The 71,034-nt window shown below is 33.9% G+C and overlaps 2 protein-coding genes across 3 annotated transcripts; one reads left to right on the top strand and one right to left on the bottom strand.

Annotated features, from left to right (window-relative positions):
* Positions 1 to 24,616: 24,616 nt before the first annotated feature.
* LOC128553920 (interferon-induced protein 44-like) lies at positions 24,617 to 62,801 on the bottom strand. Its single transcript, XM_053535118.1, has 6 exons — positions 62,777 to 62,801; positions 61,028 to 61,128; positions 47,761 to 47,955; positions 32,903 to 33,043; positions 28,460 to 28,637; positions 24,617 to 28,040 (listed from the first exon to the last, which is right to left on the bottom strand). Exons 1-6 carry the CDS (start codon positions 62,799 to 62,801, stop codon positions 27,763 to 27,765), a joined length of 918 nt encoding a protein of 305 aa, XP_053391093.1. The 3' UTR covers positions 24,617 to 27,762.
* LOC128553921 (uncharacterized) lies at positions 62,797 to 69,584 on the top strand. 2 transcript variants are annotated; one of them, XM_053535119.1, is made up of 7 exons: positions 62,797 to 62,972; positions 63,508 to 63,569; positions 63,977 to 64,048; positions 64,475 to 64,540; positions 65,701 to 65,785; positions 66,446 to 66,664; positions 69,223 to 69,584. In XM_053535119.1, exons 2-7 carry the CDS (start codon positions 63,540 to 63,542, stop codon positions 69,441 to 69,443), a joined length of 693 nt encoding a protein of 230 aa, XP_053391094.1. In that variant the 5' UTR covers positions 62,797 to 62,972; positions 63,508 to 63,539; the 3' UTR covers positions 69,444 to 69,584. The 2 variants fall into 2 exon arrangements, with proteins under 2 accessions (XP_053391094.1, XP_053391095.1); XM_053535120.1 differs by lacking the exon at positions 62,797 to 62,972 and having other exon boundaries at positions 62,981 to 63,569.
* The last annotated feature ends 1,450 nt before the right edge of the window (positions 69,585 to 71,034 follow it).

The following is a 71,034-nucleotide window of genomic DNA, read 5'->3' as shown; positions in this document are numbered from 1 at the left end:
GACTAAAAGTTTTTTGCATAATCAAGAAGTGGTCCTCAAGAAGACTCCATATCTTGAAAAACAACTAGAGGACCCGTGTGCAAGTCCTCGAATCAGAGGAGAGTTCTCGCACCGTTGGTGTGTATACAATAATCACGCCTCGCAACGTCTGCTATACAAACGCACACACATACACACACAAACACACACACCAAACACATAAGTGCAAAGAATTTGGCAATTCAATGACTAATTAATTGTCTAAATCTCATACGAATATCGGTGAACATAAAAGATGCATTTTAGCAATATAAATTTCAAATATAAAAACGTTTATTTCAATTTGAAGCCCTCTAACGGTAGCCCGCCAAAAGGGTTCAATGTTTCAAAATCTTATAGAAAACCCTACAAAAAATGCAGATGAAAGGAGTTCTAATAATTTTTCCCAAGGGCATTTATTCCGAACCTAAAAGTCGGATAAAGAACAGTTATTAAGAAAAAGGTAAGAACAATCACTTATCGAAGAAACAACCCAACTAAATGTTGCAAACGTGTTCTTTTCACAAATTTCTTCAGTTTCAAAAGCCCTGTTATACAAATACCAAATGCACGCGTTCATTGTTTTCCGCAGCTGAACAATCTGTTGGCTTTGTGATATTGTTGGTCAACAAAGAGCCAGCTCCTACATTCAGATCTTTGTCCGCGGATGAATTTACGAAGAGATTTTCCTCACCTAATTTGGGGTTATATTGTTTATAGCATATTGAAGTAAATGTTCCGTTCTGTATTGTCAACTGCCATCATACGAGCAAATATTGTTTCTACGGCACATACTTTCATCCATCTGAAACAAACATAAAACTTTTCAACGAATAGAAAAAAGGTACATGTAATCAAAATACGTCAAGACATTCTTATGGTGATACCACCGGATTAATTTTTGTCGCCCTTAAAATGTACTGCTTTTGCATATGTGATTTGTGTTTATTATTGCAAGAAAATACAGGTATATGTCTTATAAATTAAGTAATAACTGACGTGTCGCCTTTGTCTAAACATTGTTACATTTTTGCACGACAAAAGAAAATACTTATTTATAAACTTGCAATGGTCTTCCTTATAAGCACATCAACACGTTCATTATTCTATTTTCCTGTCAAATATGTCAAAACATGCTGTCTTTTGATAGCATATGCGTGTAAACGACCAATGAAAAAGTCTTAATTCATTCCACTTAATTTCAGGTTTTGCCACTGTGCCATAAATAAGAAGCAATATACGACTGGATTGTGCCTTATTGGCACACAGAGTTTCATATTTGCCAGGGGGCCATTATGAAACTAGATTGGTTATTACAGCTAGAAGGCACAACTAGCCGTTATTCGACCATTTTATTATATCCCTACGTTTTATTATATCTCCCCATTGTTTTTGCCTTCGCCGTTGTCCATCCGTCCGTTCGGCTTTCTCATGTCAAACTGCTGGCAAACTTTCCACGATATTTTACAGGAGTAATCAGTAACAAGCCTATGTGTGCATATCGCTGGCACGTTCCGTTTCGCTGCACAAAATGGCCACCAGAGCTAAAGGTAGAAAATATATTGTTTTGCTTTCACAGGTCAAACTTCTGGCTGGAATTTTACGGAACTTCACAGGAATGATCAGTACCAAGCCTAGCTGTTCATTTGGCCGACATTTTACGAGCTAAAGATAGAAAAAAAAAATGTACGACTTTCACAGGTCAAACTGCTGGCTGGATTTTGACGACACTTCACAGGAGTGATCCGTACCAAGCCTAGTTGTTCATATCGCCGACACGTTACGATCGCTGCATATTGGTCTGGTATATTGTGGTGGTGTTTTAGTTCGTATAAATTTTCTCTACTATATAATAATTTATAATGCGAACTTGTATCCTAGCGGATCTCACGTATGGGAAAGTCAACTGTTCTGAATATAGTTATATCCCTTAATGCAAATTATCTCTATATATATTCAACGTATCCATGAGATCCAGTTTACTTTCAGAGAGAGAAAATATAGCTTCTCTGGTCCCAATCAGTTAAAAAGACTAAAATGTCACTACTGATTTATGAGACATGAAAACAGAGATTTGAGTATATATATGCAAATGTTGAACCAGTACGAATGTGTAGTACAATTCGGGCTCGTATATAAATCAGCGTCGAAACTAATCTTATTGGGTTAGTGGACTTGCTGTGGCATATGCGTGTTCGTTTGTACTGTTAGGCGTTTTGCCGTAATTGGTCTGGTATATTGTGGTGGTGATTTAGTTCGTATAAATTTTCTCTACTATATATATATATATATATATATATAAACCCTGAATAACCTGGTTTGTTGGAATATTCTTTTATTAATGATTTATGATCGTTCCAAGATCCCAAGAAAAGAATAATCCAAGATCCCAGGTACATATAACGGCACATTACGGAATGAGTAGAATTACGTTCCAACATACCAGGTATTGGAGAAAATGCAGTATTATGCAAACATTTCAGATTATAGACTAAGTACCGAACATTCGTTACCAAAGTTTTAAATGCCACTTTTTAGTTACATATCTCATTTACTATTTTTCCTTGCTGATGCATGAATCATTCGTATTGATATTGCAAAACACCTACTTAGTCATTTTGAAGGGTTTTGCTATTTTGCAAAAAACTCATTAATAGTCATGAATATGTAAATTAGTTAATTAATATAAAAGTACTTACTTTAAAAGGCCAATGTCTCAGCTCCATTTTGATACCATTTTTATTGTTTTATTACCAAAACTGGCCATATATTATCATCTAAATTGTTGTTATTTTAAATAAATTTTCGTTACGTTCAAACGAAGCTGAGAACAAAAGCTTTAACTAAAACAAAAGCAGCATTTAAAATTTATCATTCAAAAGTCTTTGAAAAGGATGCATTTTGAAAATTTTGATTAAAACAAAAGAAATAGCTCTTGAAATATGATTTTAACGTGGTTTTCAATGAAACGTATATTGCAGAACAAAAATATACTGAGATTTATATCACATCCATATGTATAATTTGTGAACTTTTTTTCTGGTGACATCCTTGAATATGGCTGGCGGTATCCTTATTAGATTTGTTTAAATAAACAAACTTTTCATTCCCTTGAAATGTAGCTTATCTTATAGCCCGCGAGGTCATGGACTTTTATTGCAACAAATGAGGCCAAATGAATTTTATACTTTTTTGAAACAACATTTAATATCCTACATGAAAATCTATTTCTTAAGTGCCAAAACCGTTCGTATCTATATTTTGTTTACTTATGTTTGTGATAGGAGAGGTAAATCGGACTTGTAAACATTTAAGGAGTTAGGGTAAAATTTATGTCTACCAGCTTTTCCCTGTTTAATTACACCAAATATCTGATTGTCGGTAAATGTATATATGTCAAACAATAACAGCAATAAGAAATTCATGAAAAAAAGGAATAAAGGGCAAACTTGATATTCAAAGTCAAAGGTCAAATTTATGTAAAATCACAAAATTGGCATATTTGAAATTTATTATTGTTCTTAAAAATAGTTTTAATCATAAGTCACTAATTTTTATCTATGTAACTTGTATAAATCAGCAAAAATCAGAAATGCAAATATTATTTCAAAAAGTCAAGGTCAGCCCTGATAAATGAAGGTCAAAGCTCATTTTCATGAAAAAATATGAAAAATGTTATCTCTAGCTTTTTCTCATGTGTTTAATATGACTTCACATTATAAGTACTTGGAGTTAATTCGTTATAATATTTGTATGTAAGGCAAAGTCAGCAGTGCAGATGTAACCCCAAAAACTGCCAAGGGTAAATATAATATTAAAGATCAAAGGTCATATTTGTGTGACAAATCGCATGAATAGCTTCCTGTTTGAAATATAACAGGTACCTTTTTCATTATTAGTAGTTACTCGTGATTTGTTTTTGAATTAATGTATATATGTCCTACAATGTCAGTAATAAAATATAGTCTTGGATGAGTCAAGTTCAAATGTGGTATTAAGGTTCAAATGTCATTTTTAACTAAAAGAATGAAAAGAGTAGCTCTTTAAGTATTCTCTTTGTGGATAATATAAAAATCATAAAATGTAGTTTACTTACTCATTGCTTTATTAAAAAATAGCTTGTTGTTATTATTTATTGTTATAAATTTACTCTAACGTATAGATGTCAAGCAAGGTCAATAATGTAGGTATTATCCCAGTAAGTCAAAGGCAAACCTAATATTAAAGGTCAAAGTTCGAAGGACGGGATATGATAAGATATGCGAAATGGCCCCCTAAATAATTAGAATATGAAAACTCCATAATTGAAATTTTAACTGTCTAAAACAAAAAAGAAGATCATAATCGTTAAAACTATGACTTTTAAAAACTTCAAAACCAAGTTATTTGTACGACTCAGACCTTTAAAATACTCGAGGTCCGTGACTTTTACTGTTTTTACACACGATTTACACATTACATGCTCGAATTTCATTGTGAGCCGGAGCTGGTGTCAAGCTGAAGTTTTGCTGAGGAAATAAGGTTACTAAAATATACATTTTCAGAAAAAATCAGCTTGACACTCGGTCCGGCTCATATTGAATTTCCACTTTTTTTCGCAATTTTTAGCCTCACTTTACAGATACGCGGGAGTTTTGTTCTAATCATGAAACTGATAACCAAGAGTTGTTTTTATAAGAAAATTAAATGTTTAGAGACGAGTTTAATGCAAAAGTGAAACTGAAAATAGATCTAGACATTTTAATGATCAGTTACATGTTTTAGATCAACTTGAACTGTATTTCGGGATTATATTCAAGTTGATTTTGTTTAAGCGGCATTTTAAAAGAAAGAATAACGTGTAATTAAAGTTGTTTAAAAAGAAAATTATTGTTTACATAAATGTTATAGAGACAAGAAAGATAACTCTTGCAGACCGCAACTTACTAGTAGACACATGTAGATAGTTCTTTTATATAAAAATTATGACGTAGTTTGTATACAAGTCTCAGTGACGCAATCGGTACGCACGACGGTTGAAGTGAAATTTTATGCGTAGTGTCAGTGGTATGCGAGATCGATTCCCAACAAATCCTGTTAAAACTTTTTTTTCTGTCAAAAACGACAGAAAGTACTATTCTTTGATGGTGAGTTGCAAACCATATTTAGATTTTATATTTTTAGCCGCGAGTTAAAACATTTTAAACTATTTAACCGCGTTATTTCTATAATTAGTCAATTATTCTTTTACTGTATGTCTATGTAATAGTTATAGTATGTGTGAGAGTGTGTTACCAGGATTTATCAGAGCTAGGGGTACATCGAGGGTATTTTTCTCTGCACATATCGTCGAGGCCGGTAGGCCGAGACAGATATGTGAAGAGAAAAATAAAGAGATGTACCCCTAGCTTTGATATATCCTGGTAACACACGAGCATTACATATTATAACTGTTTTATCGCATAGTGCGGCAATTTTCCTTTGATCTTTGCAGCATGTTATATAGTAACACACATTATTACTACAAAACTGTGCTGATATCTTACAAAACTGTTGCGATATATATCAACACGGAAATCTCTATGGAGTTTCATAAGAAAAAAAGTGTTCCGATATATATCAGCACAGTAAAACTGTTCCGATATATATCGGAACACTTTTTCTCTATTGAGGTCCTATCAAGGGAGTATAATTTTTTCCTTTCAAAGAAAAGATGATTTTAGCTCCAATTTACAGTTCACAGAGAAAGAATTGTCACAAACACCTACATTTATAAAGTAAAAGAATAAATAAACTAGAATATTTCAAAAACTTGATAGTTATTGCCAAATTCAGAAATACATGAAATATATGAAATTCTGAGATTTCTCAAATGTTTCTTTTTCTTTGATTTTTTTTTACAAACAAAACAACAAGTTTTACAATATGTCTGGCCAATGAAATGCAAAGATTTAAAACCAATGCAGAAATTTGTTGGGGTCTTTTATCTGGGGAACATATTTTCTAAAACAGAAGTTTTAGTGTTTCAGTCAGCGAGGCGCAGAAAGGGAATCAAAATAGTAAAAATAATAATAAACAAATTTAAATGAAAATAATATATAAATTTTAATGATAAACTATGCGATAAGATAAAGTTATAAACATGTGTTTTTATACCTCTTTTTTATGACGTATGAAAAATAGTAAGTCAACAACTCAGAATTGTTTCATCAATTTTAAAATACTCCGTTTCATCGCCGTACGAAGTTTCATAAATAAATGTATGTTGAGTCAATTAATGTCACTGACATGTCATTTCCGGTGTAAAATATTTTATTTTATGAATAAAAGATAAAATCCCTATATAACCATTTTTAAAACACAATAGCTAAGCTATATTTGTGTTTAAAAATATCTAAAATATCGAAAGACGCGTCATCTTATTATTGTTTTAAATAATTTATTGCAGCTTGATTGTGATTTGTTTTGTTTTGCGTTTTAACGCCGTTTTTCAACACAACGGACAATTAACTTAATCAGAGTTCCTGGATTCCGTACCAGTAAAAACCTGTTCTCCGCAAGTAGTTGTCAACTTCCCCACATGATTATGAGATGGAGGACGAATGATTATAGTCACAATACCCCCTATCAAATCGTCACGGAGAAGAAAAGTCTCTCCCGGGGATCGCACTCGCGATCCCGCGATCCGCAAATCTGCGGTGTCCTTATTGAGCTTGCGAAGCAAGTTCTTCAACTTATATAAATCAATTTCGACATTTCATTCCTGATGAATCTATTCATCGAAGCGGGCCCGGACTAGCTAGGCTCTCTGCACTGTTAATGAATACGCTTTTGAAATGAAGGCACATATACAGGTGTTGTGTTTTTTCTCTTTCTTTTCTAGAATAACAGTAATGATTTTAAAAAAAACCGAAGAATGTATATACATGTAGTTAAGGTATCACAGAGGGGGGCATGGATGTTTTTGTCATGCTAAAACGTGCGCACGTATTAGTTACTTCGTGTTAACGTAATATCTATTACTTGCGCACGTAATAAGAATTACGTTACGTGTTACGTGCGCACGTAATTGTATTAAACATCTGCGCACGTATTAGTATAAAAAAATACATCTGCGCACATATCACTCGGCATGATTGAAAGCTTACTATAGACATCACTTATTAGCTTATACGTGGGCACGTGCGCAGATGTTTCTTAGACTAACACGTGCGTACTGAGCAACTATGCCGGTTCTTTACCGCTGCAGCCGTTTCGTCTCGAATCTATCTGTTTTTCTATTCGAGGAAAGGAAAAGCGGTAATCCAGAGGAAAGCCGGGTCATCTGCTTCTCACTGTGCAACCATGACCTATTGTTATTTTGTAAACAATTTATACCTACCGCTCTAATGAATTCAGTGTTCAATACCATTAGAATAAAATCAAATGTCTTCATGCGCGCATACAAATGTTACTACTTGGGTATATCCCAGGTCGTCTTGTAAACTGATTTTAATATAAACGCAATATATAATATAAATGCAACAATTGTAATTGGAATATAACATAATGGACTAAAATCAAATAATTTTCTTTCATCTATAATCCAAAATCTTTTGCAGGAAATCGGAAGCATTTACGTTACATATATGAGAGCATTTTGGCGGGAAACTGCACGTGCCTTTCATGTCACTCCTTCGTAATGATCTTACATACGCTAATGTATATTTCGTGCTTCTCATATCGATATTATAGTTTCGTGTCAAAGGAAACGTTTTTGATTTAATCCAAGAAATTAATTTGAATAAACTACATAGATATGCTTCCATAGTTGTAATACCGATCTAACTCGTTTCCGGCGACATTTCTACGGGTACGTGTTTGAATTATGTGGTAAGGATTTAATAATATTCAACTCGTATATTATTTATTCAAGTAAAATGAACACTGTCGTCTTTTCAACTTACTTGATGAATATACTTCATCACATATTTAAATAAAAAATCACCGAAAATATGAAAAATGTAAACTTGTAAGACAAAGTCCTGCCTTCTGATTTATTCGACGAAGGTTTTGTTTTATACGAATGTCACACAAGAAGAACATTCCGTATACGAAACAAAAAATACCCCACTAAATACGTGAGGAGATTTAGAAGCAAAAATGTTTTTTTAAAAATTAATATTTCATCAAGTATGTGAAAACAACTCGCTAAATTACTATAAATCCAAAAAATGCAAAACTGTTTCTATGTTGCTATGGTAACGCATATGAAATGAAAGTTTTGGATTTTAGTTTTAGAAATTTTCTTGATACGAAATAAAACGAAACAGACATAATAAGTAGAGAATATGCCTATGTAGATGTATAAAATAAAAAAAAATCTTATTTCTTTAAAGAGTTTTCGGTCGTCCTTACATGAAAGAGTTATCTCCCTTGTTTCCCTTGTTTTTGCACGATCATTCTGTCTTAGAATACAAAATAAAAATTCGTTTCAAGAAGTTGGATCACTGTGTATTGTGACGACATACAATTTATAGGGTTCAGTAATATAAAATAAAATATATTGCAAAATAGTTTTCTATACCCCCATTCTAAATGATCAAATATCTTTTCAGCGTAAGTCTTAGATAGGTGTAATAATCAATTATTTTTGGTACATTACCGACGTCTGGTCATTATATCTTAGTGGATTTTGAAAAATATAGTTAATTACCAATGGAATGGTGTTGTTTTAAATGCATATTTAGTGGGGGCCATTTTTGGTCCTTATCATATCCCGTCCTTTGCATATTTAATTTTTTCTTTGTTAAAAATTATCTTGTCATTTGTTTCCTTGAAAATAATTACTTCTTATGTATTTTGTAAGGCAATGTAAGCAATGCAGATCTAATGTAAAAAACAGTAAATGGTAAAGATTATATCAAAAAGGTCAAATTTATTTGAAAGATCGCAAAACTAGCATTTTTGCAATACTTTTCATTGTTTAAAGGAATTTGCTATTATTAGTATCTTATAGTTGTTCCTTGAAGTTTCATATAAATATGGGTCAATGTCAACAATGAAGATATAATCAGACCTGAGTCTATAGATCATTTTTGATGTTAAAGGTTAAAATTCATTTTCGGGCAAAGAATCAAAAGATAGCCGTGCTATTTTATTTCTTTATTCAAAAATATCTTATCGTTATAACTTGATGTTAATCTATTTTAATGTTAACCTTCATTTACTTACTTACTAACTGCATTCCATCTTCTTATGTCCGTTTTATATCTTAAGATTAGATGCGGCAATGAACTGCACCGTATTTTGCAGGTCGCTTGCATCTCCCCGTAGCTTGGTCTCAAATGGGATGTCTGTTGGCCAAACCTTCTGGCGTGCTTCCTTCAGATAGGAACAGCTCTGCAGGATGTGGAATCGTGTCATTTCCTCTGATCCGTCACTGCAACATCCAGCTTCTTCGTATGTTTTCTCAGGCCACATTGTCCAGTGCGCACACGGAGGATAGTTATTTGGCTATGCCTGATTAGCTTGTATAGACTGTCATGAATGAGTCTCCATTTATGCTGTTTCGGTCTGATGCAAAACTGTTCTCCAGCAAAGTCTGAGATTCTCTGTATGAAGTTGGATGTTGGAGCGGAATTTGGTTAGTTGCTTCCTTTGCAAGTTTGTCAGCAGCTTCATTTCTGGCTGTGTCCACATGTTCAGGAATATATTGAAATGCTAAATTGGTTTTCTCACACAGGAGAATGATTTTTTTAGCAGCTGTCTCGTTAAGATGTCTGATGGACCTGCTTAGAAAGCCTGAAGAGTATCCCTTTTCTGCTCGCTCATACAGTTGGAGAGTGGCCAATGTGTATGGGCTTGCATCTTGGCTCTGAAGTTGGAGCATCTCTTGTCGACTGGATAAGAGCGTGAGAGAGGTGCTGTCTGCAAATTTGATGTAGGCACCGCTCCCAGCATTCCGAACTGCTTTTTCCACTGATCCATCGGTATATGTTTGGATCCAAGCGTGGTAATTGATCATTTCTAGCGTAGGAGATTGTTGGTGAGTCTGATGCTGTTTTCACTTTTCATCTACTCCTGGCACCTCCAATCTGATCTTCGGAGCACATTGTCTAAGAACTTATTGATCGGACACAAACTTCTCTGACTCTACGTCCAGTGCTGTTGCTTTCCTTTTTTAAAATTCTTTGACAGTATTACTGAGACTCTCGTTTAAGCCTGTTCTTGCCTCTGCTCTCGAGTTTTGAGTGGAGTGGATGTGATGGTAGTTTCTTTGCCTTCTTTGCCTGCACAAGGGACTTTGTACTCTCGTCTTGTCTCCAATAGCTCACGGTCGGCTGTTTTTTTTTTTTCATTTTTTATTCGAGATGTCTTCATTGCTCCCAAAATAATCCCAAGGCCTGAACATTGAACCGTGTCCAGTTTATCTTTACTGGTTAAGGAAACAGTTACCCATGAGGTGGATATGGGCAGAACGGTGCCTTTGTAGACTTGCCATAGGATTTGTATTGGCTTCCCAACTTGTTCCAATCAGTTTTTCATAATGGCGAGTTTCTTGAAGACCCTCACCATGACCTTTAATGTCAGGTTTGAACTTGACTATGTTGTCATTATTAAGGAAGAATGCTATCATCTGTCATATTACCCTTACAATGAATAATGATCAGTCACTAGTTTTGACAAAAATACCCTAAAACAATAAAGAAAAATCATTGCAAAAATACTATTTGACCTTGACTTATTTTCAGTGACATGTTCTGACATATATACAGTAAAATGAACAACGATAATTTAGTAAAATGACAAAACAAATACTTAAAACGATGAAAATTATTACAAATACGTGATATTATTGCAACATTTTTTTTACTTTTGACCTTTGATATTATGGTTGACCTTAAATGTTTTCAAAATTGTATGTGCGTACCGGACATCGCCTAGCATTTATACATTAAAATGAACTATATCATTGACTAATGTCGACAAGATATTATTAACAAAGAGAAAAGTTAAAGAGCTATATTTATCTTTTTATTTGAAAATGACCTTTGACCCTTAATATTATACTTGAACTTGTCTTATTTCAGACGATATCTTTATTACTGACATTGTAGGACATATATACATTTAAATAAATCAAGAGCAATTACTAATAATGATTTAAAAAAAAACTGTTATTTTTCAAAAAGGAAGATATCTAAGCGATTTTTCCCACAAATTTGACCTTTGATCTTTGATATCAGCTTTACCCTGGGCGGATTTGGGGTAATATCTGCACATTTGCATTGCTGATTTTGCCTGACATACAAAACATTAAAACAAATTAACTTCAGTGACTAATAATGTGAAGACATATTAAACAGATTAGAAAAGGTTAAGGTAACAATTTTCACATTTTTGCATGAAAATGAACTTTGACCTTCAATTATCAGGGTTGATCATGACTTTTTGAAATCAGATTTGCATTGTATATACATATTACAAAAATAAAGATTAGTTACTTATGAAAACACACTATTTTTAAGAATAAGAATAAGATTAGAATATGCCAATTTTTGTGAATTTCCAAAAAAATGACACTCGATCTTGAGTATCAAGTTGGCTCTTCATCCTTTCTGATGAATTTCTTATTGCTGTCATTTATTGACAAATATACATTTACTGACAATCAAATAGTTACTGTAATTAAACAGTGAAAAAACTGGTAGATGTAAACTTTACCCTCTACTACATAATATTTTTGCATGTGAGCTTTACCTCCCCTATCACAAACATAAGTGAACGAAATATAGATAGGCACAGCTTTGACACTTATGAAATGGGACATGAAATATTGTTTCCAAAAACGTATAAACTTCTTTTGGCCTTAATTGTTGCAATAAAGATCCGTGAGCTCTCGGACCATAAGTAAATACCATTTGATTTGTTTTATAATTATGAATATTTGAACAGTTCAACCTTATCATAACTGTACATGTAACATATTTCAGATTGCCATTTTGATTAAAGAGAACTATAAAATCCTCTAGCATATTTAGATCAATGTCAGGTGAAATCTGTTATAGCTATGAACATTGGAAGAGCTTTATTTTTCCCATATGTACATGTTTGATCGGACTGGAAAACGGTGCCCATCTTAAATTCAAAAGTCTATGTACTAATCAAATAACGTATTTTACTGATAGTTTAATTAACCTAAATTAAGGTGATCTAATTACTACTGGCAGAGAGGGTTATCTGGAAATTAAACAAAACTAAGATGAAAGCAAATTAAAGCCATGAAAATATAAAAACCTTGGTGGTATTTAATTTAACTCATTTGCATAATAATGTTAAATAATTTTAGTTTGCAAACTTGAAATGGCTGTAATTTTGAAAATAAGACATATTTTTGGATTTGCTTCCCTTTAAATGTTTCCGATTGGAACTTTCCTGCATGTTTTGCGCTTGTATCAGCTTTAAAATTTACTATACTTTAGAATTTTGGATCCGACCAGTAAAGTATAGCTTCCACAGTATACCAAAATGAAAGAAATGAAACCCAAATCATACTTTTAACTGTTATTTTAGTCATTTCTATTGCTTTTGATTTCTTTATTGCAGACATGATGTTGGTGTTCCTCTTTCTGTATCCATTAATTTCATAAAATATTCCCATCATGAAAGAAGTTTTGTCCATTTGCAGTCAGAATACATAAGTAAGTGCCATCTTCAAAGGCGTCATATCGCTCCCGTCAACATCTGTATAAATCTGGGACCAAATTGAAAGCTAGCGGCCTCAACGGAGTGTACATAAACGAAGATTTGACGAAGCAGCGTAGTATTGCCCTGTATACCGCGCGCCAGCTTGTTAAGAATAAAAAGCTTGATAGTTGTTGGTCACATGATGGAACAGTTCTAATAAAAGACAATACCCAGACTGTTCATAAAATTTCTGCAAGTGAAGAACTGGTTCCATTCGATATATGACTTGTACAATCAATTATTGATCCTGCCTTTGCGAATATTTGTTGTGCAGTATAAGTGGCTTTGTTATATCTACCTTTAGACGATAACAGTTTACACTACATACCTTTGTACGGTCTGCTGATTATGAACTGTGTGTGTTATATAAACCATGTCATTTTGTTAATACTGAATTTATATAATTTAAGAGGCTTGAACCTGTTTTTTGTTGATACCATCGTAAACAAACATTTTGTTTAAAGTTTTTATATGAAAACATATTTTTAAATGACATATTGGAAATTCACTGTTTTACGTTACTGAATTATTGAAATATTTTTGCATTAATACTAATGCTACCGTTCATATCATTTACTTTCATATATGAAATGACCAATTTATCATTCAATGATTAATGAGGGCCGCGAGAAATCATTTTTTAAGTAAACCACATCTTCATGTGATGCTGTTGCTGCTGTTGGTATTAATGATGATGATGATGTGGTTGTGGGGATGATGATCTTAACAAACAATTTTGAACAATGTATAATGTTGATGATATTTAGATGTTGTTGATGATGATGATGATGATGTTGATGATGTGTGATGATGATTCTTGCAAACGAATGTAAACAGATGCTTTGAACAATATATAATGTTGATGATATTTAGATGTTGATGATGATGATGATGTTGATGATGTGTGATGATGATTCTTGCAAACGAATGTAAACAGATGCTCTTGTCGTCTTCGAATATTTATCTGATTGTTATGTCGTATGGCTCAGTGTGAACATACTTTATAAGACTCCTATTGAAAATTCCACTGTTTTACTCTACTGAATATTTGTAGTATTACCGTTCATATATTTACTTATTTCTAGAAATGACCATATGAATATGTCAAATTTAATGAGGGCCGTGACAAATCAATCTATGAAATGTACCACTTTTATACTTTATATGTTCATTTATGTACGGTGTTGACGATGATGATGATGTGGTGATGATGCTTTTTTTTCAAAATGAATGTAATTAGATGCTTTTTTTTTATATGTTGTTATGACGTATGGCTCAGTGTTGTTATCGTACTAGCAGCTAACGTACCTGCGTAAACGCTGATGATTTATAAACACTTGGTTATGTGCATACTGAGTGAACGTTTTTGTCTATGTATATGCCTCTGTGCATGTGTGTGCGTGCCTCTGTGTGTGTGTGTGTGTGTGTGTGTGTGTGTGTGTGTGTGCGTGCTTGCGTGCGTATGTATTATAAGAAAGTTTTTCATCAGATTTTTTCAGTACTTGATAGACTAGCTTTTCTAAATATTTCAAAGGATTGCACTAATTTGTTCTGCTCTAAGTATGTATGTAAGCTTGGATATTATCGCTATGAATGTGGATATTTCAAATCTTTTTTACTTCGCCCTGATATTGGTTGTTCATCAGTTTTTGTTGTTTATTTTCAGTGCTTAATAGACCTGTCATTCTAAACGTTTAAAAGGATTGCACTGAATTAGTTCTGCTTAAAGTATGTAAAAAAAGCTTGAATACTTAATATATCTAAAACCGCTATGTATATGGCTATGCAAGGCTCGTCATGATGACTATGTTATTAGGATTATTTATTTACATGGCTACTACTGTTACATCTTGTCGTATAGTCTTCTACATATTGTATGTAAGCGATATTCTGAATGTTTTTCACTTCGCCCTGATATTGACTATAGAACATGTTGTTTTAGGTTTCAGTCTAAGTTATTACGATGTATCCCGAAGTATCATGTACAGATAGGTTCGCTCTTTTTGGATAGCAGTATAACTGCAGTATATATACGCACATTAATAAATTATATACTTTGATCATTTCTATATTGCTGAGGATGTTTCTCTGCGCCTTATGCCTGTAACCGATCAAATGTCTAAAGCGTACTTGATTATAATTCTGTAAGTTCATCTTCATTAATAATCAGTTATAATCAGCATCGATTGATCATTGTAAACGTAGATGCTACATTGTTTTATGCAATGATTCCATTAGAGTCTAAGTCCACTAAGTTATTAAAGCACTTTTCAGTAAATTACTTTTACTAAACTGGAATTAGTTTTGATACTATCAGATGTTTCGTGTGCCATTCACGATAAAAGTCTTTGATTCTTTTCATGTCCTGGTTATTCTATTTCTTACTCCCCTTCTTTATCACTGCCTATTCAGTAACTCAGCTTGCCCTGGCTAAGTTTTGCCCCGCCACTTCTAGAAATAGTTTTGCAGTAATCAAAGGATACTTAAGGAATATGTATTACTTGTTTCCATTTGACAATGGTTAGTCACTTATGGTTTATTGTCATTACTCCTGGCGGTATCCTAATGAGGCTGGAGACACATCTTGCTACGAATGGCTACTCCCTTCCTGTAAGTTATGTTGGGCATCTTTTCTATGTAAGAAATGCACCTGTTTGAATCTCGATTGATCTGCTATAGATGCCCCTCGCACTTTTTGCTTTCGCTGTACATGATTTGATGTTTGTGCTTATTCTATAACACGTTTTCTGTCTTTTCTGTATAATATAACATACTTCATACATATAATACAGTACACTATAACCATCACCCCTCGCGGAGAGTGCATCCGAATACCTCACTTTACATTACCAACGTCATCTTTATCCAGAATCTTATATGGTGCTTTTTCCAAGTTACTTTTTACCTCTGGTTATACCTAATACTTATGAAAGCTGGTGATATTCACAAAAATCCTGGACCATCTCCCAGTCATTCTTCTATCTCTTCAGTCTCCTCATGTTCTGGTATTTCTGATATTTTGAGTCTAAGTAATAACTTATCTTTCGTCCATTATAATGTTCAAAGCATCTACAACAAGATCGATATCCTTGCGTCTGAGCTGACCGACTTTGATATTTTAGCTTTCACTGAAACCTGGCTAAATGATTCCATCTCAAATAATGACCTTCTTATACATTCTTTCCATCCACCGATTCGCAAAGACAGATTTGGGGACAGTCATGGCGGAGTGGTGATTTATGTTAAGGATTGCATCCACTCCAAACGTAGACTTGACCTCGAACCCAATCGATTGGAATGCCTTTGGATTGAACTCTCTCTTCGCAACAACAAACGGATACTTTTCGGAACCTTCTACCGTGCCCCAGGTTCCGACTCTGTCTACAACACTCTTTAAGACGATTCATTTTCTCTTGCTATCGATACCGGTATTCATGACATAATCGTAACAGGTGATTTCAACTTGAACATTATGGACCAACGCTCCAATTTAAAAATTGCCTCACTTTGTCAAGAAAATAATTTCATCCAATTGATCCAAGGGCCTACGCATTTTACAGAGAACTCAAGCTCTATACTTGACCTCTTCTTCGTTTCTAACCCAAGATCTGTTGTAGCTTCCGGTGTCAGTGATCACTTCCTGGAACAGGAGCTCAGATATCATTGTCCCACGTACTGTATTCTTAAATTCTGTAAACCTAAGCCAATTACGTTTACAAGGCTCATTTGGATGTACGATCAATGCAACTTTGACCTCTTGCGACAAAGTCTTTCGTCAGCAGATTGGGAATCGTGTTCCAACGCAGATGTCAATGCGTACGCTTCTAACATAACAGACACAATTTTATCGATATGTAAAAACCTTATTCCAAATAAAACTGTTACTGTACGTCCTAGAGATGTCCCATGGATGACAAGCGCAATACGTCGGTGTATTCGGAGGCGTAAACGTGCATACAAAAAAGCAAAACTGTCGGGATCTGGCGAGCACTGGTCTAAATTTCGAAGGATCCGTAATGACACTATACGTTCCATCATGCAGGCCAAATCCACGTACTACATTAATCTCGTAGACAAACTTAAAACCTGCACATCTTCTTCAAAAGACTGGTGGAATACATTGAAGCCTTTCATAACTAAAGATTCTTCTGTTTCTATCCCACCCCTTATCGATCCTGTCACTAATACGCCAACCACAAGTGATGCAGAAAAGGCTGACCTTTTAAATACGTACTTTGCAAATCAGACTCAACTAAATGATGACGGTAAAACTCCACCGTATCCAACTGTCCCTCCAACTGAACGCCAGCTATCATCTGTGACTCTTATCCAGAATGAAGTTGAGGATGTTCTCAGAAACTTGCAAATAAGGAAGGCTTCTGGTCCCGACGGAATTAGTAACCGTATACTGCGCGAGGCTTCTCGGCAACTTTCCGGCCCTCTCTGTTCTTTATTCAACTATTCTCTGCACTCAGCAAACGTCCCTCTGTCCTGGAAAGATGCAAACGTGTGTGCTGTTTTTAAGAACGGCGACTCCTCTCTACCAGACAACTATCGGCCTATATCCCTTCTCAACTGTGTAGAAAAAGCATTTGAAAAAGTTTTATTTAAACATATTTACAATCACCTTCATGACACAAATTTTCTAACCCCGGTGCAGTCTGGTTTCTTACCTGGCCACAGTTGACCTTTCTCTACAATACATTTTGCAAAGTTCTAGATGAAGGGCTTGAGGTAAGGTCTGTCTTTTTTGACATCAGCAAAGCTTTTGACAAGGTTTGGCACAAAGGTCTTCTTGTAAAACTACAAAATGCAGGTATTACTGGATCTTTACTTGAATGGTTTTCTAACTATCTTTTCAATAGACGCCAACGGGTTATCCTTCCTGGAATCTCTTCTACTTGGAAAAGTATTGGTGCTGGTGTCCCCCAAGGATCTATTCTTGGGCCTCTTCTGTTCTTGATTTTTATTAATGACATTGTAGTTGACATTGGCAGTGAAATCAGCTTGTTTGCTGATGATACTAGCCTTTATATTATTGTTGACCAACCTGAACAGGCAACTCAGTTACTACAGACGGACATCCAGAAAATATCCAGATGGGCCGATACATGGTTAGTACAGTTCAACCCTGCAAAATATGAATCTTTACTGTTTTCTCGCAAAGCAAATCAACATTTACATCTACCCCTCTTTATGACAGGACTCCAGATTCCTGAGGTTTCCTATCATCAACATCTTGGTGTCACTCTGTCAAACGATTGTAAATGGCATCATCATATCAACTACATAACATGCAAGGCTTGGAAAAGGGTTCATGTTATGCGCAAGCTGAAAATGGTCGTAGATCGAAGATCTCTTGAAACGATATACCTTTCCTTTATACGACCGATTTTGGAATATGCAGATGTAACTTGGAACAACTGCACAGGATATGAAAAGGAACAACTTGACAAAATTGAAAATGAGTGTGCCAGAATCGTAACTGGAGCCACCAAGCTAGTATCACTGCATGACTTAAGACTAGAGGTGAATTGGAGGACGCTTGAAGATAGAAGGCGCGATCACAGAATTATCATGTTTTTTCAAATGTGCAGAGGCACTGCTCCTTCGTATCTGATCAGTCTCGTCCCGCCAGTCGTTAATTCAGTTTCCAACTACAGCCTTCGCAATTCCGGTGATCTCCGCTCGGTGGCTTCTCGCACTTCACAATACTTCAATTCCTTTCTTCCTTTGACTGTGCTCGAATGGAACGATCTTTCGGATGACATCAAAAATGCACCGTCGCTTAGTGTGCTAGAGAGGCGTCTTAAGGCCGACCAGCGTCAAACTCCCTCTTATTATTACTGTGGAAGTAGAAAAGCACAAATTCTTCATGCTAGACTTCGTATGAAATGCAGTGGTCTTAATTATCATCTGTTCTTACGTAATATTGTTAACTCTCCGCTTTGTCATTGCGGACAACCCGAGACCAGCTCACATTTTTTGCTTGAATGTAGACTGTATTACCTTCCTCGGCATGTAATGTTAACTTCTGTTGGTAATTTCACCCAGTCTATCACTGTTAACACCTTACTTTATGGTGATACTTCTCTGTCTGATACTGACAGCAGACAAATCTTCGCAGCTGTCCAACAATTTATCCTTGGAAGCCATAGGTTCGCTTGACTTGTGATCTGACCCCTATACTGTTTCACACTGTCATTATCTCCAGACAACAAGACTGTTATGTATATAAAGCTAGGAGTGGTTTGGGGCAGCTGAACATTTCCTCTACATATTTTCTTCCTTCCCTTTTTATTCTAGAGGATATAGTTTTTCTATGTACTATTTCGTACTGTAACCTTTATGGTTACCTAATTTTGCTAAAATATTCTAAGTACTAAAAAGCGATGTACTAATACTTCTATTTAATCTTTACCTTCCATTTCTGAGCATTTTGTTGTTTTTTCCTTTTTTATTTTTTGGTTTTTCATTTTGCTTTTGTTTCCTTTTCATGAATAACTAAGAATGTGTTACACATTAGTTTAACAGCCATCCATAGTATTGTAAATATTATCTTTCCGGAGGTTTACTCGATAAGTATTTCAATACTTCCGTCAATATCCTATTGCTTGTGTTGTTATGTCTGTCTGTATGTGTATGAATGTATCTTGTGTAACATTTGCAATAAAATATTCTTAAAATAAAGGCTACTTGAAAATATCAATATTGGTCAAAGCTTGCAAAAATATATAGTTCTTTACTTTAATGTGATGTTCAGTGGCCCAACGATTTCATATATATATATATATATATATATATATATATATGGATATATAAACCCCCTACGCGCATCCCTTTGCCAACTGCACAAATACTGAGTATTATTTTATAACATTTCGATAAAAAATTATGATCTGTCAATTCGCTAGCTGGACTGTAATTGTTCAACTCTTGACGTATATAATTATCACATTCCTTTCATTTCAGTCTGAGATTTCGTCAAACTCAGCCACGTCTGAAAACAGGCGTAATTATCAGTGATTAACATTCGAACATGAATTGTAAGCTTCTGAGTATGAATAAAAGATGAAAGAAATATTTTAATTTGCTGTAGGTTATACATTGTTCTCGTGAGCATAAACGTTCTTTACCATTTTATGCATAAAACCTATAGAAAAATGCTATTAAGGGGACGCATATTGCTACATTCACAGTTCATACAGCAATGCGGAAGGGGTGCATATTCAAGAAATCGATGGTGGGAAAATAAAAAACATATTCCTAAACTGATATAATACTGATGGACACCTGTAATATTCAGTATTTTGTGGATAAGGATGTGGTACTATGAATGTAATAGGAAAACTGAGGTCTTTGTGAAAGTACATTCAACACAAAATATTAAGCTTTTGTATAAGGAATAAACAGGTTTTTTACAATAACAGTGTTCCAAATAATGTTGAAGGGATGAGATTTTCTTTCTAACACACCAGGTTTGCTTAAACATGTAAAAATTTAACGCCACGTTAGTTCATCTCGGGATGGACGCCATATTTCTCATTGATAAAAAATGTAAACAAAAAAATCATAGTGGGATTAGCATTGCAAGGGCATAACATGACATTCTACACAATGAATACCTTAGAACAGATATCTATGATGCTACACAGGTCAGGCGGGTTAAATGCATAATGTCGATCACTTGAAATTCATCTTGAAAAGGTGGTTAATTTTAGTTTGTTTACATGGTTTTTAATTTTCCCACGACTTCTCGGCGATTCACTGCAAATGTATTACTGCGCCGGACGAAAGGTAACTCTAATAAACAACGGGAGACAAGTTAGGTGTCAGCACGTGTACGATTTTTAAACAAAACGTGTCGATGTTTATAATTTCTTATCAAATAATGAATCCTATTCAGATATTCGTCTTTAATATTAGAAAATTATTAATTTCTGTGGATATTTGTCAAAAAATATTACTTACAGTGGACTACTTTGCGCATCAAACTGGTTTCCGCTTCAGTTGTGAGGCACTTCCGTTATACTTTTTGACAACAATAACAAAACACAAAATGAATCAATAAAGTCACTTATAAACCGACTGCTACTTAAATCAGTGTAAGTAAAGTTGTTGTTACAACATTATACATGTTCGTTACGTTATGAGATAAAGTTTATCTTGAACTGCATAATCCATTAATTACGTTTAGATGATATTGCATTTACAACTTATTTGACCCCGTTTTTTTACGTGAATGACAGCATTCTCGTGCAACTCGTGCAAACAGAGTTATGAAAAGTATGGTGGAGAATTCAAGGACAAATTATAAATGACATTAAAGTGAGGATAACTGTATATTTGTCCAGTTTTGATCATTGACATTCCTGCTGTGTATTAGTAACTTTTGTGAACAAGATTAGAATGTTGCTTTTGCACATATACACATTGATTGGACCTCTCAACCAAATTTCATACCTTATTTTAGGGATTTTTAAGACAATACATTTTCAAAAGTTTGTTGAATGTGTTTTGATATTTAAGTGCATTGTAGTTTATGAATACCAAGTTAAAAATTAATAATGGCAACATTTCTAGGCCTTTATTGTAAGCCACTAGACTTTTGTAACGATAAATGTTTAATGTATTCAGGGGAATATACTCTTTTAGTTTTGGAATGTGGCATTCCTTGACCACCGTATCTTTTCTTGTGCACTACTTTGTAAACAAACTAAATAATGTGTTTTAGCTCACATATGCGAAATGAAAAGCAAGACAGTGAACTTATTTCACATTCTTTCTTTAAATTAGAATCTGTAGGACATTGATAAATGTTTGGACAAAGTGAAGCACTATTATTTTTGCACCAAAAAGTCTTAATTGTTGACTTTGAATGTACACAAGAAGTCTTATGTAATTCAACAATAACTTTCTTGTTTCAGTTTTTCTCATTTTTATTTTAGTGAGCAATCCTTTGTGTACTTATAACAGTTGAAACAGTATTCATTTCATTTACCAAAACCTTGTACTTTTTTGCAGGTAAATTTTATAATACCCCACCCACTTTTTTCTAATTTCAAAGTATGCGTCCCCTTAAATTTATACATGGACATACGGCATTTAGCACAATGTAAAGTCGCGATCGATTTGTTCACCAACCTTTATCTCGCGTCTTCATGAAGGAAAAAGCACACATCTCTCCCTTAACATGTCTTGTATTCAAATGTTGTAATTTAATGTTAAATCCTTGTACATATACAGATTATTTTGCGCAAATACACTTAGATTTAGATACGTGGTACTACCTATTGTCTGTTATCCGCGAACGGTACAATAGTGACGTAATAAAGCTGTGTCATGGGGTGACTTCCTTCAAATACTACGAAGTCCTCGTGATATGACATGACGGGCAAAAACGAGCACAACATTAAGTTTCCTATTCAGACATATTTTTCTTTTAGCCGTTAAATTGTCACAATGCTAGCAATCATGTCTAAAAAATTAAAGTATCTCGATTACGACGATTTTAAATATCAGTTGCTTGTGACACTGTTGGAGAATGTAATTAGAGTCACGGATAGGCACTAAGACACTGACTAGACTTAAAATGAATGCATGCTCTGTAAGAATGTAGTTTTGTAGATATATTATTACATATTTAATTTAATATGATATTCTTTGACAAAATAATTTTACATATTATGCAAACCTACTACGCATCTCACTCAGCCAACTGAATATACATACCATTACGAAATGGTAAAAAAGATGTGAACATGCCGCGAACATGCTGCGAACATGCTGCGAATATACTTATTCGCAGGAAATATTCGCGATACATTCGTTGCTACTCGCGACCATGGCGCGATTAATTTGATACTTGTTCGCGAGATATTCGCAGGAAAACCAGTGATCGCTATTTATTCACGAGAAGAGCTTAGAAGATTGTAATCTGTTGCTTACTGTAAATGAAGGGCTTTGGTAAGAGCAGGTAGATCAATTTATATGTAACATTTCTATAAAATCCTCGTCATGAAAGTACTGCTTTTTTGCCCATTTGCTGTCGTATTATACGTCAGAAACAAACAAATAATGAAGAGCTTAAACTTTCTTACTAGTGAAAAACCTCACCCCTGGACATCATTCGAAGCACGAGAGGACAGGTGGATATAACATTCAGACTTACGGAAGCCAGATAGATAAAATTCTAAAAGGATACGATGCTACACCCCAAGCTGGGTTTCGCGTATTGTCATAAAAAGAATCATTAATTACTCCAAATATTTTCACCGCGTTCATTCACTTATCTTAAATCGCTGGTGTAACGTTTTCTACCATTATCATTAGGTATACTTACACATACACTTATTTTTATTGTAAGGGGCCATAATTGTCACTGTCTTTCATGTTTTATTTATATATATAAAACTGCATTCGTTAGTAAAAATTATACTATAAAATATATAATTGTATATATAATTGTAGACAATATGGAATGAATGTGGAGAGGAGAACGGTAAACTAAACTAACATAATTTTTCTGTCAAATTCCTTAACTACTATCCCGTAAATGTTTCATTAATTTCTGAAATCAACCTGAAATATTTAGTCCAAGACATCAAGGTGGATTGGCAAACTAATTGGCATCTTGGATTGGTGAATGTTAGAAATGAAATTATCTAAAGTTTGCTTATGAATTACGATTAATAACAGTCAAGTCGATACAGGTAAACCTTCCACATAAAATACAATCTAGAAAATGAAAACAGATATATTTTGTCTAAATTTTTCTTGTAGCGTTTGATAACATATTTTGTACCCTCCATGACTGGTGGGGGGCATATAGATTTGGTCGTGTCCGTGCGTCCGTCCGTCCGTAATGCGTGACGCGCCTAGCTCAAAAAGTATTTGATATAAATTGATGAAACCTTGCGTGAGTCTTTATCATGATATGAACTTGCGCACCTCCTACTTTTCGTCTGACTCCGCCCCTTATTTTTAGAGTTATGGCCCATGAAATAGGCAAAAATGCCCATTTTTACCTTGTGACGCGCCTAGCTCAAAAAGTATTTCATATAAATTGATTAAGCCTTGTATGAGTCTTTGACATGATATGAACTTGCGCACTTTCTATTTTTGTCTGGCTCCGTCCACTATTTTAAGAGTTATGACCCTTAAAATAGTAAAAAATGCACATTTTCACCTTTTGACGCACCTAGCTTAAAACGTATTTAATATAAATGGTTGAAATCTTGCATAAGTCTTTATCATGATATAACCTTGCACACCTCTTAGTTTTGGCCGGCTCCATCCCCTATTTTTAAAGTAATGTTATAGTCCCTGAAATAGTTTTTAAAAATGCAGATTTCCACCTATTATGTGCCTAGCACAATAAGTATTTAATGTAAATTCATGAAACCTTGCTTGAGTATTTATCATGATGTGACCTTTCACACTTGGCATTCGTCTGGAGAATCTTTGCGCTTATTACAGAGTTATGGCATTTGAAATAGCCAAATTAGTGGATTTTCGTTTGTGATGCTCTAAGCTCAAAAATATATGACCTAGAATAATTATAAATGTTTGTTTAGGCTAAACCCCATTAACACAGCAAACATTATTGAATTATTGTCCTTTATTCGTGACAAATGTACCAATGGGGGCACACACTGTGTCCTTAAGATACATTCAAGTTTTATATCTTTAATTTCTTTGAAAGCCCTTATGCAAATTATAATTCCTCAAGGGTTTGCTCTATTTACGCGTTGATAACCTTCAAAATGTTACGATCATTTAATGTTTTTGAGGAAGGAGCTGCATTGTGAGACTTGGTCTGTACTAATGTTTACTTATCCTTTTCCTTGGTAGATAACGAGATAATGAAAACAAAACCGAAAAGTTTTTAACTGATTTTTAATACGGGAACTCTATCTACAGACTACATATAAGGCAATTAAAAGTAAAATAAAGTCTGAAAAGAAATATGAGCAGGTTCTAGAAACTATGATATAAGCAAGATTAAAATTATGGTAAAACATTTAAAGCAACAACGGAAACCGCAATCTTTCAGTATAAATATTTAATAATTCCAACTAATATCTTTTTGTCCAAAGTTAAATAGTCCAGGACCAACTTATGTGACTTCTGCAACATGTAAGTGGAACGTATAGAACACCTTTTCTGGAAGTGTTATAATGTTACAATTGTGTGGAATAGATTAAAAAAATGTCATACAGAAATTTTGATATTTTACAAAAGAGTTTAAAAATATATTTAATAAATTTCATGATTTATTTCATGAAATATTTTCTCCACAGACATAAGATTTCCGTTTTCGAGCAGTTTTATTATATCTAAAAATTATCTTTCTTGTTAATGTAGTTTGAAAACATATTATTTCTAACGTAAGTTATATTTTCTTGTTTATTGCATTTATTCAAACAAATTTCACAGCTTAAAATACTTACATCAGTACCCTTCGTCTGGCATTTTTCATAGAAAAATTGTTCAGCATGCTGCTGTTATTCTCATGGATATTGTTGAAATGAAAATAAAAAGCTGAAGCTGTGTTCCTTAAATAGATCAATGTCAACGCTTTTGAATTTTATATTTAGATACATAGGTCACGGGCTTTGTTTCCATTGTAACCATGGTAACATCAATTCAATTCAAGAAACCATAATTTTTTACTGAAATTTGGCATTTTAGATCTTAGTTTTAGTATGTAAGTAACAAATTATCAACGGAAACTGAAAAATAGGTGCTACAAATCAAACTGCTAGTTTTTTTTTATTTGAAAATGGCCGTAACAAGTAACCATTTACCCAACTATATTCCAAATAACATTGGTTACCATCATCCTTTTTCTTACATTCCGCATATCATTTCAATATAACTACATAAAAGAAGCAAAAGATGGACTATTATTCAGAGCAAAAGACTCATAAAAATATTTCAGCAAATAATGGTTATTTGAAAATAGTTCAAATAAAGAAAATGCACAGAATTACGTACTTTCAAAATAAAAGCTATTAATTTTGCGCGGTAACTGACACGTAACGTTATGACGTCAATGACGTCATTTTAAGTCAACATAGTTTTGAAGCGTTTCTGCGGCAGTTTATTCATTATTTCTGCATTATTAAACCATGAAGCATCAGATCAAAGACTGGTTCATAATTTGTTTTGAGAAGAATGGACATACAAACACATTTAGTTTGTCGTAAACGTCGTCGTAAATCGTCACGTTAGCTTCCGGTTGGACATGCGCACATACAAATATTAAGGTAACCTACCTCCTTAAAGAGACACACGGTATTAACGATCAAAATATGAGGATATATAGGCGCAATTAGAATGATTTTTTATTGTCTGACCTTTTTTTTTATTCTGCGTTAATCTTACATTGTTTCCTTTCCATTACGTCTATCATGCAAAAAAAAATCACACGTTTTTGACTAATAAAACAACTTCTAAATCCATATAGACTGCAAAAGAATTGGAAGTTTGAAAACTGTTTGTTTATTGATTGACAGATCAGTGGAATTGTATAAGTAATTAAAACTTTAATAATGTTTACATTCAAGTACTTTAAAGACGCCGCAAAGATATATACCATTAATTGTAGTCTTGCAACTTTATTAAAATATTTGTTATTCACTAATTTTCATTCTTTAAATCTAACACAGTGGTTTCTTTGGTGATAGTCGCCTGAGCATGCGTAGCTCGTGCTATAATTCATGTCGTTCAAAATACGCACTTACAAAATTTAAATACTATTATTTGTTCAAATCGATAACAAACTCACAGTTTTTATGTCCCGTGCATATAGCAATTGAACAGTCATTCCGTTTTGTCCGTCCATCCGTACGGTTAACCAGACTTTACCATTTTGCCTACAACCCTCATTAATGGATAGATTAGATCTAAGTCACACTCAACCATCCTTATGGCAAGAACTACAAACTGATCTATATATAGATGACCTTGAACCTTATATGACCTTCACCTTTAAAATTAAAACATTTAAAAACAACATTTATAGTCATTTAGCCCGCATGATAGACTTGACTTAATTAATAATCACACTCATTAAAATGTGTGGCAATTCCTATACACTGACCTAAGTAAAATAACCTACAGACCACATTAATGACCCAGTTTTGCTTATACTCACCCTGAACAAACCTTGTGGCAAAACCTACAAACTGACCTTAATATAAATAACCATAACCTACCTATAAAACATTTAGGAGCAATATTTTTGGTCCTACAGCCTACATGAATAACCCACTTCAGTTCAAACTGACACTCAACAAACCTTGAGGCAGGACCCATAAACTGACCTGTACGCAGCCCCTTGTTTCCAGAATGTCATGACATTTATCAAGTTAAAGTTCTACATGTATTCATTAAACGGAACTTTTATTTTTCTTAAAAGTAGACATTTCTTAAATGTTTTAAATTTGTTGAAAAATAATAAAGCAAAAATATCAAATACCACACAGTTATTACGGTATTGGCGAATCAACGAAATGATACTTGACCCGAAGATGCTCTAGGGTTCCACGGTTGACACTACAACGTGAACGTACTAAATAATGTCCTCATTATCTGCAAAGTACAAAACCGAAAACTAAATTCTCTTTTCGTTGGAAAAAAACTGGTCAATTCATTTATCCTTCAACAGTATAACGACTGAAACGGATATTCGATATTGATTTTGTTGAATACCACCGAATTACTATATTTCAGAATAAATAAGATCCGTTTCGCAAAAATACCTCTTTAATATATTGACTTATAACGCTTTTTTTGTTATGCATCAGGCAACTTGTTTTTGATGGATAGCTAGAGTTTTGGAAGTAAAAGAGTGTGTTTATGTTAGAAAAGAAAATAAATAAAAAGATAGAAAAATAGAAAAAAATGAATATATACATATATCTTTCGAAAGATTCTAAAGTTTTGTAAACCATCACATGTTATGTATTGATTTCATTCTAAGACTTGTTTAAATTTTTAAAAAAAAATCAAACATATTAATCAACAAAATCAGTCAGAATCTTCATCGTCCTCTTCTAAGAAATCTGATGCAAAATGCATAATCTGCCGCAGTGCGAGCAGTAATGGGATATTGATGATCGGATCAATTTCGATTTCTCCCTCGTAGTTCTTTAAGGGATGGATGTTGGATTCTGGAATAGCGAAAATTTCCGCTGCCCTTTTTACTGCCTTTTGAACTTTTGTGCTCTTAAAAATATTTTGAATATCCTCAAGAACCTTTTCACATAGGAGGTCCACTTTCGTGAGTATGAGTACTCTTGGTATGTCTAAAAATAGAAATAAAATTGTTTTAGATATGTTAAGCACAATAATGTGACTTAAAATACTTCCAATAGAATTCAATATTTCGAACATTATAAACTGTTCCCGCAACACTTCCTGTATACATATAATATCATGTATGTACATGTATATTTTTCAACGACAAAACTGAAATTTACTGTGACATCTACCCCCTACAACTGTGACCTAAAGATTGTATCTACCTTTGCATTATATGCTTTACACAATTCTTCTGTTCTAAACGGTAGTATTTCAATATGTGAAAAGCGTATTTACGTCTAATTGAAAAAAAGCAATATGTTTCCTAGGAAATGAAATATCATGCCATGCATTGCATTCTAATGGCGAAAAATATTCTATAAATTATTTGACATATAGCATTCATCGTCGTACATTCACTTACTGCGCACTTTTATTTCGTCTTGCAAACATTGGATTTTTCTCTTCAGATCATTCGATATTGATCCTGAACCAAGTGCCGCGGCATCAATTACAAAGATTACACAATGTATCTTCTCCTTTGCCTGTGGGCAGGGGTTATAGGCTTGATCTTCAGGAGTCAACGGATGTCGTGGATTGAACTGAAAGTTTCGTTTTAAAGTGTTTAGTCTCAATTTTAGTTTTCTATTCAATTATATGTTTACCTTCCTTTCGAGTAAATATAATGACAATGAAGGTAATTAATACAGATTAACTTGTTGGAATAGTGTAAGCCTATGAAATAAAAATTTGTTTACTTTCAACAATTTTGTTGAGAATAAATATAAAACAATTGATGGTGTTCCGTATAGCTAAAGCGTGACACAGGCCGTTTACTCAATTAAAAGACCCATTTTAAAAATTCTAAGGGTTTATATTTCCCTATTTCTTGTTGAGGACCTGTGTGACTTATTGGTTATGGTCATTTCAAAGTAAACACTCGCTCCTAACGATTCGGGTTCGAGTCTTCATGTGTACATGAAGACTCCAGTTGGCCAACGACAGATCGTTGGTTGTACCCAGGTACTTTCCAATACCCGAATCGGTGCCCGATGGTGCATCTGTGGTCTTCCTCCACCATCAAAAGCTGGAAAAATTGCCATAAAACCCAAGTTATGTCGGTTTGACTCTTACAAAACAAAAATAATGCTTGTTTGGTTAAAATCAAATTTTATAAAAAATCAAAATGTTAAGACATTACCACGCCGATTTGACAGTGGCAAATGATTATTTGGTATTTTTCTTTGGTATATCTTAAGTCCCGTTATTTCTCGAAATAGATATTTTAGTGCATAAAATTAATGTCCGGTCGTGTGTACATGACTGGAAACTTTAGAAGTTCTGTTCAACTGCGCAACAATAGATTGACTGCATACTACGAGGGTGGGATCAAAAGTAATGCAACCAATGGTGTTAAATGACAATTAAAAGTTGGATTAAGAAAATCTTTATTTCAAACCTTCAAAGTAATCTCCTTTGACAGATACACAACGTCTCAATCTTTTAATCCAATCTTTAAAACTTTCTGATAGTCTTTTTCAGGTATATCACTAAGGAGGTTAAATATGGCGGCCCCCAACTTTTGGCGGGATGTATATTTTCTGCCTGGAAGCTTTTTCTTGAGACGAGAGAAAAGGAAAATGTCACAGGGGGCTAGATCCGGAGAATAGGGTTGGTATTCTAGAACATATTCTCTCTGTTCATTCAAAAACGACGTCACAATCCCAGTCTTGTGACTCGAGGCGTTGTCACGTAACAATGGATGCATCGGATACCCGTTTTAGGTCGACGTTTCTGGAAATATACTCAGCGTCACTGAAATGTTACCTACCTAATGGTCCTTATATTTTAAAAATCGAATTGGACTGTGTTAAAAGCTATCACGACTACATTTTAGACGCAACTGAGACGTAACTGGTGTTAAGATTCGTCAAAATCGGTTAACTCCATTTAAGGCACGGGCTGCACGTGCAAAAAGACGATTTTTTTCCAACAATGTCGACAAGTACGAAAATTCTATCGCAAATCATTCTTACCGTTGAAAGTAAGTCGACAGACTAAAAGGAATACGTTAAAAAAGACCCAGAATATCCTTGCTAAAAATGCCACGTTTAAGGCACGATCAACGTCATCAGGCCATTGGCATGGTTGACGCCGAACTTTCATGTCGTGAAATGTTACGTCGTATGTGCTGTTCTCACCTGACAGTCATGAAATGGGCTAAGAGACATGATCAGACAAGGTCTATGAGTAATAGACCGCGCAAAGGCCATGAAAAAGTGACGTCGATATTGTATAAAAAAATAATGAGGTATATATTAAGTGGTAACTTTGTAATGACGCCCAGTACACTTGCGAAGCTTTTTAAGAACTTACAAAATTTGGCATTCATTGGCTTGCCTTTAGGTACAGGAACCTAGATGGCGAGACCTTTAGTAGTGAAAAATATAGCATACATAACCTTTTTCACACTTGCATAGCAATGCAAGGCCTTTTGGCATATTTGGTGAGCCATACTCGGTTACTAATTTTTCGATGCGGTTCGAAGAAATGTATCCAAGACTCATCACCTGTTACTATATTCGTAAATGTTTTTTTGATCGTATCTTGGAAACCTTTTCCTGCACAAAATTTCCTAACCCATCTGAAAACTGTGGAAAAGAACATTTCATTACTACCATAAATAGCACATATGTCAGCATAAATGTCCTTTGAACCACTTCCGAGTGAAGCGCAAGTCTAAATGTAAGACCTAATTTCCTTCGCATTTTTTACACTTTTACCAACCATTTTGCCTAACCGCCTACGAGTAGGGTTTGTGCAAATGTGAATTGTGAGCGAGATATTGCAATGGTGTCTACATATCTGGTTTATACGTCGATTGAAAGCTATTATAACGGGGAACACGTGCAAGGTGTGAATTTTGTATTAGACAAGTATAGTAGTTTCAAAACAGACTTATGTTTATCTTTATTTTCACCGAGCCGATTTCTGTCAAGTACCGGTTGCTATTTGTTAATTTATGCAAACGAAAATGGATACCCAAAATTGATGACGTAGTTTACACTCGTAAACCTAAGAAAATGTCTTTCGTAAGTTTCTTGCAAATTTGTTGTGTTTTTACGAAAAAGTAATGGTATTTAAGATATAATTACTCTTCAATGGCTTCTTACCAATCTTGCATTATGATAGTTAACACCATTACGCATAATTTGATTTTTTATGCGAATGAAGTCATTATGCATCCATCCGAGTTATTACGAACTGTCATCGGAAAGACCCATTTTGACATTCATACAAAATACTAAACGGCGTTCTGCGGCTATGATTTTTCGAAGTACAAAGTGTCAACATAGACCAAATATATGCTGTTTCTGTACCATTTAGGGAGCTCAACAAATTGAATATGATCTCCTTTCAAAGGAAATTAATGATATTTCAGAATTATAATGGGACTTCAAGCAGCCACAAACACACATATATGAATCCTACGGGTACCATAGTAGTGGAATTGTTATACTGAAATGTTTGAGGTTGACTTTAAGAAAAATGAAAAAAATAAAAAATAAAACACCGGTATACTAGAATTGCATGTTTGTCTTAAAAACGATACTTACTTACCATGGCACTTTTATTCAACAGTTCAACACATTAAAACTTTATCATTTTTTAATGACAATATCACTTTTGAAATAATGTTCAAGTGCAAAAATTGCACAAAATGATGTTGAACATACTTTTGGCCAGGTTGACTGTCGATGGGTTGTTTTCGTAGATCGCTATTTACTAAACAAAAGAGGTTGGACAATGTTGTTCTTTCCTTAAAGAAATCTAGGTATAATCGTATAATCTGTTGTGAAAGAAATCATAAATAGGCTTTTGAGGCTCTAGGCGCATCATCAAGCTCTAGTTCTGACGCTTTCTTTTCTTCTTTTCTGTAAATTGATTAGTAGTTGGATTCACCGTTTTTTCTTCATTTTTTTTCTGTTTTTTTTTTTTAAATAGCAAGGTATATTTTAAGTAAAAAACCATATACAGTTATATTTGTCAACGCCTGAAATAGTTTCCAAGGCGTTATATTTTATAGGAAAATCAATTTGCTTGTGCGAAAGATTGTGCGTCGACATTTCAATAAAAAAAGAAGAAAACATGAATTTTTTCTAGCCACAGATATATACAATTTTGCAAATAGCGATCATTTTTCATGTAAAACGTGGCCCTAAATATTATTTTAATTTGGTGCTGAAAATGCTCCCGTTATCGTATTGCCCCATGCATTATCACATTATCATAATTGGCCCCGGAGCCATTATCGATAATGGCCCTGGTGTTAGCGAGGGAAATTAATGTCCGTAAACAGAAATAACGTCATTGTGTTCTATGGAGGTAAAACAGCATATATTTCAGTTCAAGTTTATCATCTTGAGCGTAATGTCGTGTACTCTTCGTGAAATAATTTATTTTCATCCTTAAATTATGCAATAAACAAGAAAATACAACTATCAAGGCATTTGATTTTATACGGTTTATAACCCCCTATACAAATAATATCGAAACTGAAAAGCTGAATCATTATGCCAGAAGATGGATGCTGGTACCTAAAAATGACTCAATTAACTTTTCTTAATATATTATAGGTAAACATGTAATAAACAGGTAAATACATGGGAGACATGCCTCTGAGTGATAATGGCCCTGGAATAAGAAAAAAGCCATCGGACTATGATCACCTTTGGGGCCATTATCACTCAAAGGCGCCACTCTTCCATTTATTAACCTATACATAACGACGAGGATAACATAATTTTCCATTCTGTCGGTATTTATACATGTAAGCACATATGTTTCATTTGATGTAACAACATACTTTGTAAGTATCCTTGACGTGCCCTTCGATTAGGTTCACTACATCACTGACATGGAAACCTTCATTTTCGCCATCTTCTACACCCATTGTGTCGCAAAGACGAAAGTTCCTAAGAAAACCTGCCCCTCTAAACCTTTTAAACTAAAAGAACAGAATTTCAATTTAAATTTATTGTTTTAACCAAAAATAAGTCTTAATAGATGTAATTCCTTAAGAATCACATACGACTGATTTTCTTTTCTTGCATACCACACGGGGATTCCGGATATTTTCTCCGGTGTTGGAAAACTCGATCTTACAAACCGTGATGTAAGATGACTCTCGTGCTGTATATGACGCGTTACGAACTATATATAGTGGTAGATTTACGTATGTAATAATCTATAGTTTATTTCATGAAACGGAATGAAAATCCATAACCTTGATAGTCCCTCTTTGTTCCTTATAGAAAATTTCTCGATTCAAAAGCGAAGGTTTAGTTAAAATACAAAATGTTATGCTGCAAGCGATAACCAAAACAGGAAGTAAACACTGTTATTTGTCTTTTAAACGTTGCGACGTGTATCCAGCTGACGGACGTTGATTTTCCGCGCTTTGTTTAAATATGCTGCTGTATGAAAATAGTTCTAAAAGAGTCGTTCGTTTGATTCTATATTTACTACGTTTTCTGGAATATGGTATGCAAGAAAAAGATTCTATCAATGGCTGTAAGTGCAGATGGGAATGTCGAGGCCGGATGTTTCCATCTGCACATGCTAACAGTGAAATAATCTTATTATGTTTAGTCCATACTGTTTTCCCATATCACATTGCACAAATTCCCAGAAGGAACGCTCTAAACAGGCAACCTGACAAATCTCAGGTTTTTACCAATATCTTTCTAATAATCTTAATAAGACTTTTGAATTTTCAACCTCATATAGAAAGTGTATTGCCAATAAAATCTAAAAAGTACATTGAAGTATAATTATGCAATCACATGATTTTATTTTTTGATTTTATGGTTAATAAAGTGAGTTAACTAAAAGTTGCTTTACACTTAATTTTTGCAATTTCTGCAAATTGACACCATTAAAAGCAACTATTTTGAAGCAGGGATGACTCGTCTAAGGACAGTTTTAGGATGATAACAATCAACATTTGTATATATTGTACAAGTTCACTGGGCTGCTTAGAAACACAACACTTTTTCTAAAAAAAAATTCTAGTAAGCAATTTGTATTAATATTTGTTTTCATATCAGAATAGATATATACACCTGTTGTGTACGACTTCTGAAGTGTAAACGGAATTAAACGTTAATAAACTTATAATAGTAACTTAGCTTTTGAAGTTGAACACGAAACAACAAAATTTGGAAAATTATTTTAATATATTCGTAATTTTAGACTCTTTTTCGAAACTGATAATAAAACAGCTTTAAGAAAAGCTCTTTGTTCAGGCAAGCATCTAAGTTCCCTTAAGTTACAAGAAGCATACTTTTATGCGAACTGGCTATTTTATTATTTTGCAAAATCCTAAGATAAATCAGGAGTTGTTTAGAGCTTTTTAGCAGCTGCATTTTTAATGAGGTTCAGTGTATTTTCCCAATATTAGATATATATCTATATCTAACTATGAGGACATGAAGATGCTAGCAAAGGTTACTCAGCCCATAGCCTCAACGAACGAAACATTTATTAAATGTTCACAAAGATGTAGATACTTACTATTCTAAAACATATAAATAAATGTCTTGCTTTCGCATAAAAATGAATTTTGTGGACGTTTTATAATTTGATTTGTAATAAAAAAAAAAACATTTTTAAACTTTATTTTCAGTATGCATTTAAAAAAGTGGAAAGTAGCCTTTTAATGACAAACATATTATGATTTTTTATTTACACATATAAGTTTGAATTTGCGTATGGTATTCATAATGTTATCGCTTCAATATTAATATAATTTTTGTGATCAATGGTCGAAAGTGATATACTTAGCCTCAATATTTAAACTTGCTTTTGGTTATAATGCGTATTTGATTAACTGCATTTTCAAATTTCATTTTTAATTAGACTTTTTCAGGGGTCACGTAAACAGAATTGGGCATGTACATATGTAGATTAAGTCTGAATAGTTGCTTTAAAAATAGTTTATATAAATTATCTTATTTCACTAGGGCGGTTAATTCTTATTAAAGGTATCGAATATACTACAATTCAATATTGCAAACAGTGATTTGAATTATCAATCATATAGAAACGTCGTTTGATAGAGAAAGTATGGCTACATATAAGTGTCAAATATTCTACATTCTATTTCTGAAAATAAAACGTTTACTGTTATCAATCAGCCTTCAGAAATACTTCGAGTGTCACATGATTATGGAAACATATGCAGACAGTTTGAGCACCGAGCATCGATGAAAGCTTCATATCGGTCTATTTCCTCTCGTCTTCATTGCTTTAATTACATTTGTCATCACCTCCTATTAACGACTGTATTCCACCTCTACCTATTGCGATACAAATGTTTGCGACTTTAAAAAAAATGAACTGTATGCCTATTTGCAACGGACATATTTTTAAAAGATTGTCCGTCTGTCCGGTCTTTTTGGATATGTGCACTCAGCTGGTGCTGCAATTACATTAATACTATTACATATACCTCTTTCACACATAAACGGGTAATATGTAATTAATGCCCGTCCTCCTCTGTTTTCTCTCTTTAATCTCAAGTCTGCTGGTGGCAAGTGATTCTGCCTTTGCGACATACTAGGGTCCATGTGTGTACTTTCGGTTTCTTATTCTGTATTTTGTTAGAGTATATGTCTGTAAAACCAACACGGGATACAGTACTTATAAGTTAACGATTCTGGATTAAGATTTTTAGTCAATTTCATTATATTTTTCAAGAACAACTTTCCAACATCGACCAACTTTAGCAGATCATTGTAAATTTTAATGTATTGTTTTAAAGTTTCTATGTATGTCGGCATTTTGTTTGACTAAAAGCAAGTATTTAAGATAAATAATCATATCTTTAAAAAAAAAAAGGCAAATGGCGTCCCGCTAGTGCCAAAGGCAGGAGAAGGGGGAGAGCTCGAGAGGTGGCTCCCCATCAATCCCTCACCCTGTTTCTCTTTTATCCCCTAAGAAAATTTTAAGATTTGGGATGCCAGTAAGTGTGTAAGCAGTTTCTGTTTAGACTTTCAGTCGATTTCATGATATTTTTCATGGATAACTGTCCAACATTTGGTTAATTTTAGCAGATTTCTATCAATGCATTTATATAGTTGATATGTATGTCGGCATTATTCAAGATAAATAAACATATCTGATAGTAATAACTAAATAACCAGAAGAAATTAGCTTTTTAAAAAAAACACAGTTGTTTCCCCTTTTTAAAACATACAGCATGTCTTTATTTTAACAATTATTATGGATTATAAAAGAAATCTATCTTTAAATCATACTGGATCATACTGGGTATGCACGCTTATATCAGAAAACAGCATGGTTTCAATTTGACATGCTATTAACTAGTTTCATGACTTGGTCCAGTTAATTCCCATGCAATCGTATGATAAGTCAACATTTTGTGGGCATTTTGAAAACATTACTTGTCTGTTTCATCTGTTACATCAACACATACTTTCATATGAGCCGAGTAGTCCTCTCAGCTCTCTCTTACACTATTTAATTCAGATCACTCACGTTCCTGAAATATGGAAGAAAGCAAATGTTTCTCCTCTTTTTAAATATTCCGACTCTTCATTAGTTAGTAACTATCATCCTGTTTCTCTTATAAGTAATGTCAATAAAGTATTTGAAAGAACTGCATTCAAACAGACTTTCAACTTTCTTCGGGAACACGATATTCTTACTCATTTACAATCCGGTTTTGATCCTTGTGAATCAACTTACATACATCATTTTTTTATTTGCAGAGGCTATTGACTCCGGTAAAGAGTTCAGACCTATATTTTTGACATACATAAGGTCTTCGATCGTATCTGGCACAAGTAAATATTTCAAACTGAATTTTGTAGGTACGTTCCAGACGTGTTTTTTTCTACGTTATCTTCTTAATTTAACAACAGAAAAGCAAAGAGTTGTTCCTCCTAGTTGCCAATCGTCTGAAAAATTCATTACAGCTGATGTTCCACAAGGGTCAATTCTCAAGCTTTTACTCTTTCTTATTCATATTAATGATATAGTAATAGATATCGAAGCAAATATTAGGCTCTTCGCTGATGAAACTAACATTTTTATTGTAGAAGAAGACCTAGTTTAAACTCGGATCTGCAGAAGATAACTTCATGCGCAGAAAAATGATCGGTAAAATTCAATCCTTAAAAAAATCCTTACTGATATCAGGCCTGAAAAAAAAAAAATCCTTCGTAAAACCCACAGAAATATCAATTCTCATCCAATCAGAATGCAAGGCGTATAAATAAATGAAGTCTATAATAATAAATACTTGGGTATCAATCAGACGTATGATCTGTGGTGGTCACAAAGAGTACATAAAAAGTAAAACTTGGTCAATAATTAATATTATGAAAAAAAAAATCAGCTTGATAGAAAATTACTTGAAGTTATCTATATATATTTTAGAGTATGGGGTGTTATTTGAAAGCTGCACACAAGCTTCAGCAAGTTAACAGGAAGCGGCAAAAATAATTATCAGAGCAACAAAACTTCTATCTATTGATAAACGCAAGACAGGGGTTGGCTTCGAATCCTTGGAGGAAAGGCGATGTTAGCACAAATTTATTCTCTTATTTGAAGTTAAAAACAACTTTGCCCCACAGTATCTTTGAGATCTTGTCTTGCGAGCATCGCATTCCTCTTACAATTAGAAAAGCAAACGACACACAAAACATTATTTTCCGTAAGGCCTTCGGCTTCACATGTATACACTCAGCATATCGTTCTGACATCGATAATGTTCCGTTTTTTTAAACAGAAATCGAATACAACCGGAAGTGTTAACTGGAAGTTATGAACAGGAGGCCATCATATTTGTTCTATCGTTGAAGAATCAACACATGTTCTGCAATTTTGTGAAATATTTCGTTAGTTTTTCGGTGGTAAGTATACATAATACATCATCGAAGTGGAGCATCTGAGGACGTAGTCCAGAGTTACTAAACTATTTTACATTATCAAGAATGCGCACCGGACAAGACGACGTCTTGTCCTTAGATGAGAATGAGGACGAAAATAAGAGAATGGAATTTGTTGAAACGTCTTCCGAGGAAAAATTCTCTTCGACAAGGAAAAAACCCATGTCTGTTATTATTAAAATGACTGGAAATAAATCTAAAAAGGACGCTCCGAAGAAGAAGGTTCCGTTAAAACAGAATGTCAAAAATTCTAAATCAAAAGACAAGAAAAAGACGAAAAACATAGAAAAGGTTTTAGACCAAAATAAAAGTGAAACTTACTCCGCTGAAAGTTTACCTAGTAGTAGTCAAAGTGTTTTAGAGGTAAAAAAGCTTTCTGCTTCAGACATTTATAATTTGAGAGAAGTCTTAGGCATTGTACAGCCAGCTGAGTATGATCCTGAGCCAGAAACGCAACGGTTTGATCCTTCATGGCCTCATGTACCAAATATACATGTTGAGGTAAACAGAGATAATATTTCAGACGGAGAAAGTCAACATGGTCAATTAGGTTTTTCCCACAAAGATATGGCTAATGCTTTTCTTGAAGAAGGTGAAATTGTTGATGATAAAGAATGGGATCTTCTACGTTTAAAGACCCCTGGGAAAGGTAAACCTATTTTGTCATCACTAGCTAAAATGATAAATATGGCATGCACTTCTCATTGTGATATTGATTTTTTGATGGCAAAATATAATGTCCCACAAAACTATGAAATGATACGGCCTCCTACCGTAAATCCAGAAATTTGATGATAATGGATAAAAGATGTCAGTCTCAAGATAGATCAATGCTTGACACTCTGAATATTCTGTCGGCATGTACGAATCCGATAATGAAGTTGTGCGAGGTTTTGCAAGCTCAAATTCGTGAAAATTGTGAGACAAATGATAATTTTCTGATGCATTAACACTAATTGGTCAAGTACAGTACAACTTCTCAGTATGCAGACGTTACATGATAAGACCTTCTTTGCAAAAGAAGTACCAAAGTTTATGTAGTTTTTTCACACCAGTTTCAGCTCAGTAATTTGGTGACGATATTGCTAAGACTGTTACATCATGTGAATCCTCACTCAACCTAGGTTAAGATTATTATTATAGAGGCCAACCATATAGGCGCCGAAGCAGTGGAAGATTCCTTCGTTGGGCTTACTTTAGTGGAACTGGTAACAGTTACAGTGGTAACTTTGAAAATTCTCCTAGATATCAGCCTTATCCTCCAAGAGGACAGTACAGGCAACCAGCTATGCTGACTGGTTACAGAATTCCAAAATGACTGCAACAACCACTGCCCAAAACGACCAGAATTAACAAATAAATTAAATATGGTCGGTAGTCTGAGATTTCACTTCGACTTTTGGAAAACTTTTTTTTTTTTTTTTTTGTTTTTTCTTTTTTTTTTTTGTTTGGTTTAACGTCGCACCGACACAATTTTAGGTCATATGGCGACTTTCCAGCTTTAATGGTGAAGGAAGACCCCAGGGGCCCCTCCGTGCATTATTTCCCCACGGGCGGGCACCTGGGTAGAACCACCGACCTTCCGTAAGCCAGCTGGATGGCTTCCTCACGTGAAGAATTCTACGCCCCAAATGAGGTTTCGAACCCACATCGATGAGGGGCAAATGGTTTGAAGTCAACGACTCTAACCACTCGGCCACGGAGGCCCCTATCACTGAAGAAAACTGTGTCTGGTTATTGTATTGATTTTGATAAACAGCCGTATCAAGAAACAATTCCGAAAGAAATTCCCTTTAATAAGGAACAATGGATATTGTCAATGAAGGAGTTTTGACCTTACTCGAAAATGGTGCTATAATTCCGTCCACGCATGAAGGTGGAGAATTCAAATAAACTATTTTCATTGTGCCAAAACCCAATGGCAGATTTAGGCCAGTTATAAATCTAAGATATCTGAATTAATTTGTACATTATGAACATTTATGGTAGAACGCGACACTTTGCGAACTTTCGAGTAGCGTCTTGAAATTTTGCATGTGTAAAGTTGACCATATTTCAAACAAGACGCAATTTATTTTATACCAATAGAGCCAACCAGTTTTTGTACACGAGACGTCAAGTTGACCACCAAAACCCGTTTTTGAAACTGACGTTGCCGCGTATCCTTAGCAACTGTTACGGGTACTTTAACGGCACCGGCCAACAAATTTTCTTAAATTATATATTATTCGACGAGAATTAATTTTTCCTTTATGGTGATGTTAAAAAATCATTGTTTTACACCGACAAATATTTGAGAAATGGAAAGAAAACGCCGTTTTTGACTAAAAATTGACGTTCAGTTTCGCAGCATTTTTCGGCTTTAAATCAGCATATTACAAAATCCCTGAATTAAAGTTTTTTTTTTTTTTCAATAAACGGTGTTTAAAATGTATACCGAGTCCAACAGACAAATAAAACTGGGGCGTCACCGACTTAGTTTTTTTGGTACATGTAATTTTATTTCCCCCACCCCCATGCGTAAAAAGACGTCGCCGCGTATCCTTGTCAATACTGTTACGGGTACTGTGACGACACCAGCAAACAAAGTTTCTTAAACTATACATTATTCGACGAGAATTAGTATTTCCTTTATGGTGATGTAAAAATCGTTGTTTTACACCGACAAATATTTGAAAATGGAAAGAAAATCGCCGTTTTTGACTAAAAATTGACGTTCAGTTTCGCAGCATAATTCGGCTTTAAATCACCATATTACAAAATCCCTGAATTAAATTTTTTAATTTTTTCAATAAACGGTGTTTAAAATGTATACCGAATCCAAATGACAAATAAAACTGGGGGTCACCGACTTAGTTTTTTCGGTGCATGTGATTTTATTTCCCCCACCCCCATGCGTAAATTTTGTACCATAATTCGACGTCTGCAGATACGTTTGAGACATTATGATTTGGCCATTGTGTTTAGTTTATCAGCTGCACCATTTAGTGTTTTACTGGTTCTTAAAGAACTTTATACAAAACAAAAACAAGCATTTTGTTCCATGGCAAGACGTTTATATATATACAATGATGAAAACGTATTAAAAAGTGAAATCTTAGTACATTTCAATATATTATATAACGTGTCACTGGTGCAAAAAAAAAATCAAGTGGACACAATTTGCTATAAGTAAGGAGGAATGCGTCTAAATTCAGAAGTTATTGGGTTCCGTTTCGACATTTTGTTTAATTTAAAATCCAGCATATTCCTCATATAATGCGTATTTTACATTTTTTGATATTTCTGTAACTTTTTTCTCCGCAAACCTTAGACGTCCATTTTTGATGAACCGTGATTTCTCGTCCGTCGGACTGTTTTCGTAAATCGTTCTGTTCAGTCAACAAATATCTGCATTTAAAATGGTATATAATTTGTGGTGATCACTTAACCTTAGACCCGATATTTACGTTAAAGTTACGTCAGAGCGACAAATATGACGTTGAGTTTTGAATAAAAAATATGCTTTAATCTTGTCTAATGTAAACCCCAAACAATATAATTTGACTAAAGAGTAATATGATGATGAAAACTTTATTTAATTGCAATGAGTATTTGTTTCTGTAAATCTTCATTTTAAGATAAACTCTACTTTTAGATCAAAATAGCCTTTAAAACTCGGTTACCGTGGGCGAAATTATTACGCTAAATTATATTACTCTACCCCTACCCCAGATACAAATACGTAATTAAACGGGTTCTCGTATGTCTTGTGATCAATTTTAACCTATTTTAAGAAGAATTTAGTCAAGAGAGTCCTTTACAACTTTGCAAGGATTTCTTGAATTTCCTCAAAGTTCATGATTATACATAATTGATACACACGACATTGCAAACATTTACAAAAATAATAAGAAAAAATAAAAGCCCTAATATCGTTGGAATAAACATCACAAATTTATTTAACTTTATTATAAATTTTACGTTTTGAAAATATTTCGATTGTTTTGAGAGTAGTTAGACACCCCGATTTCAAATAAAGTGCAGCCACGGGGAAACAGAATTTATATTCATTGTACGGAGGCTGTTGCTCTGAAAAGGTTAATTTATTAACAACGCTAGATAGAAACACCATCCTTTACAATGAGGTTTTAGCTCTCCAGAGATGTGTTTAAAGAAAGGTTATCCTTGTATTCATAGACACATAATAGAAACATATTCCATATATAATATTTTTCCTAATATTAGAGACCTATCAGACATAACAAGTACGAGTACATACTCTGCTAAAAATGATAAATATTCCATAAAATAAAAAAGAAAGAAAACTGTTTGTTTTAGGTTTAGCGCTGTTTTCTGTTACGATAGGCGGTTAACCTAACCAGTGTTCCTCAACAAGTAACTTTCAACTTCACCACATAAAATCGGAGGTGGAGGACGAATGATTTCGGACAAATACCTTCTACCAAATTGTCAGGCCCTACCCAGGGATCGGAAAAGCGAGCTAAGCGGATGGGGTAAAAGAAAGAAACACAGAAAACAGTGGTTGTGATGGAAACTCGCTGTAACTCATCAGCAGTTAAACATGTATAATTAATTCTATGTTGTAATTATCTATATGAGCGACTCAAGAATCGTAACATTGTACATAGGACAGACGGCTCAAACTTGCTGGTCTTGGTTTCGTATTTATGAGATACTAGGATTTGTACCAGTATATGTATATGTGTAAGATTTTATATTTTATTTATTTTTATTTTAATAAGCGTTTGAGATTTCAACATTCAGAATGTAACAATTTTCAAACAATTTAGCAGTTCACTCATCAGAATTTTATAAAGCTACGCTTATGCGTTAATGTAACTTTAGGATAGTATTAAAAGCGATACCTCTTATTGAGCCGTGCCATGGGAAAACCAACATAGTGCATTTACGATCAGCATATATGACATTGGGATGTGCGGGCGGGCGTGCGTGCGTGTGTGCTTATGGAGGAAAAGGGATAATATCAAGAAAAACTTTACTCTCGTGGAGGGCAAACTTAAAACTATATGAAACTGCTGTATAATACTGATCTATGATATTTTACAATAATTATGCTTTAACTTTTGTTTCAAATGTGAAATCTCCGAATTATCAACACAATTGCATATGTATGAACTCTTCATTTTAGCAGTGTATTACAACGGAAAACTTGTTAATTTGGTACTTTGAATAAGAAAAAGATTTTTAAAAAATCATTATTATATAGAAAATATATTAAAAGCGATTTTCAAAATAACTGAATTATGATGTCTCGAACGTATCTGCAGACGTCGAATTATGGTACAAAATTTACGCACGGGGGTGGGGATAATAAAATCACATGCACCGAAAAATCTAAGTCGGTGACCCTCCAGTTTTATTTGTCATTTGGACTTGGTATACATTTCAAACACCGTTTATTGAAAAAATTAAAAAATTTAATTCAGGGATTTTGTAATATGCTGATTTAAAGCCGAAAAACTGAACGTCAATTGTTAGTCAAAAACGGCGATTTTCTTAACATTTTTCAAATATTTGTCGGTGTAAAACAATGATTTTTACATCACCATAAAGGAAATACTAATTCTCGTCGAATAATGTATAGTTTAAGAAACTTTGTTTGCTGGTGTCGTCACAGTACCCAACACAGTGTTGACAAGGATACGCGGCGACGTCATTTTACGCATGGGGGTGGGGGAAATAAAATCACATATACCAAAGAAACTTAGTCGGTGACCCACCAGTTTTATTTGTCTGTTGGACTCGGTATACATTTTAAACACCGTTTATTGAAAAAAATCAAAAATTTAATTCAGGGATTTTGTAATATGCTGATTTTAAGCCGGAAAATGCTGCGAAACTGAACGTCAATTTTTAGTCAAAAACGGCGTTTTCTTTCCATTTCTCAAATATTTGTCGGTGTAAAACAATGATTTTTTAACATCACCATAAAGGAAAAATTAATTCTCGTCGAATAATATATAATAATTGTTTTGGATTTGTTACAGTAAAATGATTTCTTAACTTCTGTTGATTTGAAAGATAGTTATTTCTCTATTCCCGTGCACAAAGATTTTCATACATATTTGAAATTTTCATGGAATAACACCCTTTATCAATTTGTTTGTTTACCATTTGGAATTTCTTTAGCACCCATGACATTTACTAAAGTCCTCAAACCAGTCCATGCATGGTTCAGACAACAAAATATTAGATGTTCTTATTATATTGACGACTCATTAAATATGAACCAAGAAAAGGCTGTTTGTCACACTAATACCATGACTATTTAAAATGACTTTAGAAAACCTGGGATATGAAGTCGATTGCGAGAAATCTGTTCTTGTTCCTACACAAAAAAATGTATTTTGGCTTTATAATAGACAGTTTAAAATATTTTTTACAGAGGTAAAGGATAACAAAATGTACTCTAATGCTAAAGCCTTGTTTGACATAAGAACAGTTCTAGTGCGGAGTCTAGCTTCTTTCACAGGGTTAGTTATAAATGTTTTTACGCCATTTCAGAAGCTCCGATGTTCTACAGAAATTTAGAAAGAGATAAGTTATTTGGTTTAGGACAAACAAAGCATTATGATAAGCTGGTGTCTTTATCAACCGAAGTTTTAAGTGAATTAAAATGGTGGTGTGAAAATGTCTTTAGGAAAAATAGGAAAAGAAATAGACCTTTTGCTATTGAAAGTACTTTCCGAACTGATGCAAGCACCTATGGCTAGGGAGCTGTAGATATGGCAAGTAAAAGTCATGCAAGTGACAGGTGGACATCTGAGGAAGCAAGACATAATATTAACTACTTAGAGTTATTAGCAATTTTTTATGCTTTACAGTCTTTATATAAGGGGAAACAAAATGTTCATTTGCACATTCAGTCAGACAATATCTGTGCTATTCATATATCAATGATATGGGTGGCATGTCATTAAAATTAATAGATCAACTTGCTAAAGATATATGACAATGGTCTTTGGAAAGAAAGATATATAATTCTGCTTGTTATATACCTGGAAAACAAAATATTATTGCCGATTTTTACTCGAGAAATTTCTCGGATTTAACGGAGTGGATGCTAAAACCAGAAATTTTTGCTAGGCTATGTAGACAGTTTTTCATATGATGTAATTTTGTTCGCTTCAAGATTAAACAAACAGGTTGATGATTTTGTGTCATGGTTCCCAAACCAGGCGCTTTACATTGCAATGCTTTCTCATTACATTGTGGTGAATATCATCCCTATATTTTTCCTCCATTTAATTTGGTAGGAAGAGTTATAAATAAAATAATTCAAGATGAAGTTTTCAATATCATTCTAGTCATTCCATTTTGGAAATCACAGCCGTGGTTCCCACTATTACTATATCATATTTCGTCTTTCTCTGTCAGATTATCACGACACAAAGACCTGCTTTACCTCCCACACAATGGAGACAATCACACGTTACTCAGAACTCTCAGGATGGTCGCTTTGACAGTATCAGGAAAGGACTCTGTGGCCAAGGAATTTCGAGAAAGGTTGCAGATATCATTATCAGATTCTAGAGTAAAGGTACTAGGAAGCAATACCAATATGCATGGGGAAAATGGCTTGTTTGGAACAATTTTTGTTCAGGTTTGGCAATCCATTTAAGACGACTGAAGCTATAGTGTTACAGTATTTATTCTTTCTTCATCAACTCGGTTATTAATACTCACAAAGCTATGCTTTTACAGACCTTGCCGTTCTATGGGAATCATTGGTGTAAGGAGTGTGAATTTATATCAGGGTTTGTGAAAGGAATTTTCTTCCAGAATTACCAAGACATAAAAATACTGATACTTTGGATGTTTTTTATGTGTTATAGAATTTCTGTTTTCATTGTATCCGTTGGAGGGCTTGTCCTGCAAATGTTAACTTTTAAAGTGACAACACTTATTGCTTTGGCTACAGCCCCAAGGGCGCAGACTTTGGTGTCTATGAGTTTAAATAATATGTTGAAAGAACAAAATTATATTGTTTTTCTTTTTCCATGTTTTCTTAAATGTTTCAGGCAGGGACATAATTTTTCGCTGAAAGTTGAACACTATATTGACGGGCACCTGTGTGCTATGCATACATTGCTACAGTATATAAAAGTTACTGAATCTGTAAGACTAACTAAACAGCTGTTTATATCATATGTAACTTTTAAGGCAGTTACATCTAGCACTATTGCTAGGTGGTTGAGGATTGTTTTGGAACTTGTAGGAATAAATTCAATAAATTCCAAACTCATTCCTTTAGAGGTGCTGCTGTATCGACAGTCTTTGACGAAGTTTTTTCTTTGAAGAAAATGCTAGAGACTGCTGATTGGAATTCAGACAAAAAATTTAAAACATTTTATTATAGACATTCGGTTAGAAATAGTAAAATATCATTTACAGAGTCAGTGTTTAAGTGACTACTTATTACATTACTGGGAGTTTTCAGCTGTACTTTACTGTTTCTTTGAAAAAATGGACATAGAATACAAGTGTATTTCCTGACATGTGTTGTTTTGTTGCCTTTAAAGATGCTAGTGTATATATGCGAAGCCGAAGGCCTTACGGAAAATAATGACCCCTCATCCAAGCTTTGAAGGGCGTTATTGGAGTATAATGTCAGCCTACCCTTGGTGACTGCGTCCTGTGCAACAAAATAAGGGCTTTAAATTAGGATGACAACCTGTTCATAACTTCCGGTTATCAATTCCGGTTGTGTTTGATTTTTGTTTTTAAAAAAGCGGAATATAATCGATGTCAGAAGGATATTCTAGTGTATTCTCAATAATGCCCTTTATCCTTCATATAAGCTTGGATTAGGGGTCATCCTCACAAATAATGACTTTTGTTTCAAATTATGTTTGCCTTCTTTTATCAGAGATTTCAGTGCGGTCCCACTTCAGAAACAAAATGCTTACACGGTTGTATCATTCAAACGAATGCTAAATAATATCCTACCAAATGTCCCCAGCTTCTTTTCTGGCGACCGCAAACTTCATATCGTTTGCACAAGATTACGCAATCATTGCAGCTCTCTTTTCTCTGATTTATTTGATAAAAATATTATTGACACTCTTTTGTGCGACTTCGGGGAAATAGAAAATTCTTATCACTATTTCCTTATTTGTCCAAAGTAAACAAATCTCCTTCTGTCAATGTTATCTTAAACGGAAATATTTCATTATCTTTCGATTACAATATAACAATATAACAATCTTTAATTCCGTTCACAAAAAAAAAAAAACCACACATTCTGGAAACAAAACGATTCTAGTGATGGTTAAAATGAAATGCTTCATAAAATACAACTTCATGCACATAATATTCCCTAAGACATTATCTTAACATGATGATTTTATCGCTCATTTGTTTATCTATTCTTCGTGTTTAATCTTTTAATACTCTTTACTTAGTATGGTGTTTGGTGCAGTTAAACTTAATATATGAGATATTTCTTTCAATGAGATTTGCTTGTTATTTCATATCCAGTCTGAATACTACTATTCATTCCATTGCATTAAGTTCTTGTTCTAACATTATCAATTATAGCGCATGTAACAGGCTTCGTCGGTTGATAACAGAACAGTCGAACAGATCTACATTTGCATTACGTTTTACATTTCCGTCTCCTTACCAACTGTAACAGTATATCAATAAATGATTATCAAAGTCATATGCCAATACCACCTATAATATCAAATTAAAACTAAAGAAAGAAATATTATACACATACTGAAGTTGTTAAACTCGTCCCTGCAGCCCCAGTGTACGCTTTGTTAACAAGCCTTCCCTTTCCAATGCTACAAATTGAGTTGACAAATGTTGACTTTCCTGCATTAATTGGTCCTAGAAGCAGCAGACCTGGGTTCTTAACCTCGACACTGCCAGTTTTATTTTCCTGTATCTCACTCAATAAGCTTTCACTGAACTGAAATCATAAATATGTCAAGAAAAGATTCTAGGTTAAATGTTCTTCCGTAAGCACTATCAACAATAGAGTTGAAGGTGAAATTGTCTCAAGTTATTAAAACTGAAGCTGAAACTGAATAATTTTATTAAACGCCTGTTATACGGTGATATATTCAAAGGAGTTGTACATAATGACAGCAATCAAAACATAATGAAACAATGCAGCGAATTCTCTGAAATACAGTTTCTTAATATTTTTTTTGAATGTCAAGTGATTTACATTTGCGTAGTTCTAACGGCAGTTCATTTTAAAGTTTTGACCAGTAGTACAGACACTTCTATTATTGAAGTTTTGCACTTGTTGTATGGAACAACATAACGACATTAGGAATTTTCAAACTATCTCAAACCTTGCCTACTAGGATTATACTCTGTAAGTTATTCTGTTAAATACAGAGGTACTCTGCCAGTGTGACAGCTATCAATGAAAGAAAGCAACTCAATTCTTGCTTTCACCGGCAATATAAGTAAAACAATGCTTGTTTGGAACTGTAAAATTTCTTTTGTTCAGGACATGTTTTGAATACATTGAATCTTATGCATCTCACAGTTAGCTACACCATACAGTATGACGTTGCAATAATTCAGATGTGAAATAACTAGAGACAAAAGTAAAATTTCAGTGGCTGCTTTTAATAAGTATTTTCGAGTGTTCACAATTCATAGATAATAAAGGCTGTACGACATTTGTGATTTACATAATCTTTAAAGTTCAAGGTTTCGTCAAGAAATGCACCGAAATATTTAATTGTCCTTTCACGTTTGACATCATCGCCAGCAATGTTAATGGGATTTGTAAAACATTTGTTCAGTTGAGTTCTGCTAACAAACATATTAAATTCAGTTCTGGAAGTCTTCATTTTCATTTTGTTTCTATTTATTCAGCCATTGATTATAACTGCGCACCTTTCAAAGTCTCTGATTGCTTGTGATTCTCGGAACCTTATATTTGCTATCTGATCAAAAGCAAAACCGTAGACTGTTATAAAGTTTGGAATTACATCGAAATGAGTTCCAGCATAGGTTAGGTACAGCCAAGGAGCAAGGTAACTTCCCTGGGACACACTGCATTCAAGATGGCGGTCTGATGTGTTGATATTAATCTTACACTTAGAGGCCTTAAATAGGAGTCTACCCATGGAAGAGCTGTATCACTGACGCCATATTGTGCATTTATGACATCTAGAAGAATGTCATGTCTTGGTCGGCAGTGTCAATTGCCGCACTTAGGTCGATCGCAATGAGAGCCGTGATTTTCTTTCTCTCCATACCACGTAGAAGATTATTGATCAACCAAAGTAGCGCTGATTCACAGAAGTGGTATTTCCTATATGCAGACTGGTTCTTAGGCAAAAGACTATTTTGATTTACATGTTTGTTTAATCTGTAAGGAACCGCTTTTTAAATAATATTTGATAGAAATGATAAATTACTCACAGGACGATAATTGGAAAGCTCTAGTTCAAATTTGCTGTTTAAAAAAGTGTTGTACTGATATTTCAACAATGTAGTGATACTTGGGAGAGGTTAATCTACATTTCAGAATACGTGTTGGCAATATATCTGGCTCTGAAGACGTAGTATTCGATTCACTAATATGTTGTGTTTTTTTTCACTTCTTCTTGAGCCAATTCAGTAAATTTGTATAAATTTTGTATATCCTTTACTTGAGGTTCTAAGTTTTGGTATTCACTTAGAAATTGACGTATGTTTGACATTTTGGCAATGAAAAAGTGTCAGCAAATTGTTGCGGCAGGCGGTTTTCAACTTTGTCACATATCAGTTGAGAGTCTTGAAACCACCTCAAGCGTTCTATATCTTCACTGTGTTTTCTTTTGACGTTTGATCTCAAAATTGTATTTGTTTCTTACTGCGATACACGACTCAAACTGATATAAACACTTTAACAGTGGTCAAAAAAAATGGTCCAGGTTCGCATTGCTCTACATAAACATCATTAAGTGACCCAGTTATGACTTAATTTAAGCTATGTCCTTCTGTATTAGTACTGTAATCAACATGTTGTTCCAGGCCTATTGGCACAAAGGAGTCCTGGAAGTAAGTAATAACTTGTCACGTACTGTTGTCACATGCAAATTGAAATCACTATTTATAAGTAAATTTACAAAAGTGGTAAAATGTTTTCGGTGATGCCAAAGAAGTCAATATCGAATAGGATGCCAGCTGATAGAGCCGGGGGTCTATTCACACCCACTACAAGTATGGTCAAAGTTTTGAAAACGAGTTTCCAAATACCATATTCAAAGCTTCGAACATTACCTTGAGTTACTCACTGTATATTGATCTAAAAGTGATAGCAACACAGCCTCATTTATTACGATTTCTCTTAGTAACACTTAATTTAAATCCATTCTGGTTCAAGTCAGAAGTTTCAAACTGGTACTTTTTCTCGTTCTAGTACCAAGTTTCAGTCAAAAAAAGCATAATCCCTCGGTTACTGGCCAAAAAAATCATCTGTGTTTAAAGCGACTAACCCACACATCATGCTGTCAGATTTATAAAAATCAAACTTTTGCTTTGCAATGTACTTTTCATCAAGTTGTGTTGAAAATCTTTGTTTTCCTAATACATTAAGATAAAACACATTGGTCTACAATTTCTGATATGAGTTTCCATGTTTATTAACAAAAAACAAAACAAAAACGGAATTCCCGTCAGCAAACATCACGTGATTTTCAAAAGAGCGCAAAATATAGGTATCGCACACTAAAAAAAAAAAAAAAAAAAAAAAAAAAAAAACATAAAAGGAAGTAAATACATCTAACACTTTAACAATGCAGTAAATGATTTCAGGCTGGCCTATTGCGGTTACGGCATTCGTATTATACATGTTCGTCGTGAGTTCGATCATTCCTTGACCCGTGAAAGTTTGCTCTTATTTTTTCACTTTAATTCAATGAAGATAAAACGAGTCTGTAAATTTAGTTCTAATTCTAATAAACGACATAATATTCTGCGCTACCTATAGTTCGGTCTTGCGGCAAGCGATGTTTTTACATGTACTTTTGATAATGGAATGGTACGTTATTAAAGTAGTTGTATTCGGTACGATTCAGTGGTCCTTACCTAAATAATGCTGACTTCCCTAATCGGTAGAAGAGTATATAAATGTACACATCAAACTACATGCGACTTTTTGATTTGCTGCCCACGTGATGATGGCGTCTAAAAGTACTGTCGCGCAAAAATTTGAATGTTCCCGTAATTCTGGAAACTTTAAACTTGTCGACCATTATGTTTTGTGTACATATATGAAACAGTGGCGGTATTTTGCCTTTCGGTGATACAACATGTAAATTATTTTAAAAATCACAATTCATGATGTATGGGTTAGCCGCTTTAAAATTGATCTGCCGTTCAGAGTAATGTAGGATACATGTGCGCTTATATTTTTGTACTGGTTGCATTTCTTAGGGTATATCAAATTTTTAAAGTTCACACCATTTTTATGAGAAATTACTTTACTTTTACAACATCGCTTTTTTCTGTGTGTTTTCTTCTTACAGGCTATATTGTGTAAGTTTATAATCCTATATGCCGCAGGGTCTAGTATCCTTACTCCTTATTATTCGTTACTGTATATATCCAATATCCGTAATGGATACTATTTGTAGGTATACTTTACAGGTTAGCGATACGCAATGTCTTATGTTCATGAAGAAAATTATCAAAAATATTACTGGATGCAAGCCACGGATCGCAGAAGATAAAGCAACATAGACACACGAAAAATGCAAAGTAAATTCAAATCCATTATATTCAATTTCAGCACAACCTCCACACAAATAACAGGGTTATTATTATAAGTAAGGTTCAAGAACAAAGAAATACGTCTGCCTCATACGACGACAGTGTATAATCACACAGCTTATGATACAGAAAATCATTATAATCAATATTTCTGTCTTTAATAGAATCGTTAAGAACCACCCTTAACCAATGTCTTTATATGCTACACTGTCAAAAGTTCTAACTAAAAGGTGTATTGGCCTGCAGACTTCTTAAAGACATCTCGTTAGAACAAACTAAAAACAAAGATGGCGTGTATATAACATCAAACAACAAAATATTGCTTACGGGGAGGTTTTAAAAGAATTACATTTATGTCTCCAATAACAATATATTGTTATGTACTGTACAGACATTCTGTAAATGGTTGGTTTTGTACAGAAATTGCATTTCCACTCACGAGTACGAATGTTTCGTCAGTTTGGACTGACACTGTACCTTCAATAACTTTATTACAAAGATGAACATGTCATACAAAAGAAAGAAATAATAATAAAAAAAACACAAAAAAAAAAACGAGTAAAGATATTGTCCCCATATGGCCCCAAACTGGATGCTATCGTTTTAAAATTTGTTGATAATAAAGTCAATTACCTCTTTACACGTGACTTAGAATTATGTCGAGCGAGTGAACCTTTCGCTTTAGTAGGATGATTTAGGTATTTCATGTTGATAAACATTGTGTTAGATATTGTTACATTTGTCATACGCCCCTTACCTTCCGATTAATATGGATACCCGTAATATGCTGATATTGTAAGTGTTGTGTTCTTCTGGACAATGAATTTGGAGCCCTGAACGGCTCCCTTTGCACTATGTTATCTTGTGTAGGTGCGTTTGTGTGCTTGTGTGCTTGTGGGTCTGTGGCGGTGTCCTACTGTTTTCTTGTGTGTTGCTTGTTCGTTTTTCTGTGTTGTTCGATTGATCGTCGTTGTGTGTTTGTCTTTGGTGCATGGGTGTCTGCGCTGTTGTGGTTTACGTTGTGGTGCGGCTGTTTTTGTGGAGCGTGGCTTTCCTTTGTATATTCGTCATTGTTCAACTTCTCCCTTCGAATTTCTCCCCCAACCCCCGACCCCATTTCGCTCCTTACCATTTCCTCCCCCTTTATCAATATTTAGCTTAAATTGATATGTACTTGTTGGAAGTTTGAAGCAACCAGTCTGAGGTATTTTTCCATTACGGCTTCTTTTTGTTGTGGGTCTGCTGTGTGAGTGCGTGGCTCTGGGGCTGTGTTTTTGGTGCTCTGTGCTTCCGGGGGGTCTACCCTTGCCTATTGTCTTTTGTGAAGATGTCCAGGGTTCGAATCTCATTTCAGGCACTGGAAATTTCTGAGAGCCTCTAGAATGTATCCTACATAACTAAAAAGTCAGTACTGACTCTTCTCAGGGAAAGGTTTCTCTCTGTGTTTTGGGGGCTTTCAGGTCACACTATGTCTGTTCTCCTGGACGATGAATTGGGAGCCCTGAGCGGCTCCCTTTGCACTATGTTATCATGACAAAGGTGCTATATATCTCAGGTATTATAAATAATAATGATATTTTGTAAGAACACTCGGGAAGTTTAAAAGCTTTTGTCATCAATGAAGATGCTTTCCATGGGCCGGCAATATGTTTGAAACGAAAAATGCAATAGTATACAAAAAATAAAAAACGCTTGAAAACTGACAAATTTAGAACACTTGTAATTAATTGTTTATAAATTTCTTGAATATGTCCTTGTAATAAGTTCAAATAAAGTCTGGAAAAAAGTCTTGGAAATGTATTAAAATTATGTTGGCTTTTTATCAGTTTTGTTATTATAATAATTATCCTATGTACAATGTAACAACAGCTCCCAGTTCATATTCAAATTTTCATGCATTTTGTTGAAATCTGCCTAACTGGTACTGTTACTTTGTTATCCGAATGAACAGAATTAGAACTATGAACTAGAATTATGCATCGAATCCGGATCTTCTGTAGCCACCACGACGACAATATTTGCAGAGTAAATAGACTTGTTCTTAAAATGTCATATTTAAATATACGTTACTCTTTAGAAGCTAAAGATATTTCTCTGACATTTATTCGTCGTTCGATTTTTATTGTATTGTATTACATTTTTATTTTTATTTACTTGAAGCAGGTTTTATTAAATAAACAACAACTTTCTTTATTACTTTTGTGACAATAACGTGATAATTGATGACTTGTAACAAAACTGTGAACAACTATTATCAAATCATTAAAAAATCTTCAGTATTTCCTATGGTGCATATTTAATCTATTTGAAAGGGAGCCAACTCCGTCGTCTATAATTTATCTATCCTTTTCCTGTTATTTCTGGGCAATTTTAAAGCAGGTATATTTGAAATTCTTAATTTGTGTACATTATACATAAAAAATTACAGGAAAGGAAAAGTTTATTTATAGATATCTTACTGCATCGTTAAACATGGAAATCTATCTCAGCTTATCGTAGTATCTTAATTACCGATTAGACGAGGATTTGACAATAATTTGATGGATTTGCTTGCATTTCATCTATCGTCTTCGCAACGTACATTCGGAGAAAAGACTGAATTAAATGTCAAGTTCATAATTATCTACCGGAGCATTATTTATGCATACTGTGAAATAATTATGATTCATGGGGGATTAATTTTCCTGGATTACGTGGTTCAGCTCATTCACAAAATCAAGTTCTAACGAACAAATTGTGCCCACGATAATGTAAAAGGTACGCAACAATGCGCAACATTGCCAAAAAAGACATTATAGCCGCCCGATCTAATCCGTAGTAGTGTGCATGCGGCAGTACTGACCTGGAGCTTTCGTGTACTTCAGTGAGGCTCCATCAATAATAAACATAGGTTATATGCGTAGGAACAAAACGGACTTTTATTCAGACATTTACCCGTGGTTTTTATTGTGCAAATGCGTGGCTCTGAGGCTCTGTTTTTAATGTTCTGTGCTTCCGAGAAATCTACGCTTACCTATTACCTTTTGTTTACAACACGCTCGTTAAAGTAAAATTAGATACTAAAAGTAGTTCTAAGTTTGACGTAGCGTCACGTGCCGACCTGACTATTCTACGGCTGTTATTTAAAAAGTTTTTGCCCCAATATTCAATGTTTTACTCTAGCCCAAGTAGTTACTATTACTTTGGGATAATTAAATATTATAAATCATCTGCTAGATTTACGTTCGATGCATAATTACTCATTTCACATTACACGTTTCTCGGCAGGAAATAACACATGCATAAGTTCCACAGCCTGTAATTTTTACTAGATGACGGCGTGCCTCCATTTAAAAAATAAAATAAACAAGAAAACATTCGGATCAAAGTCCAGACTTTTTTAATTGGCAAGGGGGTCGTATAATTATAGATAACGCGGTTGTTAATTGGCACATGATCACTCGCTAAACCACCGCGGCGTAGACTGCAAATTCGATAATCATGGTAGCGCTGTTTGACACGTGTATATTTCACATATAAGAGCAAAATGATATACTAGATCTATTTCTGTGGAAATAATGAATTAATTTTTTTCCCCAAAAATTGAAATCCACGAATTTACGTCCCCACGAAACAGCCGTTTTGGCCGAAGCCGACGAAATTGAATGATTTCACAATATTTTTTGTTTGTTGATGTGAATCCTGGATTAAATTCGATATAATGCAATCGCTAAATGCATTTAAATCAAATGAGCTTAGAATAGAGAATTTCACCAAATGTGCAGTCAAAATATTTGTAGTTGCCTAATGTGGGATTTGTCTGGCTATTATATTAAATTGGTCCCAGTCAAAAATACTTTTGTCAGAAATTATAAATGTTTGTATAGTTTATGATACTTCCGAATTTCCGTCCGGGAATGCAAATATATCAGTATGATTTTTTATGTATTATTACCGATTATCCGAAATCATTGTAAAGTTGACCTGTCATAATGCAACGTTGACGGACAGTCAAAATATTTGTTTTGACTTTATTTCATATTTTTCTCGAAAATTATGTTTTTTTTTTTTTTTTGCTTATTTGTGTAACTTTTTCCAAATTCCTAGGGATATTCGTAACAATTTTACAATACATATTCTATTGACTGAATTTGTCGTTTTCTTTGGCATTACGGTATGTATGTAATAGTTACTGACAATATCATTATAATATTACTAGAGGCACTCTCCTCCTTCCACAAAAAAGAAAAAAGATACTAGTATATTAAGTTTATATTCCTTTTTCTTTTTCATGTTGATTTTAAGAATGTCCAAACAGAGACGTGATAGAGGATGAGCGCTTACACATCAGGTTCAGATAATCAGCCCTGGATACCACCTTTACCGCTCCCGCTATTGCAGCGACCACACAAATTTCCACCAGAGCAGACCCTTCCAGTACGTATGCCATTACAACATCTACCACAACAGAATATGCTTCCACAGCCACAAGACATCCCTCGACACGATAGAGTACTCCAACCATCTCAACAGAACATGCTTTCACATCTACAAAACATCTCTCAACATAACATAGTTCCCGAACCCGCTGATTTACCTCAACCTGCTGATTATATGCAGCCTCTAATAGTACAAGCCATACCACAGTCAATGTCTCAGCCTGGTAATTGAATTGTTTGTAGCGATTTATCATTCCATGTATCAAATCAATTAAAACTAAAATTTGAATTGTGGAATTTATAAATTCAGCACTGTTATCTTTTAAACAGCCCGAACTTGAACAAAAAATTGTTTCATTAAGTAACGGTTATCTAGGATTTAATGCAAAAACAAACGATCAAAAAGGAATTTCTGTTGAAAGAAAAAGGGACATATTATTTTCTTATATTTACTAAAATCTATATTAACTATGTCTTTCCTACATTCTATGCATACAATACGTTTAACTGCAAAAAGGCTTTAACAGGTATGGGATTTTACTTGCTACGAATATAATAAAAAGGGATTTTGTATATTCTAAAGCTAACTGTAATTATCAGCATAAATTTCAAAAACGTAAGACTCTATATCAATCTGAGTACTCTGCAAAATGAGCAAATTTTGGTATTTCAGAGGACTATCTCAAGGGCCAACGCGGCGATTCATTGCTCCTCAAAAAATATATAGGCATTAGGTCAAATCATTTACTTATCTTACGGGTTCAATTCAGGTTTTCGTCTTCAATATTCTGGTCCACGTGTGTGTGTGTTTGGGTTTGGGTTTAACGTCTTTTTCAACATTTTTCAGTCATATAAACGACGGTGTAGCAGTGAGCACAATGCCCAACTTCAAAGTGCTGCCTCACTGGAATATCATGCCGTAGACACGTGGAATGATACCCCACCCAGTCACATTTTACTGACACCGGGCTGACCAGTCCTAGCACTATCCTCTTAATGCTACGCGCCAAGCGAGGAAGCTACTAGTACCATTTTTTATGTCTATGGTATGACGCGGCCGGGGATCGAACCCACGACCTCCCGCACTCCAAGCGAACCCTCTACCACTAGGCTACCGAGGCGTTCCACGGATCCCTATATATATAAGAAAATAAATGAAAAAGCTAAAATACGGTCAACAGAAACTTTAAATTCTAAGAAACTGACACTTAAAAATTACAGTCTATGGTTGGTCATCTAATTTTTGTCGGGCCCGCGTGCGGTGAGCTCGGTATAGTCATCACTTTTGGCGGGTCGTCGTATGTGCGTACGTCCGTTCGTGCGTCCGTCTGTCCGATCTTGACCGGACCATAACTTTCACATGCATGGACCAATCTTGTTTATATTTGGCATGAACGTTAACATCAATAAGAAGGAGTGTCATGCGCAAACCCAATGTTCCTACCTTGAAGGTCAAGGTCACAGTTGGAGTTAAAGGTCGCATTGAAGTTAATAAATAATTTTATTGATCGAAAACAATCATTTATTGCTAAGCGCATGTTATTTGGTTTGACTAGGCTTCATACTTAAGGCATAAAGACAATAGATTACCTTTATACTCTTTCTATGCCTTCGTATAAATTTTTATCGAATTTGATTCATGTATGTTCATCTCGTTATGATGCACGTCTGTTTTCAGTTGCATATTCACAAGTACATTGTATTTAGTGCTTCATTTAGAAATGAATGTATTAACAAGTCTACTCAAAGTTATGCCATTCAATCTAATGATGCTAAAGTAACGTCTTTCAATGTGAGGACATAAATATATCCATGACGACCATTTATATTTTTCTACTCAAATAAAAGTGCTATTAATAATTATGGCCGATCTAACAACCTTCCTTTTTACATAAAATTAAATGACCTTGAAGAACACTAATGGCTAGACCAATTTATGTTATGATACTTGAAACATGATGCAACTAACGACATTTTTGGTGCATGATTCAATCTTCGTAACAAAGAGCGTCCTTGAATGCATGTCAAAAAAAACCAGAAAATAAAAAATAAAAAATAAAATAAAAGCCATAAAACAGCAGATGAACGTTCTTGAAAATATCGCTTTACTCGGGTTGAAGTATAATAAACTGCTTATCTGCACGTTTCTTTTGTTTACCCGCGAACGATTTATTTATTTTTTAAACGAGACAGCATTTGCATGCACGTTTCTATTGATTTTGTACTTGTGATTCAGCGACTGTTTCAACAGGACGGAAACAGAATGAGAATAGATTTATTTATAAACGAGTACTTGTCTGAAAAAAAGGTTATACATTTTTTTTTCAAAACCATTTTGCAGATATTATTCTTTTGTTGCAACCGATGTTCTTTTTCCCATATCCACATTTTATTTAAAAATGTTGTTACGAGGGGTGTTCAAATATGAATGCCGCTAGGCCAGTTTTAGAAGTGCTTAACAAACAATTCAAAAATAATTATCTCGATCACCACCATATAATATGAAAAGTTTCAATCTTTTAATCCAACTTTTAAAGGCGTTTTCATAATCACTTCGATTTATACTGTTCAGACACTGGAAAATAGCGTAACCGAGATATTTGCGCGTTTGATATTTTCTTCCAGCAATGTGTTTTTTAGTTGTTTTTTTTTTTGAGTCTCGGAAATAGGAAAAAGTAACAAGAGGCAAGATCTGGCAAATATGAAGGGTGAGCAACACAACGTTTTCCTTTTCAGATATTCGCGTACAATGGCCGCTTTGTTTGACGAAGCATTGTCATGCAACAACCTGACTTCCTTTGGTTGCCCATATTTTGTTCTGTGTCTTTCGCTTGGGCTCATAAAAGTGAACCCACGTCTCATCGCCAGTGATGATATTTGCGAAAGCTCGATTGTTGTATTTAGCAATTGGTTGACGATTCTTACCTGGCAAGTTTTTGCTATTTTGCAAGGAGATGGGATATCCCTCTGGCACTTATCTTTCTCATTTTCAAATCACCTTTGAGAATTATATGTGCAACTGCTACTGAGATACCAGCGCATTTAGATGTATGCCGAGTTGTAAATCGTGCATCGGTAGCAATCAAATCCTTTACCTTTTCAACTATTTTTAGCGAAGGTGCAGTTTTCGGACGGCGTGCATGAGGCGCATCTTTTACTTAATCTACACCACTTTTAACTTTCTTACAACAAAGTGTGACAGATGAAAAAGAAAGTTCATTGTTCCCATAAACACAACATATGTCATTAAATCTGTCTTTCGCCGGTATACCAAGAATACAGCGGTTCATGTCATAGAACCGTATTTGGTCAGTGAAAGGAGACCATTTCCCAACCATTTCCGCTTAAGTGTACACGAGTAGATAGTGTTAATCGAGCTATTGTCAAAGCTAGACTGAACAAATTTAAACATGTATTGTATCAATGGAGAGCTTACACAACCCTCTATGCGATACATGTACCTATTTCGTGCAAATTGTGGTTAAAAGCGAGATGTTGGCCTAGTTACGTTCATATTTGAACACCCCTCGTATATAGATCGCACCATGATTTTGATCTATTTGTAGGTAGAGGCAACTAAACACCTATTTCAGTGGTCGAACATTAATTGTCAAATTATGAAGCTTTACCATGTTTACAATGTTACAATTTTATGTTTATGAAATATCATACTTCAAGTTTGATTTTAGAAAGTAGAATGAAATGTCACATGCGGACTTACTCCTTGCATTTGTTTCGCTATTTAAATATTTATTATTTTTCTGATTGATTTTTCGTCGTTTTATTATTGTTATTTCTGTTTCATATTTTCTCATTACGTTTACTATGAAGGAAACTTGTTGCTCGACTTTTTTTCGAAGGAAGAGAAGACTGTTTCTATTAATTCAGACAAACCCAACTTTCTGCAGTCCACATTAAAGTGTTTTTATCTGTGTCGGCATTTCTGTGTACACTTTATGTATGTCAAAGAATACATGATTAAATGTTTCGTATTCTGGACAGAGTGGGCATAGATATTCATATGAGAATTTCTCCCAGCCTCGTTCAGAGATTCTAATTAACATTAGGCGCATAAAAGTGAAAGCCGTAGCCGATTCCGAAACGAAAAAAATACTGTATCGTTTCGGTTCGGTTTGTATGTGCAGTGGTCTTACAGTAATTTCATCACTTACAGCTCTTAAATGTTAAGCTGAATATGTTTGTGTATGTGTAAACTGCCTTTAAAAAATGCGGTGTACGCGTTCGTTGTCATTTTTAAATTATCAATTTCAGTATAAAGAACTGTTCTTGCAGTAGTGTATACTCGGTCAAATATTCGTGTCATTGCAGTGCCATTTATTGTCATAAATGTTTTAGAAAAAGTACTTTCTGCAACAGATACTGTAGGTCCGTGGAAACTGCCTTACCATAACGATAAACGCACCTAAACTTCTCATGTGTTCTGAGAGGTATCAATACATAGAGGTTATTAGGCCACCGGATGAAATCGGATGGTAAGGGGCATATAATAGGCTTTGCAAAAATGTCTAAAAAATGTTTTTCAACATAAAATACATTGATTATCCTGCCGAAGTGAGAGAAAAGTCGGCCATTTTTTCCCGCGCACACCGCCATTCAAAGTCACGTGATTCCCAACACTGTGTTAAGTGTATGCTCATTGGCAAAATCTTCCAGCTACAAATTTACTTCAGATATTATAAATCAACAACTAAGATCCACCATGTTGCTAATCGCTGCAATTATAAAAAACACACACACGCACACACGCACGCACACAATTACAGTGATTATCAACATGTTGAAGAATTAAAGTAATTTAGAAAAATGTTGTGTAATACTTACTGAATTCGTCCAGCCTTTAATATTTCGCCATGGATCAACCAACGGTGGGGTATTTGGACGGAATGGTTCTCTGTATACAACACGCTCTTCATATACTACCTCTGTTTACAAAACAAAAATATGAAAAGTCTCCACTATATATCATTGTACTTATTTTCTATCAGTATTTCCAGTAGATTGTGTTATACATTATCATATTGTTGAGAATCAAACATGAATTGTGATGAAGCTAACGACTCAAATCAAAAGACTGAATATTTCCTTTATACATTTTTTTTTAATTCTGATTTTAACCCATATTTGCAAATCCATTGAATTGAAAATTTTATCTATTTCAACATAATATATATTAGTAATGGTATTTCAGAATTTTGTATGGTATTACTACCTGTTAGTATTAAGTTCAATGCGAAATAAAGACTGAAGTTAATACTTTTGATGTCAATTGATTAAGCTGATACAGAAAATAAATGAGAGCCAGTCTGTGTTGGATTTCCGCTTTTTTATTTTTTTTCTTTCATTAAATATTATTTCTTATTTAATTGATACATGTATATTAAATTTTATACCATGTAGATATTTTCTGTGTACAAAGTTTAATTCTTCAACATTGGGGGAAAATAAAGATATATATACATATATATATTTAAAGAAACAAAAAACAAAAAAAACTGCATTCTCGACCGTTATTCAAAGTTCATTTATTTGTTTAACATTTTTTTTATTAATTTTACATTTAGTTTATTACAAAATTTATTTGTACAATATATTCAAGTAACATATTTCAATATCGTGCTTCGAAACTCTTAAGGGGAAGAAGGAACAATCACAACTAGAATTGTGTCCATAGGGCAAGGATGTCCCCACATACTGTGCCACCCTCTTATAGCAAAAACAATCAAACGGCAATTACTGCAGTAAAATGTTCACAGATAAAAAAAAATCCACCCTTTATGGTCATCCACACATCACGTTTGTTCATCTGCGATAGTTTGAAGCATATCAGGCAAATAGTGTGTGGGGAGTTGGACACACAAGATTTTTCTCAATATTCCTTATAGCAAAAATAATCAAAGGACTATAAATGCGATAAAAATAGTCCCAGAAAAAGATAAAAAGATACTTCCTTAATGATCATATACATATCAAGGTTGTTCATCTGTGCAAAAATTGAAGCGAATCAGGCTAATAGTGTAGGAGGAGTTGGACACACAAGATTTCGGGACGTATGGACGTTCGGACGGTGGCAACGCTATATGCACCCCCCCCCCCCCCCCATCCCCGTTCATAAATGTTCGACGGCATAGAAATGATAAATTATTTTTAAATAATAACTCAGGTTAGGAAATAATGCTCTGGACGTTTCGTGAAATGATCACGCTGCACTGGCAATGACTGACTTTGTATTATAAGTGAGTTTTACAATTATAAAGTGCAGGTAATAATTACAACACGTCAAAAATACAGCGTGTACAGTTTGAATAATATACAATAAGATCTTTTTGTTTCATTCGTTATCTTGGTAAATATGTGATATGTAAATTATGCTGCAATTATTTAACGGACTTTAGATTTGCGAACATCTGTTTAAATATAATTATCTCTTTTTCATTTAATAAGACGCATTATTTATATGTGGTTCTTTATGATTCATTTGACAATGTAAGGCATATTAGATCTGAAGTTTGTTTATAGTACGAAGAAAATCTAATATTAAAACACAGTTTAATAATATTCTTATTTACCAACCTGGTTTCGATTCACCACCTCCCATATCTGACACAATGAATGAAATGACGGTACATCCGACAATATTCGAGCTACGTGATCGATTCTAGCCACGTGATCAGTGCTTAAGTATGTTATATTTTAAACCATTGAAGAGAGTATTGGAAAGGGAAGCTTGTTCTAACATTCCCCATTCCTCTGTAATAGTTACTAGCACGTCAGTATTCTGTGTTGTTTTTGTTCATTTTGTTCTTCATGTAAAACGGATTAAATTTAATATCGATAATACATGGAATAGTTTATGAACGTTTTGTTGTCTTTTGTAAATTACACAATGTGTTTACGGATGTTACGTAAAGAGATTATATGTGAAGTTCCGATCCAGAAGTGTGGTTTTCCGTTCGTGCTGTCCGATAATATTACGATTAATATTTATCTGGTAGCTTATATTTTTTTGCAATTTGATAATTTATGTCGGCAATAAACATATTTTCCGTTTGTGCTGTCTGATAATATTACGACTAATATTTATTTTGTAGCTTACATGTTCATGCCATTTGATAGCTGATCACAATTTACGTCTGCAATAAACATTTTCACAGCCATATGCAAGCAGAATCTTAAGAAAATACTTTACATTTGGAGTTAAGCTCGGACTTTGTTAACCTAGTCTTAAATTTGATGAGTTTCCTTTTAGATCTTCATTTGCGTTCCTTTTTGACGATATTTAAATATTTTAAGATCTTTTTTAGACCTAAATCAGGAAAATAAGATACTTGTAATTATGGGAGCTTCTTCGTCGAAATCAGATCACGTGAGTATGTTTACAATTAATAAGATAATTTTTTTTATTCTAAACACACTTGCATTGCATATAAAAAATTGTTCGAAAATTGCATTTTACTGAAATGAATCACGATATGTAGTACTACACTTTTAATTGTCTTTGAAAAATAGTTGTGAAAGCCTAGCTGCTTTTTTTTCAGGCTTCAGGTCCGAACGCATAAGCACACACGTTACAGCTCATATACTTACTGATATGTTTTATCTCATTAGAGATACTTATCTTTAAACCTTATAACTTGAATAAAAAATTGCACTGTTACAATTTTGATTTGTATCGTTTTCGAAAAAGCACAAAGAAAATGCAACATCTTAAAGTACAGAAATAGGTCTTCTGTTGTGAATGCATAACACACTTTATGTCTGTTTCTTATGAAGGAAACTTGGTATGACATCAGGACTTCAGAATTTAAAATTCTACGAAAGGTGTACGATGTTCTCTACGAAAAGGTAAATCTAGTTGATTATTTAATATCTCAAAATCAAATACTTATTTTCAAAACATAATCAAGCTTCTTACAGCAATGTCTTTGCAAGGCAGTACGTTTTAGTAACATATCAAGGTTATCCTAGCTTTTCATAGTTTTGGGGTACAAATTTCAGTTTAAAAGAAATTAAAATATGTGTTCGTTCAAAGTTTTGCCTTTCATTATAAATTTTGAATACAGTCAAACCTGTGATAAAGACCACATTTGAATAACAACCACAACCTTTAAACCTACTGAAAAAGGCCGCTATTTTCTCTTTCCGTTGACTATAAGCAGTATCATTTTTACCTGTGTAAACAAGAGAACAATTCTTTTTAGTCTAAGGGTGGTCTATACAGACTGTAGTTCTTGCAGTAAAATTGTACCGGTATTACATTTTTTATTACAGACAAATGGTGCTGACGTGGTTTTGATTAACAGTGAAACTGTGGAGAAACTTAAAAACTACTATGAAGTATGTATAATTCACTATTGTTTTACACTTGCAGATAAGACTCCAAAGAATGTCATCTGTAGAATGAAAGAAAGATTTACTAGATCGATTAAATAGTCAGGGTTATTCTTTTGGCATTTCGTTAAAATGTCGAAAACTTTGTTCTAAGCAACTTGTTTATATATATTTTGGCAAGACTTGACAAGGTTACTTAATATGCTGTCTTTACATCGTGCCATACCACCTAACCTTATTCAAAACCCCCACCATATTAGATCAAGTTGTATCCTACGGGATCTTAGTTATAAAATCTTAACAGATAATGTATAATTATTGAATTTTAACTGATAAACGGTAATGTAACAAACCAAACATAAAGACATATTTACATGTAGGATTTACGTAAGAAACGGGTCCCAATTTTTCGGAAATTTTAAAATTAAATCTTAGCACTTAAAATTACTTAGTTTTTCGCATTTATGTACAGTGGAACCTCTCTACCAAAACGTATCACATAAGCATGCAATTTCTAGTTACGATTATATTCGAATTGCCACAAAAAATAGACACTTCCGCCATTTTATGCTCATAAACACCAAAATATTCGAATTTTCATTTTCGAAAAACTTTCTAAGAGAGCATTCTATCGCAAATTGTCAAGAAATTCCAATTATCGATTTCATGATGGAGGGCTCCTTGTAAACAAATTAAGAAGATGAAAGTCCAGTTGTTGGTGTGAATGTACACAAAATGGCGGCAATGGCTATCACTATGGTAATTTGAAACAGCAATATATGTTGCTGTAACTGGAAAATTCATACTTTATTTACATGTAACATATCGGATAGATTAAACATCACTATTATAAAATCAACTTACTTTACATGTTATCATCAGATTCCGATTCTTTGGAAAATCGAGGGTCATTTGTTTTCTTATGTATATCCTGCGTATCCCTTTTGGTATGGGTGAATAAAAAAGTAATTTGTGTTGTTATAACTTTCCTGCCTTATAACAGAATTCATGAGACATTCATGTATATTTGTATGACCATATAGCAGAGTGCAAATTTTGTTGATATTCAAACTTGTTCGTGATGTTATTGCGCAACCTTTATCACTACTTTCATTTCAAATCATCGTAGCGTAGTATATAACCTAATTAGTACCGTATTGTTACAGCATTCGAATTGGTTGAAACACTTTATTTCTGACCAACAAGCTACTTCCAGTCAAGTACCTTTGTCAGGACCAGTCAGCGATAACAGTATGTGTTAAATAAAGACAAACACTTTAACTAAGTATTATTTTACCTGATATGTTTTAATCTGTGACTAAACTCTTTTAATGAAACCTGGAAAAAATGATGCCACCTGGTTTAAAAAGCAATTTATCTCGTATATTCGTTTGCGTAACATGTCTGACTATAGATACTTTCCTGGCCCCGTGTTCAGAAAACATTTTCAATCTCAGTTGAGTTTGATAATGAAAGTTTACTTGTCATTTATATCTAAATAGCAGGTTTAATACTACATTTTAAGTTAATTACTATTTTCAAGTGGCTATGCTGTATTTAACCTTGAACTTTTAGAAACATTGATATTAAGATTTCTAACTCAAACTCAGCTGAGACCGAAATATGTTTTGTGAACACGGGCCTGGTCATTTAATAAACAGTAATTTGTTTGTTATAATATTATTATTATGCTTGGGCGGCAAAAAATATTCGTTCTATATCCTGTTAATCACTTGTTTAACTATATTTTGTATTCCAGTCTGAAGTAAATAGGTAAATATAGAACCCCTTAATTGTCGAAGTGGAGTTCACCAACCCTACAACTTATGCCAGTATACCAGCCTTAGTATTTAATTGGTATTGCAAACACGTTCGTTGTCATAAATTTTGTTTATAACCTTACCATTACAGGAAGGCACCGAAGTCTTACTGAAGTAGAAATATTCGATCCAAATCCCTCAGAAGCAACAGAATTGTTCCTTGCCGCGTTTAGGCAAATGCTTCATAAAGAGGGCATTATTCTCAAGCAAATAACAAAGTTCAGTGACGGTAAAACACCAGTTATTTTGATTTGCAATGTGGCAACTCGTTTAGAGGCCAATATAGACACAGCATTATCCTCAGTCAGAAGTAAGTTATCTTGTAGCAAACCAAGCTTGGAATCAAACATGTAGATATCATATCATATTTCAAATATTGTTGCATTGTTGTTTTGATGTAATTATACTTTAACAGGGTCATGACCCTTGATTTTATTATCCCCCACAAAACACGGAGGGATATTGTTTAGCGTCTGTCCGTTTGTGCATGCGTCCGTCCTAAATTAGAAATGCTTTTAATTCAAACAGTACTTCAGTTATCACCAAACTTCACATATCTATTAAATAGCGCTTGATTTTACTCATATAAAGAATTATCTCCCTTGACTCTGTAAATGGAAAGTCTCTCCACTTGATTGTCTTGAAAAATAACAATGCTTATAATTAAATCACCAAACCTCACATAATTAGTAATCAGCACATGGAATTTGCTAACATATAGTTTTATCTTTTGATCCAGGAAATGCAGTTTTTCCTTGATTTGTTTGAAAATGCTTATAATTGAAGCAGAATATCAGCTAGAATCATCAGACCTCACATAATTATTAATCAGCAGAGCATCTTTGCTCACATATTGTAATATCCTTCTTTACCAATTCGAAGCAGAGTTTTCTCCTTGATTTTGTAAAAAGATTGTAAATGCTTATAATTCAAGAAGTATTTTGATTAGAACGGCCAACTTTTACATAATGATTGATAAGCACATAACCTTTGCTCCCATGTAGTATTATCCGCCCACGTCGACCTAGTAATGCATGTTTTCCCTTGATTTGGTACAAAATATAAATTTTCGACTGTACCTTAGTGAAATATTGATGAATCTTTATCAATTCTACACTATAGGGCGGTGATGCATGCACATTTAATAGAGTTATTTTAGAATACAGATTTCCCACATAACAAAGTAATCCATTGATGGATCTTCATGAAAATTAACACAAATATAGATCACTATAGGTCGGCGGTACATGCGTATCTTTTATCAGGATCTCTTCAGTTACTGCAGAGTTATTGCCCGTTGCTTTAGAAACAACGTCGAACGTTGCAATGGTCGTCTTTTCGTCGTCCGGAATGTCATGATAGTATAAAAATAAATTGGAGATAAGTGAAAGTAAGATTCTAATTAGTATGGCATATTTGTTAGTCTCTAATGAAGTGTTATCAGAAGAAATTGCGCATTTTAACTTACCTCCTACCTCCACATCTCACTCCAACATCCCGGCCTTTATTCCATCGGTGAGTCTGCCAGTTAAACGATGTGTAATTTTAAGATTGCAAGATCGTTTTATTCATTTTTTTCCCATAAAAAATAGATAGACCGTCGGGATGCCATATCAACTTTTGTTGATGGAACACAATGCAAGAAAGTGTGTTTAATGTCTAAATATCCAATTGAATTTATGTAACAGTATACATAGCTCGTTATCAGAAGAAATTGCGCATTTTAACTTACCTCCTACCTCCACCTCTCACTCCAACATCCCGGCCTTTATTCCATCGGTGAGTCTGCCAGTTAAACGATGTGTACTTTTAAGATTGCAAGATCGTTTTTTTTTTGTTGTTTTTTTTTCATAAAAAATAGATAGACCGTCGGGATGCCATATCAATTTTTGTTGATGGAACACAGTGCAAGAAAGTGTGTTTAATGTCTAAATATTCAATTGAATTTATTTAACAGTATACATAGCTCGTGAGATTGTTTACTTAATGAGCCACCGCGACCTAGTGACCTACTTCTTTCTCCCAGAAAAACTTCATGAAAAACATTCTTAAAAACAGATAATATACAGCTATACTACAAGTTTTCAGATTGACAAAGTATGCCTTTCCTGAATAAATGTGTTTTCACAAGTTTATCTGAAAACTTATTCAGTCAGTTACTTTTCAGCATAATTTTAAAATATAGAAAGGATGAACAACTATCTTACACTGTAGAAACAAAATTCGATATTTACACTGATTTCTGTACATGTTCTACATTATTTCAATACAATGTTAACATTTTGAACACATTGTCTTGGCCTAATATATGTAACTGTCATTTTGTAAGTAAATACTTGTATATCTTAATTTTTTTCGTGCAAATCATGTATAATTACCATTATGGAAATACAAAAAAATACAGTTATTTTGTGGCGCGTCTTTAAGTTTATACCACATGTTGTTTCTACATTATGAGGCAGTTATTCTTCCATGTTTTTAAATATTTATTCAAAAACAGGGATTACCTGAATAAGTTAGCAGAAGAATGTGTAAAAACACATAGATTCAGGAAGTACCTAAATTGTCTTCATATGTTGCTATATCATACCTGTTTTATCATAATGATTTCCACGATTTTTTTGCGGGATTGAAAAAGTAGGACAAAAAAAGATGTGGTGGAAAAAGTGCATCAAAAAAATTGCATAAATGTCATTAGAGATGAGACAATTTTTTTCCAAACAAATAATGTTAAGACGTTCGTTTAAGATACTAAATATTCAAAATACAAATCAGGAGAAACGAAGATTTATTCTCAATTTATTGCTTTCTAATTTATTTCCCCAAAAAAAATGCAAATTTAAATGCTTTATTTTACTATACTTTCAGGAACAGCTTACAGCCGTATAGTGTTGATAGTCTTACATGTTAAACCTAGACACGCACTACAAGAAGGATCAAAAGAGCAGCAAAGTTTACAAGAAGGAAAGTATCACGGTTTGCGAGGTGTTGTTGATATTGCTTTTACAAAAGAAAATGGATTTTATGAATGTCCTATGAACGATGTGGCAGTTAAAAAAATACGGCGTCTTTTTGCGGAGGCCTTGTAACTTAGAGTTTATAATGTGTGAGAAAAGCAACTGTTGAAGACAAATTAGTATTATATATGACTTTTCTGAAAGAAGAAACTGTTTTAATAATATGCTGTATCCGTCTATAATCTATGATGTCAAGATTAAATATATGTTTCAAACTGATACAAAACGTTGTTACAGTTCGTTTCACCATTTGCCATCCATACCCATATAGATTTACAATGCTAAACATGAAGTTTACACATTTGCAACATAAAAGTTATATGATACAGTCCAACCTGTCTTAAAAGACGACTTCGGGACTGCAAAAAATATGTGATCTCTTAATAGAGTGGTATCTTAGAAGATTTTGTTTAGTAACACCTATAAACCGTCAGTACTATAATCGTCAGAATTTCTGATCTTTTGACATAATGCCGATGTTCCTTCCTAATCTATAAAAGAACAATATATGTTTTACTGTCATGCTCCTACTACTGGATATTTAAGGTATTCTAAAGGTGTTGCTTCACACCACAACCACCTTAAAAATGAATGGCATTTGTAAAAATGTAAAAGATAAAAATTGTGAGTTATGTAAGTTAAACATTGTTCTGTAAAATGACAGCTCAATGATATTCTTCATTTCAATTCAAAATATTCAAAATTTGCGAGACAGTACAAATAAAAACTATTCTATCGGTTCTCTCACTGACAAACGCAGAAATATTCAAATGGCATCTATTATACCTTCTTTACTACAAGATGACATACCACCATTTTTGTTTGGAGATAATCACGCCTCTCTCTCTCTCTCTCTCTCCCTCTCGGTCTCTCTCTCCTCCTCCTCCTCCTCCTCCTTCTCCTCCAACTCTTCACAAAGGTACCGACCGCATGTTAATGCCCGAAGACAACATATTTGTTGAAGCTAGAACTTTATCGGTTAACTTGATAGCAGTCTCCAAAAAATATAACGATATTTTATGTAAATTAGAGGGGCCAAAAGGTCATGCTATGAAATTCTGATTTTGCAACTTTTTTGTGTAGCTTTTATTTCAATGATTATGTACTGGCAATTTTTCTGGAAAATTGTACCCTAAATGTATTATGAAACTATTTTTATAGTCACTTAGAATTGATGCAAAGCTAAATCAGAACATGACAAATAGAAACAAAGTCTGAAATTAGGGTAAAAGGTCGTGCACTTTATCATTTTACGTTGAGACAATGTCATCTATACATACTATTAATATGTTATCCAAAAGTGATAAATGGAATTCATTCAAACTTCTTACAAAGATTGAGGACATTAAGGAAAAGTACTTTGTACAAGTACAATAAATCTATCTAGCTTACTTTTTGAATTATCTCCCTTTATTAAACTTACATATAACATTTCTTTTCCAAGGAATAACTCTAAATCCAATAATTTTTGTTGAAAATTCACACAACGATAAAGACCACTGAAAGAAACTGAAGTGTATGAAATCATGAGTCTATCTCGCTCATTTTTTAAATTATCTCCCTTTATAGAATGTAGTTGTCTGAACCATATCGTTAAACACTAAATGACATAATTACTTTCTATTCAGTGGTCTAAATAGTACTTACGTTACTGGCATCAGTT

This window comes from Mercenaria mercenaria, unplaced genomic scaffold (assembly GCF_021730395.1).
Source record: "Mercenaria mercenaria strain notata unplaced genomic scaffold, MADL_Memer_1 contig_4496, whole genome shotgun sequence".
NCBI lineage: Eukaryota > Metazoa > Mollusca > Bivalvia > Venerida > Veneridae > Mercenaria > Mercenaria mercenaria.
Note: the sequence above shows the minus strand (reverse complement) of the source record. Positions and strands in the feature narration are given on the sequence as shown.

Bases quoted from the DNA above. Each gene is read 5' to 3' on its own strand.
- LOC128553920 (XM_053535118.1), bottom strand. From the start codon at position 62,801: ATGGGAGGTGGTGAATCGAAACCAG. The intron at 61,129-62,776 runs GTTGGTAAATAA...TTTTGTAAACAG, and splicing joins AGGTGGTGAATCGAAACCAG to AGGTAGTATATGAAGAGCGT. The intron at 33,044-47,760 runs GTATGTGTATAA...CTGTTCTTTTAG, and splicing joins GGACGAGTTTAACAACTTCA to TTTAAAAGGTTTAGAGGGGC.
- LOC128553921 (XM_053535119.1), top strand. From the start codon at position 63,540: ATGGGAGCTTCTTCGTCGAAATCAGATCAC. The intron at 63,570-63,976 runs GTGAGTATGTTT...TTTCTTATGAAG, and splicing joins CTTCGTCGAAATCAGATCAC to GAAACTTGGTATGACATCAG. The intron at 65,786-66,445 runs GTATGTGTTAAA...TTACCATTACAG, and splicing joins AGGACCAGTCAGCGATAACA to GAAGGCACCGAAGTCTTACT.